Raw genomic sequence first — 72089 nt, 5'->3', positions numbered from 1 at the left:
AAAATCTCACATGAACTCACCATACCCCTCACGGAATCCAAATGCGTAAAATTTTTTAGACATTTATATTCCAGACTTCTTCTCACGCTTTAGGGCCCCTAAAAAGCCAGGGCAGTATAAATACCCCACATGTGACCCCATTTCGGAAAGAAGACACCCCAAGGTATTCCGTGAGGGGCATATTGAGTCCATGAAAGATTTAAATTTTTGTCCCAAGTTAGCAGAAAGGGAGACTTTGTGAGAAAATACAAAAAAAATCAATTCCCGCTAACTTGTGCCAAAAAAAATAAATTCTATGAACTCGCCATGCCCCTTATTGAATACCTTGGGGTGTCTTCTTTCCAAAATGGGGTCACATGTGGGGTATTTATACTGCCCTGGCATTATAGGGGCCCGAAAGCGTGAGAAGAAGTCTGGGATCCAAATGTCTAAAAATGCCCTCCTAAAGGGAATTTGGGCCGCTTTGCGCATCTAGGCTGCAAAAAAGTGTCACACATCTGGTATCGCCATACTCAGGAGAAGTTGGGGAATGTGTTTTGGGGTGTCATTTTACATATACCCATAGAAATATCTTGGCAAAAGACAACATTTCCCATTTTTTTATACAAAGTTGGCATTTGACCAAGATATTTATCTCACCCAGCATGGGTATATGTAAAATGACACCAAAAACACATTTCCCAACTTCTCCTGAGTACGGCGATACCAGATGTATGACACTTATTTGCAGTCTAGGTGGGCAAAGGGGCACACATTCCAAAGAGCACCTTTCGGATTTCACCGGTCATTTTTTACAGATTTTGATTGCAAACTACTTCTCACGCATATGGGCCCCTAAAATGCCAGGGCAGTATAACTACCCCACAAGTGACCCCATTTTGGAAAAAAGACACCTCAAGGTATTCCGTGAGGGGCATGGCGAGTTCCTAGAATTTTTTATTTTTTTGTCACAAGTTAGTGGAATATGAGACTTGTAAGAAAAAAATAAAATAAAAAATAAATCATCATTTTCCGCTAACTTATGACAAAAAATAAAAAGTTCTATGAACTCACTATGCCCATCAGTGAATACCTTAGGGTGTCTACTTTCCGAAATGGGGTCATTTGTGGGGTGTTTGCACTGTCTGGGCATTGTAGAACCTCAGGAAACATGACAGGTGCTCAGAAAGTCAGAGCTGTTTCAAAAAGCGGAAATTCACATTTTTGTACCATAGTTTGTAAACGCTATAACTTTTACCCAAACCATTTTATTTTTTTACCCAAACATTTTTTTTTTATCAAAGACATGTAGAACAATAAATTTAGCGAAAAATGTATATATGGATGTCATTTTTTTTGCAAAATTTTACAACTGAAGGTGAAAAATTGCATTTTTTCGCAAAAAAATCGTTACATTTCGATTAATAACAAAAAAAGTAAAAATGTCAGCGGCAATGAAATACCACCAAATGAAAGCTCTATTAGTGAGAAGAAAAGAAGGTAAAATTCATTTGGGTGGTAAGTTGCATGACCGAGCAATAAACGGTGAAAGTAGTATAGTGCAGAAGTGTAAAAAGTGGCCTGGTCATTAAGGGGGTTTTAGCTAGCGGGGTAAAGTGGTTAGAATGGTAAAAGCAGGTGACAGATTCCCTTTAAAGCTCCCTTGGACATATTGCAACAACCGTAGAACTATAAGTTAACAAATCTTTATTATCACATAATTAATTAAAACGATTTACATGTAAAAATAAATTCTGAGGTAGTCATAGGGAACATGGGACAAAATGCCCAGGCAGGCAAATAGGGCTGGCAGTTTTTAAAAAACATATCACTTTTTATCAATAGCATGCATAGAGGAATAATACACACATTATACAATAGTCAGGTGCTTATACAAGTAAACATACGCTCTATAAATATTTCAGTCCAATAGCAGCCAAATAAATATTGATGCAACCATGTCATAATACCATACCAGCCACGTGACGGATGCAACTTCCCTGTATAACATCAGTGAGTGCCATGCTATGGGTGAGAGGAGATACAAAAGGTCCCCAGAACAAAATGTAGAAGAAGCTAAAATAAACCCCAACCTGGGATTCGAAATGCAGCCACGCTGGTACCCACCGTCTACAGGACCTTCCCAACAAACCCAACAACAACAGGTAGGACCCAAGCAAACAAAACCTCATAGCCCCAACGGGTCAGAGGGGGGATAATAAAGGTGACAAAAGGACCAACTACCATCCCCAATATTACAATAGGGATAGGGGTCCCCCAGGATATAGGTGCTGGAATAACAGTCCCAGACAATAGTAGGAAGGTAGGCCTGAACCCTCTACTTCACCTAGAAGTCGGTCACCCACCTCTAGTAAGGGTACACCACAAAACCAAACTGTGCGCAAATCAAATGATCGGTTTGATCAGTTGGCAGATCAAGTGTTCATGTAAAAACAACCTAAGCCTTTTTTAGGGACGGCTGCAGGTCCCAGCCAGCCCTATAAAGCAGGCAGGGCGGGGTCAGAGCCCAGGCCAACTCAAGGTTACCGAACTGGTTGTAGAAGAATCTAATGTGATTTCTAATTCTATATTGCCTCGCAGTGTTCCTGACCCTAAAATTGAGGCCAAAGATGAGGTGTCTAACGTGTTGTCTATCTTGCCGCCTACCCATGTAGATTTGTGCACTAATGTGTCTTCTCCAGTGAGTGATCCCATCATCTCAGCGTCAAGCCGCTGTCTGTAAGCCGTGATATAATCCAGTTTTACCCAAAGGTGGGGGCTGCTGCCGCGTGCAGTAAGAATGTCTGGGTTTCTCCAGAAGTTGAATAGCTGCAAAAGAATCCTCAAAAAGCATCAGATGAGTGAACATCCTAATTTCTTATGTGATTTGTTTCAGGTTGAAGGACAATATTTTGTTGATTCTTATCTCCAAGATTAATTTATAGGGCCGATTAGGGGTTTACTTGACACCGGATCACAAGCCACTATATTGTCATATAGTTATTTCCAACAGGTTATGGATGTGACAGCAAAGAGGCCGAGATTGAAATTGTTTGATAGCTCTTTGATAAGTGTAGGCGGAGACGCTTTGCAAGTAAGAAGTACAACATGGTTAAAATTTAAAATAGGCAAGAAAGTAATTAGATATCCCACACTTATTGCGGACATTCCCTATGATCGGCTGATCAAAGGAATCAACCTCCTGAAAAGATTAAGTTCCATGGTAGACTTCATCAATGAAGCAATCTGGACTCAGGTAAAGGCACCTATTGCCCATGAGTATTCTTGCAATGCACAACCCCAACGTACTTGTCATGTGATTGAAGAAAGGCTTAATTCTGTTAAAGTTCGTTTTAGGAACAACCGGATGCCGGATGTCACGATCCTGAAAAATGGTAAACCTGGGGAAGATGTCAATGGTACCGCTCATACCATAACCATCCAGGGACAGAATTGAAAAGGTAACCTTGGATGGGGATGTATTAACTATTTCTCTTGAAGTAGGAAATTACGAAGTTGTGGACCTGACCGAGCAGACTCAATCCATGGTACGGATTGAGAAGGGTAATGAGAACTTACTGATTGCCATACAGGTGAACAATATAGCCCGGGTGAAATATGCCAAGTTGGATCTAAAATTCAAAGCCAGTTATATAAGCCTAGATCTCCTAAAACAGGTCGCCAACCCTAAAGTGATTAAATGTTCCTCTCCACAGGACCAATGGATTCATGATCTGGATGGAGATTCTTAAAGTCATAATGTGATTGCAAGATGTCTATTGTCTATTTCCATAGGAGATAAGACTACGGAACATTTATTCATCGTATTGAATGAACCACGGTACCAGATGTACATAGGTAATGACCTTCTACACCGATTTGCCATTGGTCCAGATTACCTGGAGACCCGGAGGGGTTCCAGGATGAAAAGCAAGCTTTGAGACAGGGACAACAGATGCCCTATGCCGTAAGTATCATGGTTGTTGATCAGGTTAAAATCCCTGAAGGGTGCAAGCCATTTCTTCTTCCCATTCAAGTAAAGAAGTGGCAAAAATGTAAGAATGCAGATGCTTTGATCTGTTTGTCTAACTGGATATAGCAACTCGGTCTGAAGGTAAAGCCAACTCCTATAGTAAACATCCATCAGGACCCATTGCATATGGTAATTCATAATATGGCTCCCCATAGCATATCCTTATAAAAAGGCACCATAATTAGCATGTATTACACTTTTGGATTCCAGAATGACGTCATTGGACTTATTCCCGATGAATACTTGACAGAAGAGTAGTGGAACAACATTTTTCCTCAACACCTGAGGGGCTATTTCATATCCACTCTGTTTATTATTTCAGTCCTGAAGAATCCACATTGAAGAATCATCTTTGGTTTTCAACCATGAGATCGATGAAAATGAGTATGAGGCATGCCAACAGGGAAAAGAGAAGGTACGTGACACTCAAAATGATTTAACTGTGGAGCTTGAAAAAGCTTACGAGTTAAGACAACCTGAAATCGTTCCAGAATTTCAGGAACAGGTGGAAGAGCAAATCTCTATAGCTGACTCATGCTCCGATGAGTCAGAGCGTCAACAGCTAAAGGGGCTCTTTGCAGAATTCCAGGACATGTTTGCTAAGGATTCTTATGACTGTGGGAAACTGACCTGCATGTTGCAAGAATCCAGACGGATCCCAATGCACCCCCTGTATATGTCAAACAGTACCGACTTCCGCTCGCAGCTTACGAGTCGCTATCGGAAATCGTCAAGAACTTGGACAGGCGAGGTATAATCCGTCCGGTGCACAGCTTGTTCAACCATCCTAAACTTTGGATTCCTAAACCAAATGGTCAGTTTCGCCTCTGTTCGGACCTAAGGCAGTTAAATAAACGGGTATATGTATCTGGATGGCCCGTGCCGTATATTGACCAGTGTTTGGCGCAAATACAAGAATCCCAAATTTTCACTGCTCTTGACTGTGCGCAAGGATATTAGACGATTACAGTGGACGAGAAGGAGCAATACAAATTGTTTTTCACATTTGGGAAGCAGCAATATGCCTGGACCCGATTGCCTTTCGGGTACATTAATGTAGCCCATGAGTTTGCTGTGTTCATGCATAAGGCGGTGCCTGATGCCAATGAACGAGGTACCTTATCCTATGTAGATGGCGCCCTGATCAAAAGTACGACTTTTGAGGAACACATTGCAGAACTGAGGCATGTACTAACCCAACTGAGGAAGACTGGTGTGAAACATTCTTTGCAGAAGGCTCAATGGTGTCATACCAAGGTTAATTTCCTAGGTCACGAAATCACTGCTGATGGAATCAACCCACAGAAAAAGAAGGTGGAGGCAGTGTCCAACATGAAGTCACCTACAAATCTCAAGGAGTGGAGATCCTTCCTGGGTATGATGAACTATTCACGTAAGTTCATAGACAACTATGCCGAGATTACGAAACCTCTTTTGTTGTTGCTGAAGAAAGGAGTTAAATGGGAATGGAGTGAACACCACGAGCAAGCTGTGAATGAGGTCAAAGCCAGACTCAGTGCAGTCCTCTTCCAGAAACAGGGAAACCAGAACAAGATCACCTATGCCAGCAAGTCCTTATCACCGTTTGAGGTAAAATTCAATGACTGTGAAAAAGCATTACTGTCACTGATGCGGGCTTTGCAATATTTCAGGAGTTTTATCCAAGGCAAAAATATCATTGTGGAAACTGCACACTGCAATATTTGCAAAGATAGAATCAAGGATGGAAATCTGTCAAACAGCAGGATAACCGCCTGGACGATGTCCTTAATGGGATGGCCATTGGAAATCAGGTACAAACAAAATAATAAGAATCCAGTTGCTCAAGGATTAGCTGAACTTCACGATTGTACCAATGCAGGACATAAAGATGAATCAACCGAACATGATTTCCCGGAGAACAATCTTTATCTCCATACAAGTCTTATGAAGAAGAGTACTGGAAATCCTTACCATGTGTACACTACGTGCAGAATTATTAGGCAAATGAGTATTTTGACCACATCATCCTCTTTATGCATGTTGTCTTACTCCAAGCTGTATAGGCTCGAAAGCCTACTACCAATTAAGCATATTAGGTGATGTGCATCTCTGTAATGAGAAGGGGTGTGGTCTAATGACATCAACACCCTATATCAGGTGTGCATAATTATTAGGCAACTTCCTTTCCTTTGGCAAAATGGGTCAAAAGAAGGACTTGACAGGCTCAGAAAAGTCAAAAATAGTGAGATATCTTGAAGAGGGATGCAGCACTCTTAAAATTGCAAAGCTTCTGAAGCGTGATCATCGAACAATCAAGCGTTTCATTCAAAATAGTCAACAGGATCGCAAGAAGCGTGTGGAAAAACCAAGGCGCAAAATAACTGCCCATGAACTGAGAAAAGTCAAGCGTGCAGCTGCCAAGATGCCACTTGCCACCAGTTTGGCCATATTTCAGAGCTGCAACATCACTGGAGTGCCCAAAAGCACAAGGTGTGCAATACTCAGAGACATGGCCAAGGTAAGAAAGGCTGAAAGACGACCACCACTGAACAAGACACACAAGCTGAACGTCAAGACTGGGCCAAGAAATATCTCAAGACTGATTTTTCTAAGGTTTTATGGACTGATGAAATGAGAGTGAGTCTTGATGGGCCAGATGGCTGGATTGGTAAAGGGCAGAGAGCTCCAGTCCGACTCAGACGCCAGCAAGGTGGAGGTGGAGTACTGGTTTGGGCTGGTATCATCAAAGATGAGCTTGTGGGGCCTTTTTGGGTTGAGGATGGAGTCAAGCTCAACTCCCAGTCCTACTGCCAGTTTCTGGAAGACACCTTCTTCAAGCAGTGGTACAGGAAGAAGTCTGCAAGGTAAGAAAAACATGATTTTCATGCAGGACAATGCTCCATCACACGCGTCCAAGTACTCCACAACGTGGCTGGCAAGAAAGGGTATAAAAGAAGAAAATCTAATGACATGGCCTCCTTGTTCACCTGATCTGAACCCCATTGAGAACCTGTGGTCCATCATCAAATGTGAGATTTACAAGGAGGGAAAACAGTACACCTCTCTGAACAGTGTCTGGGAGGCTGTGGTTGCTGCTGCACGCAATGTTGATGGCGAACAGATCAAAACACTGACAGAATCCATGGATGGCAGGCTTTTGAGTGTCCTTGCAAAGAAAGGTGGCTATATTTGTCACTGATTTGTTTTTGTTTTGTTTTTGAATGTCAGAAATGTATATTTGTGAATGTTGAGATGTTATATTGGTTTCACTGGTAAAAATAAATAATTGAAATGGGTATATATTTGTTTTTTATTAAGTTGCCTAATAATTATGTACAGTAATAGTCACCTGCACACACAGATATCCCCCTTAAATAGCTAAAACTAAAAACAAACTAAAAACTACTTCCAAAAATATTCAGCTTTGATATTCATGAGTTTTTTGGGTTCATTGAGAACATGGTTGTTGTTCAATAATAAAATTAATCCTCAAAAATACAACTTGCCTAATAATTCTGCACTCCCTGTATATGTAGACGGCTGTTCTTTCCATACAAATGAAGGAAATACACTGGTTGCAGGCATCAGAGTCGTGTGGAATAATATATTCCCAGATATGTCCGTGGGATACAAAATTAGTCCCAAAAGTAGCCAGGTCGCAGAGCTTACTGCTGTGTATAAAGTCGTACAAATGGCTATCGAATCTGGTATTAAAGAGTTTGTTATAATCTTAGATTCTAATTATGTTCGCAACAGCTTTTTTGGAGTACTTTCCTGGATAGAAAAGGTCTAACATGGTAAGAAGCAACAACAAGCCAGTCAAGCATGGTGAAATGTTTTGTAGGATCAACGAGATGGTTATCGCCCACGGTATCACCATTTTCTGGAAAAAGGTAAAAGGCCACTCAAAATATCTAGGTGTAGATAAGGAAGGCAATGATTTGGCAGATTCCCTTGCCAAGCAAGGAGCCATTAATGGAGAATTCCTGAATGTTGATGACCTTATGGGAACTATTCAAATGAAGGCAACGACAAGAAAACAGGCCAAAAAGGAGGCCGAAGCTAATGTCGTGCAATGGAGACAAGATTCCCCTAGCGAGGACCTCATCGCGAGTCAAAAGGTGGATCCAATTATTGGTGTCTTTTACAAACACACTGAAGATCCACAGAATTAGCCCATAACTGTGGAAGACTGTGCAGGCAAAAAGAGTTACGGATATTGATGAAGGGTAAGTCCCAATTCTCGTTACAGGATGGATTGTTGGTAAGACCTTTGAAGAATGGTATCTCACAATGGATGGTACCCGTGGCATTCTGAGGTTTGATGTCACAGCAGGTCCATGACGCCCCAACGGCTGGTCATTGAGGTGAGAAGTTAACGTATGAATTATTACAGGATTATGATTATTGGCTTCATATGTTGCAAGACATTCGCACGTATTGTCAAGGATGTTTAATTTGTCCTCAATTGCAGCCACAAGCACCCACTCATCGGGCACCGTTGATGAAAAGGGGGATGTCCATGCCATGGTCAGACATCCAAATTGATTTTATTGGACCAGTAACAACTTAATCAAAAGGCAACAGATATGTGTTAACCGTGACTTGTTTATTCACAAAATGGGTGGAATGTTTGCCTTGCAGAACATGCAGTTCAAGTGTGTGCGTGTCTCTACTTATTAACCATGTATTCTCCAGGTTTGGTCTTCCCCAACGCATTGAATCCGGTCGCGGAAGTCATTTCACTTGTGAGGTGATGACGAAAATGTGGGAGATACTGGGGGTAAAAAAAAACCTACATATAGCTTATTGGCCAGCCTCCAGTGGTGGAGTAGAATGCTACAACCAAACCATTGTCAACATTCAAAAGAATGTTGTCAATGAATTCGGTCAAGACTAGGATGTGAAGTTGCCTTTGGTTCTCATGGCCATCAGAGACACCCCAAGCACGACAACCAAACTTTCTCCCCTCAAAATGATCACAGGCAGGAAGATGGTGTTGTCCCAGCATTTACTCTACTGGAAAACAGACCACAATTTGATAAATGCTTCAACAACCCATCAATATTTGGAGAATCTAAGCAAGCACCATCAGCATGCATTTGCCCCGAAGAATATAGAGAAAGCAGTAAGTGCCAAAACCTACTATGATCTGAAGATTACTCAAAAGGAGTACCAGATCTCCGATCAGGTTTATCTCTATAACTTTGCCCGGGATCAGGTGAAAGAAAGGAAGTTCCTGCCTTCCTTTAAGGGACCCTATGTCGTTATTGACAATGTCACGGTAGGGAGTGAGGGAAACTTCCCACCGTACAATGTCACCAATTACTAGTCCATAGGCAGGGAAAAGGGAGCTGGTCACCTCCTAAAACTTCCCTCAAATAGCCCTAGTCTCCTGGTTGTATGAGCTGCCTTCAATGGTAAGGGGGCTCATACCCACGAACCTAGAAGTCTAGGAATCCCTGCATCGCCCTCAACATCGTGACAGGGCAGAGACCTCCTGTTCATCCATCACCACGGATGACAGGTGTCTCCAGAGGCCCAGTAGCTGACAGGGAGAAAGACAGGATGCAGAAACTGCACAGCAGGTAAGTACACAGTGTAACAACAGAACACTAGAAACAACCAACACTTAACTGCCACAGCAGATATGGAAAGACTGCACCAACATTTACTCTGACCTCCATGCGAACACCGGATGCACGGAAGCTCCAGGCAGGACAGCACACTGTCTTGTAGAGTAGTTTCCCCCTCTGGGGAATCAACCCCCTTCTGGAGGACACACACACAAAAGGGGAAAATGTCAAACGTTCATGCAGGCCAGAACACACCTACACAAAACTAACACCCAGACGTATAACAAACCTCCAACTCAAACCCACACCATAAACTACACACAAGGAGGGGAAGAAAGACAAGGAAGAAACACACAGTATGACATCGCAGATGACATTGCTGAGAACATCGATGTCAAACTTGGATGGCCCTCAGATCTCATCCATGCACAGAGCATGCATCTCACCTGCAAGGCAGACCAACCAATTCATCTCAGTCTCCAAGCCAAAGGATATAAAGAGACCTGAGACCACTCAACTCACCAAACCAGCCAGTGAATTAACCCCATGCACACCAGACAGAGAAGGGAAACAACTAAAAGGGAAATTGCTCACACATGCATAAACAACACATTTCCACACGCAACTGCATGAGTGGCAAACGTGTCACGACACAAACAACATAGGCCGTGACACTGCCCTGCATGCAACCACAACACCACATTGCCAAAGGCAACAGCATGTGTGGCCCCCATGTCACGGTGCCCACCACAGGCCGTGACAGACAAATTGGCATCTGTGGTCTACAAGATCGAAATACCTAAGGGGGATGAATTTATAGAGAAATGGGTGCATATTAATCAATTACAGTTTGTCATCCTATGTCATAACTTCGCCAAATGGAAGGATTACCGAATGATAAGTAAAGAGATATCAAGGTTCCAGCTAAAGGCGGAAATACAGGATTGGTATAGCATAAACATACAAGTGTACTAATCTATCCTCATGTATTTTTCCTCTGTAACTAATTATCTCTTTAACTCACTTCTGAACCAAGAACTTGCTCTAATCATGAAAGAAAACTATGCCAAATTGAAGATGTATGGTAGTATCACTTCTTTCATAGTAGGGTTGATAAAAGAAAAGTGGGAAGATGTATGTGCTTATATTTGTCATACAATATATTATAGGCGCAAGATGGCATTAAGGATTGTTGCTGTTATCTACAGGAGTTCCATGCTGAGCCGATCGCTGTACCAGGTCCTTCATCTGGGATCATGCTGCGGAATACCACAGGATTCATATTGACGAATATGAGCATTCTGTCCCAGAATATCTACGTCAGTTTGTATCCACCCATCTTCGTTGAAAGGCAGTTCAACAGTTCCAAGATTCAGTCTCCAGAGATAAAGATGTGGTATCATATGACCGTCGGTTATTCCCAACGGATTATACAGATCCTGGAATAGGCAAGAAAAACTCTGACCAGGGTACAGTTATCCACGAGTCAACGACCAAAGCGTTTCATTTCTGCGATTGCAGCCACCATAATCTTTGGTGTAGTAGGTGCTGTCGTTGCCACCGGTGTATCACCTGCTAATTCCATCTCTATTAAGACATTGGAACTTGAGATGGGTTCGCTAAAAAAGAATCTGATCAGAATCAGAAGCAACATTTATCGGACTTATATTTGTTTGTGGAGGACACTATCGTCACCACCAACTTACATTCAAAGTTATTGACCCACTCGATAAATCTTCATGAGAGTGATGGACAATTTAAAAGAGAACTTATATTCCTAAAGGAACGTATTAATTTTAACCATCCAAGCGATGCGTTGGATGCAAGTTTTCAGAAAGACTTTAGCAAAGCTCTGAATGGAACATTACAAGCGGAGTACAAACAACCCGGTCCTAATGGAACCTGTATGAAAAGCCCTTTTTGGCATTACAATATAATCAAATTTTATTTCAATGGATTATATTGTAATGAAGGGAGTTTTGTTGTGCTTTTTCATAAGTGTACAAAACATTTATCTAAATATCATAATTATAGTGGATTTGATTAGACCTATAAGAGGCCATATTGCTATTTGTATGTGCTTTAAAGATGGCTGAGTGAAGGTCATGGGAAGGACGCTGTTAATAAGATTTCTTCTCACGGATGTACCAGTCTGAAAAGAGGCCTTCTTGTCTCCTTATGGATTTATGACAGGAGATAAAGATGTTCTCTAGAAGCAGCTGGTGCTAATTACCTCTATATGTTGGCATTTATTAATGAAGCAGAAAATCTGTGATATCTATATAAGCTTATAATCAACCTTAGTTTTATATTGTTACGTATTCTTGAGGATGTTTAATTATCTGTCATCATATATATTTCTCAATAGGAACACATATAGTCCTATTATATGATGAGAACAGTTTAAATATGGACTTTGTTCACCCTTTAAGGACTCAGCCCTATTTCACCTTAAGGACTTGGCCATTTTTTGCAAATCTGACCAGTGTCACTTTAAGTGCTCATAACTTTAAAACGCTTTGACTTATCCAGGCCATTCTGAGATTGTTTTTTCGTCACATATTGTACTTCATGACACTGGTAAAATGAAGTCAAAAAAATTATTTTTTTTGCATAAAAAATACCTAATTTACAAAAAATTTGGAAGAATTTGCAAATTTCAAAGTTTCAGTTTCTCTACTTCTGTAATACATAGTAATACCCCCCAAAATTGTGATGACTTTACATTCCCCATATGTCTACTTCAGGTTTGAATTATTTTGGGAATTATATTTTATTTTTGGGGGATGTTACAAGGTTTAGAACTTTAGAAGCAAATATTGAAATTTTTCAGAAATTTACAAAAACCCAATTTTTAGGGACCACTACAGCTCTGAAGTCACTTTGCGAGGCTTACATAATAGAAACCACCCAAAAATGACCCCATTCTATAAACTACACCCCTTAAGGTATTCAAAACTGATTTTACAAAGTTTGTTAACCCTTTAGGTGTTGCACAAGAGTTATTGGCAAATGGGGATGAAATTTGAGAATTTAATTTTTTTGCCTAATTTTCCATTTTAACCCATTTTTTCCCACTAACAAAGCAAGGGTTAACAGCCAAACAAGACTGTATCTTTATTTCCCTGACTCTGCCGTTTACAGAAACACCCCATATGTGGCCGTAAACTACTGTACGGATACACAGCGGGGCGTAGAGTGAAAGGTGCGCCGTTTGGTTTTTGGATGCCAGATTTTGCTGGACTGTTTTTTTGACACCATGTCCCATTTGAAGCCCCCTGATGCAGCCCTAGAGTAGAAACTCCCTAAAAGTGACCCCATCTAAGAAACTACACCCCTCAAGGTATTCAAAACTGATTTTACAAACTTTGTTAACCCTTTAGGTGTTGCACAAGATTTAATGGAAAATAGAGATACAATTTAAAAATGTAACTTTTTTGGCAGATTTACATTTTAATATCTTTTTTCAAGTAACAAAGCAAGTGTTAACAGCCAAACAAAACTCATTATTTATGGCCCTGATTCTGTAGTTTACAGAAACACCCCATATGTTATCGTAAACAGCTGTACGGGCACACGGCAGGGCGCAGAAGGAAAGGAATGCCATACGGTTTTTGGAAGGCAGATTTTGCTGGACTGGTTTTTTTGACACCATGTCCCATTTGAAGCCCCCCTGATGCACCCCTAGAGTAGAAACTCCAAAAAAGTGACCCCATTTTAGAAACTATGGGATAAGGTGGCAGTTTTGTTGGTACTAGTTTAGGGTACATATGATTTTTGGTTGCTCTATATTACACTTTTTGTGCGGCAAGGTAACAAGAAATAGCTTTTTTGGCACTGTTTTTTTTGTTATTTACAACATTTATCTGAAAGGTTAGATCATGTGGTAATTTTATAGAGCAGGTTATCACGGACGCGGCGATACCTAATATGTATACTTTTTTTTGTTATTTATGTAAGTTTTACACAATGATTTTATTTTTAAAACAAAAAAAGTTTTAGTGTCTCCATAGTCTGAGAGCCATAGTTTTTTCATTTTTTGGGCGATTATCTTATGTAGGGTCTCATTTTTTGCGGGATGAGATGGCTGTTTTATTGGCAATATTCTGGGGTGCATATGACTTTTTGATCGCTTGCTATTGCACTTTTTGTGACGTAAGATGACAAAAAATTGCTTTTTTTAAACCGTTTTTATTTTTATTTTTTTACGGTGGTCACCTGAGGGGTTAACTCATGTAATTTTTTTATAGAGCCGGTCCATACGGACACGGCGATACCTAATATGTATACTTTTTTTTATTTATGTACTGTATATTCCTGCGTATAAGACTACTTTTTAACACATGAAAATCTTCTCAAAAGTCGGGGGTCGTTTTATACGCCGGGTGTCGTCTCATATGCCGGTATACAGCGTGCTGAAACTTACTTCCTAGCAAGACTGGAGAAGCTGTCCTTCTCCAGCTTCAGGGACAGGCGCCCTCTAGCTGAGCCACCGTTTGCTGCATCCCGGCCAGCCACTCCTGAAGCAGCCCCCTCTTCCTGCTCTCAGTGGTTTTCTCATGCCGGCAGTATCACATTGCGTACTACCACTCAGATCGTCTTGAAGATAGGGAGGGCTGGGCAGGCAGGGAGAGCTGACCCACCCAATCCAAGCAGGCTTTGTATGCAGTGTGCACAGAAAATACCGGTACATCGCTTGCTGTGATTGGCTGGTTGTTGTATACTGGGTTGGATTGGCGATTCTGAGGGAAGGCAGGGGGAAGCAGGAGCATCTGCACTTCAGCCAATTCTAATGTTGGAACGGTGGATCTCTAATGAAGTTTGGTGTGCATCTTATCTGTGGTGAAAAAACAGAGTCTATCTGGGGAGCAGATACATGTGGTGGTGAATACAGTACAACACCAGTATCTGTACCTGTACATACAGTACAGCACCAGTATTTGTACCTGTACATACAGTACAGCACCAGTATCTGCATCGGTTCATACAGTATAGCACCAGTACATACAGTACAGTATACAAATGGCTAACAGTCAAGACCCCATCATGGCTCTACCAGCAAGAAGAAAGAAATATGAAGCCAGTTTCAAATTTAAAGGTGTAAACTTTGCCATGGAACATAATAACTGCGCTGCTGCAAGACAATATGGAGTAACAGAAAAGATGGTTTGCGACTGGAAAGCAAATTAAAAGCATTAAAGAGTATGCCAAGGGGTAAGTGTGCATTAAGGAGAGGCCAGAACTCGAAAAACATGTAGCAGACATGGTGAATGAGCATTGCCAAAACGGTTATGTAGTGACACAAAATAAAATATGTTTGTTTGCACTTCAGTGAGCCAAATCTAACCCAGATCACAGCAACAGATTTAAGGCCACTGCATCCTGGTGTACTAGATTCTTGGAAAGGCAAAGTATGGTACTGAGGCAAAAGATGAAAATTGCACAACAATTACCTGCAGATCTTGATGCCAAAGTAAATGTTGTTGGAGGGGTAGTCTTATAACCCTATATTTCAACTGGAAAAGTTGGGGGTCGTCTTATACGCCGGAATATCCGGTAAGTTTTACACAATGATTTCATTTTTGAAACAAAAAAAATTATGTTTTTGGGCGGGCAAAATTTAAATGTTCTCATAGTTTTTATTTTTATGGCGTTCACCGTGCGGGGAAAGTAACATGACCGTTTTATAGATCAGGTCGTTACGGGCGCGGCGATACCAAACATGTGTAAGGAATTTTTTTTTTTTCATTTTTAATTAGTGATAAATGTGTTTTTTGATTTCCACTTTTTCTTACTTTTTTTTTTACCCAGACCCACTTGGTTCTTGAAGATCCAGTGGGTCTGATGTCTGTATAATACAGTACAGAACCCTATATAGGGTTCTGTACTGTATTTTACTTACACTGAACAGATCTATGCTTTTAGCATAGATCTGTTCAGCACCATGGACAGCAGGACGCCTGAGAAGGCGTCCTGTTGCCATGGGAACTTTCCCCCGCTGCGAAGTTGTGGCCACAACTTCGCAGACGGGGAAGGGTAAGGACTGGGGCTTCGGGGGGCTATCTGGGGGCTCTCTCCCTCTCTCATCAGGGGGCTGCAAAGGCACAGCAGCCCCCTGATGGGAGAGGGAGGGAGCCGCATCTTACTGTTAACTCTTTCCATACAGCGGTCCGTACGGCAGCAATGTGCTGACACCCTGGTATACCCACTAGAAGCCAACGATTATTCGGCGGGAGGCGGATCGCGATCCCGCCTGCCGCACCGCCGCCTCCCGCACCACCCCCCCTGCACCTCCCACCAGGCTAAAATCATGCAGGGGTGCAGGGGGGGTGATAACTATATATTTGTGCCACACTAAAGTTTCTGATCGCCGCGGTCAGGGACACTCTTTGCACACTCTTGCCTGATATTCAGCAAACTCCACCCTGTTGGCGGATGTACAGTTGTTAAAAGTGCTACATAAATATTGTCACTATTCAAAAACTATGCATATTACTAAATAAAAGACCTAAATATTAGGGTGTGTGGCCAACTGCCGACATGGCCGGACGTGTCTGAGAGCAGCTCCGGCTCCATAACTTTTATCCTGTGTAATCCTGAGCTGGCATCACAGATTTTTGCCTCATACCTGAGCTACAGCACCAGCGGAACTTGTACGTCCCGATCATGGGTCCTAGTAAAGCGCAACAAGCGGCGGATCGCCTGAAGGAGTTCGCTCGTCAGGACCCACAGCATGGCGCCGCGGCCACCTCCTCTCCTCGTGCACCGCTTACCAGGGGACAAGCTGGACAGGCCTCAGCGACGGAGACTGAGGGGTAGCCTGAACTTACCTTGCAGGTATCCCACAGTCAGCTAATGGCTGCCATCATGGGTTGCCAGTCGTCACTCACAGGCAAGATAGAGGAGGTCAGAGTGGACCTAGGCCTCTTGCGTCATGACGTCCAGCAGCTAAGGGAGAGGGTCCGGCTTACAGAGGAAAGAGTGTCTGAGATGGAGGACTCGACAAGGCCCCTGACTGCTAGGATGACAGCTGTGGAAGGAGCAGTTGAAATGTGACGCCAGAAGTGTGACGACCTAGAAAACCGCTCGAGGAGGAAAAACATCCGCATACTGGGTATGCCTGAGAGGACCGAGGGATCCGATCCTGCTACATTCCTGGAGGGATGGTTCAAGTCAACGTTCCCAGATGCGTCCTTCTCGGCGGCTTTTGCGGTAGAGAGAGCCCACCGGGTCCCGGCCCGAATGCCCCCACCTGGGGCCCCGTCAAGACCACTCCTTGCTCGCATGCTCAACTGGCGGGACCGTGATCTCATTCTCTCCAAGGCCAGAATCAAGCAAACCATTACCCTCGGTTCTGCTAATATCTCCTTGTATCCGGATTTCTCGGCAGAACTACAGAAGAAGAGGGCCACGTTTACATCTATAAAGAAACGCTTGAGAGATATGGACTTACAATATTCCATGGCCTACCCGGCCCGCTTGAGAGTCTTGGATGGCGGGAAATCGCACTTCTTCAATAATCCCAGGGAGGCTGAGGACTGGTTACTAGTGAGACCTAGGAACGCACCGCAGAGATGAGAGGACAATCCTATGACAACGGACACTCTAGTTTTGGTTTCGGGACGAAACTTGTTCATCCTATGGTTCTTTTTATTATGAGCATTTAAAGGACTACTGGACTTACACGTGAACCTTTCATCTGATGGCTAATGGGTGTGAGGGGCCCGTGAGTATGTCAGTAATTTGCCTCAGGTTATGTTTTACGGTTACTTAGCCATGCTTATAATTGATATTGGGAGCCAGTGCTCTCACCTGCACTTGTTTGCAAGACCTCTGCACTGTGCAGGTCCCCCATTAACATGGTCACTAATGTAATGTGCTTCATCTATGTTTATTGCCCGGCACACCGGGATTTATTGTTAGGTTATCTGTTTAAATGTATGTATGTTAACTGGTACATCATCTATTACTATATCATGCATTGCCGTGTCAGTATTGCGGCGGATGTTGGTGGGCTTCCTGGACCATCCTACTCATTAATGATCATACAGCGAATATGGCATCTATAACATATATGTCCTGGAATGTGCGTGGTCTTGGGGGTCCCAGGAAGCGCATGGCGGTATTCGCACATATCCGGTCGTACAACCCTCAAATTATATGCCTTCAGGAGACCCATGTCACTGCCGATACAGAAGGTAGACTAAGAAAACCTTGGGTGCAATGGGTTAAAAGCGCTTACGGTACGACATACTCTAGGGGTGTGTCCATGCTAGTTCACCGCTCAGTAAGGTGGGAGGTGCATCAGGAGGTGGTGGATCCTGAGGGCCAATATATTTTTGTATACGCACATTTAAATGGCGCTCCTTATGTTATTCTTAATGTGTATGTTCCTCCTCCTGCCAACCTCTCTGTTCTGCAGGCTGCAGCGAGTTTTGCAGCCCAGTTCCCTTTCTCTAAGATATTGTGCATGGGAGACCTCAACATGGTGGGTAATAAGACACTGGATAGATTCCAGGCCAATCCTCGCCCAGACGGCACACGGGCGGGTGACACGCGGCTTGGACGATTCATCTCGGAGCTGGGGTGGCTGGACGTGTGGAGGGAAAGGAATCCTTCTAACAGGGAGTTCTCCTGCTTTACACCCTCCAGAGGGGCGCTTTCTCGCATTGATTACCTACTATGTGATGCGCAGGCCTACCTGTCCATCTCTGACGTGAAGTATATGCCTCAGGGACCGTCTGATCATGCTCCTATCGTGGGGACTCTGCTTTCATCTGAAGGGGAGTCACGAGTTCACAGCCTACGCATACATCCATTCTGGCTGTCCCTGATGAATATAAATGACCGTATTCCTGACCAATTGAAAGTGTTTCTGGACTTGAATGTGGAAGGGGAAGGTGATGCTCTTATATTGTGGGATACCCTGAAGGCCTTTGTGAGGGGGTGCGCTAAATCATCTATATCTTATCTTAAGAAGGCTGCGAGGCTTAGGGAGGAGGAGCTGTGTGCACTATGCAAGGGGGCTGAGAATACGTATGTCTCCGATCCTTCAGAGGAGAATAGATTAGATTGGATGCAGAAGGGTAGGCAGTATATGTTATGCTTACAAGAAAAAAGTGATCGCAGGCTCTTCTTCCTTAAACAACAGGCTTTTGAGCAGGGTGGTAAGACGGGGAAGGTCCTAGCACAGGTTATTAGACGCAATACTATGGCTTCCCCAATCATTCGCATACAGAATGTGGATGGATCCATAGTGGAGGATCCGGGCGGGATATTGAACAGATTCAGAGAATTATATAGTGAATTATATTCCTCGAGAACCCAGTATACCCTGTCTGCGCTTAATGAGTATCTAGGTGAGGTGTCTCATCCTCAATTATCCCCCTTGGACAGGGGAATTCTTGATGATGAGATCATGCTGGAAGAGGTGGTAGCTGCGATTAAGGGGTTAAACCTGGGAAAGTCCCCGGGGCCTGACGGCATCCCTCTGGAAATATACTCAAAATATGTGGATATATTAGGGCCTCAACTGCGCAAGATGTATGCTGCCTCCCTGGAGAAGGGCTTTCTACCGGATTCTCTATATGACGCATCTATTGTAATCCTCCTAAAACCGGATAAGAATCCCTTAGAGTGTGGATCCTATCCTCCAATTTCACTATTAAACCTAGATTACAAAATATTGACTAAAATTCTTGCAAATAGGTTAATAGCCTCAATAGTACACGAGGACCAGTCCGGCTTCATACCTGGCCGTTCTACCTCTAGCAATATTAGGAGAGCCCAGGTGGTAGCGCAAGTGGGTTATACGGATGACAAACAGTGGGCCTTGGCATCCTTGGACACGGCCAAGGCATTCGATTCCATTGAATGGGAATTTCTGTTACATACCCTAGAGAGTTTTGGCTTTGGCCCCATTTTTAGCAAGTGGAATAAAGTGCTCTATCACCGCCCTACTGCTAATATTATGATTAATGGGTCCTTGTCTCCCACATTTCCTTTACATCGGGGTACCCGGCAGGGATGTCCCCTATCCCCATTGCTCTTTGCGGTGGCTATTGAACACCTAGCCATTAGGATACGTCAAGATACTATCTTCAAGGGGGTGTCTTTGGGAGGTAGGGAAGACAGACTAGGGTTGTATGCCGACGATCTCATTTTATTCATGGACGATGTAGATTCATCCCTACCACGGGCGATTGAGTTGATCGATTAATTTGGGGATTTCTCTGGCCTACGCATTAATTGGTCCAAGTCTGCCCTTATGGTCCCCGGACTGGCCCCAGGTGTATCACAATCTTATGGTTGTGGAACATTTCAAATATTTGGGTGTTAATATCACTAAGGACCCAACGAGATCACATTTGCTTAATATTGCCCCTATTGAGACCTATGCTTTGGATAAATTCAAATCATGGACTAAACTACCCCTATCGGTTATGGGCAGACTGAATCTTGTCAAGATGGTTCTCTTACCAAAGGCATTATACTTACTAGGACACGCATGCGCTCCAGTTCCGAGGTGCTTCTTTGCATGTCTGCATTCAGCTATAGCGAGATTCGTCTGGGGGAAGGACAGGAGGAAGCTGGCTCTGGATGTTCTGCAGAGGGGTTGGCAGCAGGGAGGAGCGGCTATGCCGGATTTATTTTTGTACTTCTTGGCGGGACAGCTGAGATTCTTAATTGCCTGGGTTGCGCAGTCCCATATACCTAACTCTGAGTTTTATTTGAGGTGTCACCTGGATCTTTCTACTCTTTGGCCAGTTCTAGAAAATTTACAGTCAATAAAGGGCCGCTTGTTACCCATTCATAGGTTAGCTCATCAGGTCTGGAGAGCTGCCAAGCTCCAACAATACCAAGATATTCCTGATGACACTGTGCTGTGGAACAATCCGATGTTTCCTCATCTGCGGCACTGTGAAGGCAGGGCTGTTTGGGAAAATTACGGCATTTTTACTTTAAGGGATCTATATGAGAAGGGTGTCCTCTTCTCATTCTCTCAGCTTCAGGAGAAATTTGGGGTGCTCCAGTCTCATTTTTTTTTAGATACTTACAGCTCAGACATGCTCTCCAAGCATAGGCATACTTAGAACACAGGGGCCGAAGGGGATGATTTCGACCTTGTACACACATCTTTTGGATTTGAAAATTCGCTCCAAACCCCTGTTGGTGGAGACTAGGTGGAAAGAGAGGGTGCCACAGCTTAGTGATGAGGAATGGGCTGAGGCTTTGTGTGCTCCATCGACTGTATCACCCTCTCTTAATAATAGGCTTACTCAGTTATTCATTCTCCACAGGAGTTATTTAACACCCACCAGATTGCACAAAATGGGTAGGCTTGACCACACAAGATGCCACAGATGCGCCCAAGATAATGCGGATTTCTGGCATCTTATCTGGGACTGCCGGTATGTGAAACCCTTCTGGAAGAAAGTAGTGGATATTTTGTCTACTTTGATCACAGAGGTGATTCCCTGTTGTCCTAAAATTTGCCTTCTAGGGATAGTGGATAATGATGCCCGCTCCATGTATGTTTGCACTTTCTTAAAAGAGTCTCTATTCTTGGCATGGAAAGCTATAGCTATGCGTTGGATGGAGGACAGACCGCCGACAATAGGCCAATGGAAAGCGTTGGTGAACCAAATTTTGCCCTATGAAAAAGTGATGTATGGGAATAGGAAATGTCCTCAGAAATTTGAGAGGGTGTGGGGTTCTTGGTGTTCTTCACCAATCACAGCTGTGCCTTCTCACATGTACTCAGTACGAAATACATAGGATTGCGTGCTTAAGTATGTCATGATGCATGTTGAGTGGGGGGGTAGAAGGGAAAACATAATTTGCTAAGTGACGTCACGTGCTTTGTTTTATCTGCTTTATTGTCCTCGTGATTGGATTGTAATGCGCTCCGATTGTACTGCACAAATTTATGGCAATGTATGAATATACGATAATTTGTATAATTGAAGATACTGACATATGTATAACTGTACCAATTTTGGTTGTTATTCTCAATAAAACGAGTTTAAAAAAAAAAAGACCTAAATATTGATTTCAGAGGTAACTCTCTGATTGGAATAATTTCATTCGATAGTCAATACCAGGCTTGATCATTTATATTGCTACCCCATTTTCTGAAATTTGTCATAGTTTGCACAGAGCAAGGATTCGTATCTTTTATTAACATTATTGAGTTTTTGTATCTCAAAAGTGTGGTCGGGACATTATATTTCATCTTATGTACGAGACGTACTGTGTATACGCTGGTATTTGTGTTGGTGAATTTTGGGTACTGCATATCACTATGCATCATTGCAGATTATTGACTTTCACATTGATTAATCTTTGATTGTATTTTAAATTATTGTATAATAAATCATTTACAGTATATTTTTGCATAGACGCTTGTACCTTGTTTTTGTGATTGCACAATATAATTAAATAACCGATCAAACTCTTTTGAGGTGTTATATATGTCCACCTCAAAGATCAATAATCTTTTGTTTGATCCTTTCTTTAATATAAAGCCTTTTGCTTTATATCCCCGACAATGTTTTGTGAGAATTGCACATTTTCAGAAAGGGGTAACAAAATAAACTTTCCCCACAATTTTTACCTATTCTCTCCTGAATATGGCATCCCATATTGCTGTTTGGGCATGCTGCAGGGTTCAGAAGAGCACCATGGGCATTTGAGGCCTAGTTTAGTGATTTATACAGCACTAGGCAACAACTCTGAGGTGAAATAGAAAAGAAACCCCTCAAGAAATGACCCATTTTTAGAAACCAGACACCTCACGGAATTTACTAAGGGGTGTAGTGAGCATTTTGACTCTACAGGTGTTTTGCAAAAAAAAATTCACAGCAGATGGTGCAAAGTGAAAATTGCAATTTCTACACTGTGTGCCATTTCGGTGTCCAGTATGTTGTGCCCACACATGCCAGTGTGAAAAGTCAGCCCTCTTTTTATTATGCTGTGCTTCCTGGTTTTATAAACACTTTACAGGTGTCCCCAATCTTTTGCCTGTACATACAACAGGGTTCAAGAGTAAAAAAGCACCATGCGCATTTTGAGGCCCAGTAACAATTACTGTTGGTACTATTTGCGTTACATATTACTTTTTTATCACTTTTTATTTGGCTTTTTGGGAGACCGGATACAGAAAAGACAGCAACTCTGCCACTGCTTTTTATCATTGCTATTTACACCGTGCGGGAAAAAAAATGACGTTAACTTCATTCTGCTTGTCAGTATAATTACATAGATTCCAATTTTATACATTTTTTTTACGCTTTACCTCTTTTACACATGTTTTTACATCACCATTTTCTGAAAGCTATAGGGGGTCATTTATCAAACTGATGTGAATTAGAACTGCCTTAGTTGCCCATAGTAACCAATCAGATTCCTCCTTTCATTTTCCAAATGAGCTGTCCAAAATGAAAGATGGAAGCTGTCTGGTTGCTATGGGGAACTAAGCCGGTTCTACTCTACACCAGTTTGATAAATGACCCCCATAGTTTTGAAAATTTTCTGGCAATGGTCTTGTCTGAGGGTTCATTTTTTTTTGCAGAATCAGGTGAGGTGTAATTTTTATTGGTACCATTTTGGGGTACATACAACTTTTTAATCGCTTGATATGTTCAGGCATAGTTAAAAAATTAGTTTTTTTTCAGCATTCACCTAGATCATGTGATATTTTTATACAGCCTTTCATTGAGGGTACTTTCACACTAGCGTTTTTCTTTTCCGGCGCTGAGTTCCGTCCTAAGGGCTCAAATCCGGAAAAGAACTGATCAGTTTTATCCTAATGCATTCTGAATGGAGAGTCAGTCCTTCAGGATGCATCAGGATGTCTTCAGTTCAGTCTTTTTGACTGATCAGGCTTTTCAGAAAAACGTAGCATGCAGTATTTTTACCTCCGGCCAAAAAGCCTGAACACTTTGACTGAACGCCTGATCAGGCTTTTTTCCCATTGACTTGCATTAACGCCGGATCCGGCCCCGTGTGTTCAGTCAAAACGGATCCGGCTTTTGCATGTTAAACCCGAAAATTGTGAAAAAAAAGTTAAAGTCCATAAATGGTGGATCCGTTTTTTCCAATGCATTTTTTCATTGTGATCAAAATCCTGATCAGGATTCAAATGTAATCAGTTTTCACACGTTTTTCCGGATCCGGCGGGCAGTTCCGGTGTCGGAATTGAACGCCGGATTAAAACAACGCTAGTGTGAAAGTAGCCTAGAAAGCAGCAATACCTAACGTAAGGACAGCTTTTTTCTTTGTACATAAAACTTTATTTTTATGAAACACTTTTTTTATTTTTGTCTTACTATAGGAACACATCTTTTAGGGCTCTGATCCCTTTTCAAATGCAGTACAATACATGCTGTATTGTACTACATTGAAACCATCAGTACTACACTGACAGTTGCCTATGAGACCTAGCAGCGCTGGGAGTTAAGCTACTACTTGCAGCAACATACATGTATTGTGCGAGGAATCTTCGGGTTAATACTCAAATAAGGGTGGGTTCACATCAGCTTTATTAATTCTGTTATTGCTTTCCATTATAACGAAAAATAATGGAATCCCGCCATTTTTCGTTATAACCTTGTTATAACGGAAATCAATAACGGAATTCATAATGCTGATGTGAACCCACCCTAAAAATGTTTTCATGTGTCAAACCAGTGTCTAGCTTTGGTAAAACACTGGTAGGAGATTTTGGAAGACAAACTGTAACCTCTCCGTGTTCCTCCCCCTACAGAGGTAATGGGTGAACATCCGGGTTCTGCCATCATGGCGGATTCATGGAAACACAATTACTGGTAAGACTAATCTGATTTCTTCTGTTCCATATGAATCCAATATAAAACCTATTTCCCTAGAAGCAGTATTTCCATAGTGTGTATCTGACCTACCGCTGTACAGCTCTAAGATGCCGTATAGCCTATTCATGTATGCAACTTTGCAGTCCCCATGCATCCTAATGATAATTTATATGTCTATCCTGCCTGTTCGAGAAAAAATGCAGAAAACCTTTCCTGAACAAAACCTTTGAAGAAGGGATTCCTGGTTTGTCTTATGCACATTGAGTTTTTTATAGCAAGTAAAGTATGTGATCAGGTCCTGAATACCGAGAAGCCTCTTTGGGTGTGTTTACACAGTTTTTTTGGGCAGTTTTTGAGCTAAAGCCAGAAGTGTATCCAGTAGCATTCCCTCCAAACCCAATTCTGTCTTTGACCCAAGAAATGCCATAAAAACCTGTATGAACCCATCCTCACAAAGGTTTTGGTTAAGAAAGGGTTCCCTGCCACATTGATTACTCTGTCTGAATGCAGCCCAAGGCTTTAGGCCTCAGTATGACTGGTCCATGTATTTAGCATATAATATATGGCTCTCACACGCAGGCATGTTATACTGCAGATTCATTTATTTCCAATAACATTATAAAAAGTCGTAATTACCGTACACAGAGATTTATTTACAGAGCAATCACATTAAAAGTGCTTTACAGTAACTGGAAAAGCCTGATGAAAACCACTGTGCTACCTCCATGAGCTGGAAATGATGGGATGTTTGGCCTGGTATTTGTGATACTGGGCATTATACCCTGCTCTGTAACTTGACCACCATCATCGTTAGGTGGTCTGCTAAACATAGAAGATGTAATAAAAAGATCTGCTGTGCAAGACTCTGCAGTTTGCCTCATCCAATGGAAACATAACTGGTGGCAATCAAAATAGGTAAACCTGTAACTTTAGTTTTTCGGTTATATGTATCTATACCTTAATTAAACATATTACAGTGATGGGATGTTTAAACCATCCTGGCTATCTTAATTAAAACTTGGATTCACATAATTATGATCTCCCAGGTTACACACGTGCAACGCACTTTCAATTTCAGTTTTGCAGGTCAGGAAATCCTCCTGTGGAGAGACAATATAGTAACATTAATAGTTAATCCATCTTACACAGGTAATAAATAATTGTTTGTAGGGCGGTGCCCCATTGTTAGCCACCTTTAGCTTGTAAAAAAGCCAGGAAATGTTGGTGTATTTTTTAACCCCTTCAGTACCAAGCCACTTTTCACTTTAAGGGGGCTCATGCACCCCAACATGTGTGCCCGATGCCTGTTCTGCGGACTTAAATGGGTCTGCAATCCTCAGGATATGGAGCATTACGGAGGAAGGGATTGGCCAGCGCACCACGAGTAAATAGAACAGGTCCTATTTTTTGGAGGTGCGGACTGTATCTTGCAGATCTCAACCCATTCAAGTAAAAAGGTCCACATATGCATACGACGTGCGCATAGACAGTGCCTGTGCATTGGGGACCACTATTTGCGGTTCGCAGTATAGGCAAGGGGCACACACGCTCATGTGCATGAGCCCTAAGTCCCAGGACAATTTCTGCAAATCTGACATGTGTCAATTTATGTGGTAATAACTCTGGAATGCTTTTACTTATCTAAACCATTCAGAGATTGTTTTCTCATTAAATATTGTATTTCATGTTAGTGCTAAATTTGAGCAAAGATGTGCTACGTTTCTTTACAGAAAAAAATCCAAGAATCACAGAAAATTTGGAAAACCTCACAATTTTCTAAATTAGAATTTCTCTTCCTTTGAGACAGTGATACCTCATAAAATTATTATGACTTAAAGGGATTCTGTCACCAAGTTTTGGGCTATAGAGATGTGGACATGCACGGCTAGATCGCCGCTAGCATGTCCACAATATACCTGTCCTATAGGGCTGTGTGCTTTTATTTTCTTTAAAAAAGGATTTTAGAGATATGTAAATTAGTCTTGTATGTGCCCAAGGGGCGCGGGATTTCGTCTGCAATGGAGGGAACAGTGACATCAATCAAGAGGAGCGGGCAGAACAGGGGACCTGGGCGGGATAAAGCGTGAGTAGACAGAGCCTCTAGGTGCTGATTTTACGCCCACATAGCACCTAGACGCTCATTAGCATTTTATAAAAGTGCTTATTTTACATAAACGGCTGCAGGGAAAATGTTATATACATACTGTTATGTAGTGCTGACATTAGCGCATCGCTATGTAATACATAACAGTATTTCTGGTGGTAGAAAGGGGTTGTCTGGGTTATGAAAAAAATATATAGTACTGAAAATCTGATGGTCAGCAATATATAAGTTAAGCAAGTTTTAGGGGGGAAAAAAATTATATTTCCTCCTGAACGGAAACAAAAACAACGGATCAGTGAAAAACGGACTGCAAAACACAGCAGAAGACATACGGTTGTGTGCAAGAGGCCTAAAAGAGCACTATGTGCCTTTGAGACGCATTGTGGTAATTTACTCATATTGTGCTAACTGTAGAGGCTCTAGTGTGAAACAATAAATGGAATCCCCGAGATGTAACCCTATATCGGAAACTATGCCCTCAAGGTATTTATTGAGGAATGGAGTGAACATTTTGACCATACAAGTGTTTTGTAGAAATTAATGACCAGGGGACTACAAAATTAAAAATGCTAGTTTTTCACAAATAAGGCATTTCAGTGCCCAATATGTTGTGCCAAGGTTGTGCCATCTGAGACACACCATGTCCTTTAAACTGTATGGCGGGTTCTATTGGGTGCTGAAATACCAAACATGTGGTCGTAAAATACTGTTTACATTGCTAGGTTCAGAAGGAAAAGACCGCCATTTGGCTTTTGCAGTGCAGATTTGGATTGATTCATTCAAGGGCACCATGTTGTTATTGAAAAGCCTTTGGGGAGCAGGTCAGCCATTTTCTGACAACCATACGTCTATGAGCCATTTTCTGACAACCATAAGTTTATGTTTCTCTCGACGGTGCTGTGTGACGGCTTATTTTTTTCTTATTTGCTTATTTTTTGTATGAGCTGCCATCACCATTGGTTCTTTCTTGGGGTACATATACGGTAACTTTTTGGTCACCTTTTATTTCTCTTTTTGGGAAGCAGGATAAACTCGTTTTGTTATTGCGGCATGCATCGTGTGGGAGAAATGACACGTTATATTTATTTTGCTGGTCAGTGCAATTACCACTTTTAGGGCTCTTTCACACTTGCGTTCTTGTCTTCCGGCATAGAGTTCCGTCGTCGGGGCTCTATGCCGGAAGAATCCTGATCAGTTTTATCCTAATGCATTCTGAATGGAGTGAAATCTGTTCAGGATGCATCAGGATGTCTTCAGTTCCGGAACGGAACGTTTTTTGGCCGGAGAAAATACTGCAGCATGCTGCGCTTTTTGCTCCGGCCAAAAATCCTGAACACTTGCCGCAAGGCCAGATCCGGAATTAATGCCCATTGAAAGGCATTGATCCGGATCCGGGTCTTAAGCTAAACGTTGTTTCGGCGCAGTTGCCGGATCCAACGTTTAGCTTTTTCTCAATGGTTACCATGGCTGCCGAGACGCTAAAGTCCTGGCAGCCATGGTAAAGTGTAGTGGGGAGCAGCATACTTATCGTCCGTGCGGCTCCCGGGCGCTCCAGAGTGACGTCAGGGCGCCCCAGGCGCATGGATGCTGTGTTCGCATGGCACGTCATCCATGCGCATGGGGTGCTCTGACGTCATTCTGGAGCGCCCCGGGAGCCGGGCGGACTGTAAGTATGCCGCTCCTACTATGGCAACCAGGACTTTAATAGCGTCCTGGCTGCCATAGTAACACTGAAAGCATTTTGAAGACGGATCCGTCTTCAAATGCTTTCAGTACACTTGCGTTTTTCCGGATCCGACGTGTACCTCCGGCAAGTGGAGTACACGCCGGATCCGGACAACGCAAGTGTGAAAGAGGCCTTACACAAAGCATTTTTGAAAACAAAATGATGTTTTTGCAGCTCCATTTTCTGAGAGCCATATTTCTTTTATTTTTCTGCCGATGGTCTTGTGTGAGGGCTCTTTTTTTTACGGTGTTCACCTAAGGGAGTAGATCATGTGATATTTTTATAGATCATGACATTACAGATACAGTGATACCTAATAAGTCTATTTGTATTTTGTTCAGTTTTACACAATGAAAGCATTTTTAAAAATAAAATCATGTTTTTTCGACACAATTTTCTGGAAGCCATATTTTTTTAATAGTGCTCCCTGCGCTAGTATAATGTTCCCCAGCAATGCCCCCTGCATTAGTATAATGACCCCCAGAAGTGCCCCCTGCATTATAATTTCATCCAGCAGTGCCCCTTGCATTAGTATAATGCCCCCCAGCAGTGCTCCATGCATTAGTATAATGCCCCCAGCAGTGTTCCCTGCATTGCTATAATGTCCTCCAACAGTGCCCCCTGCATTAGTATAATTCCCCCCAGCAGTGCTCCCTGCATTAGTATAATATCCTCCAGCAGTGCTCCCTGCATTAGTATGTCCCCCAATGCCCCCTGCATTAGTATGCCCCTCAGGAGAGCCTCAATGCACCCAATAGTGGCTCATGCATTAGTATAATGTCCCCCAGCAGTGTGCTAATTATCAGAATTGGGGCTCATTCACACCACTGTATGGTCACTGTACCCGTGGTGCAACGCTTGACTTCCAAGTGTTTCTGTGGACTTCTGATCCGCAAAAGATAGGATGGCCCATTCAAGTCAATGGTACCAAATTCACTACATATATAATATTAAACCACTTTGTTACTCACTCTACATCTGACTGGGCTGCACTAGTTTTTTGTCTACCCTAAGGCCTCTTTCACACGGGCGTCCCTGTGCATTGCGGGAAAACCGCTCGAGTAGGCACGCAATTGCAGTCAGTTTTGACTGTGCTTGCATTCCGATGTTCAGTTTTTTCCACGGGAGTGCAATGGGTTTTGCACGCACGTGAGAAAAAACGGAATGTGGTATCCAGACCGAACCCGGACTTCTTCACTGAAGTTTGGGTTAGGTGTTCTATTCATTTTATTATTTTTCCTTATAACATGGTTATAAAGGAAACTAATAGCATTCTTAATACAGAATGCTTACTAAAATGTGCCTTAAGGGGTTAAAAAAATGAAATACAAATTAACTCACCTCATCCACCTGTTTGCGCAGCAGGCATCGTCTTCTTTCTTCTTCTTTCAGGACCTGCAAAAGGAACTTTGATGACGTAATCGCGCCCACCACATGGTTAGCGTGGTGACGTCAGCCGCAGGTCCTGCTGAATGAAGATCCTTCTATCTTCATTCGGCAGGACCTGCGCTGAAGTCACCACACTCACCACGTGTTGAGCGCAATTACATCATCAAAGATCCTTTTGCAGGTCCTGACAGAAGAAGAAAGAAGACAATGCCGGCTGCCCAAACAGGTGGATGAGGTGAGTTCATTTTATTTATTTATTTTTTAACCCCTCAAGGCACATTTTAGTAAGCATTCTGTATTAAGAATGCTATTATTTTCCCTTATAACCATGTTGTAAGGGAAAAGAATACAGTGATTAGACTTTAATGGGGTTGCTCATCCCTATCATCTCCTAGCAACCATGTGTGAAAATCACACTGCATCGGCACTTGCTTGCGATTTTCACGCAGACCCATTAATTTCTATGGGGCCTGCGTTGTGCGAAAAACGCAGAATATAGAACATGCTGCGATTTTCACAAACGCACAAGTGATAATCGCCACTCATGTGCACAGCCCCATTGAAGTGAATGAGTCCCGATTCAGTGCGGGTGCAATGCATTCACCTTATGCATTGTGCCCGGAATTTTCGGGGCTTAAGGTTTTCCATCAAGAGTGAGTGCAGGGAAGCACTTGTCGTATTAATATTGCATTATATAGTGCTGGATCAGACTGTGGAAGTGGACTCTGCCTATAGTGTCATGCCAGGTAAGAAGGTCCTCTGACCCGTGAATTGTGAAATATTAGACTGCATTTCATGGTAAAATGATTTTATTTGGTGGAAATGAGTGGTCAGACAGGGATCCAGCGGTACATGATGGCTGTTCATCATGGTAACTTAAAAGGGTCAGTGAAACCAAACCTGCAATGGAGTATTAAAACAGGATTATCTTTACAATACTATATTATTTAGCTCACAAGACCTCAGACGTAGAGATGAGTGAACAAATTCATAACTAACCAAGTTGGGTATGAACTTTTCGTCCTTTTCAGGTTTGTTTCAGATGAATCCAGTAAAACAGCGCTCAGTGTCATTTTACTGCGCATGTCGGCAAGGAATAAGCTCAAAACTGTATAACACGTTTTACCATCCAGATTCCAGAGGATAGATGTAACATTTGAAATCTCTGAAAACACCTTAAATACTAGATATCAGGGCATCTCCACATAATTATTATATTATTTTTTGTTTAAATTTAGGTGTGTACATAGGGTAGTGGACAATAATATCTGTGAGTGATAACGTGACATATTAGGCAAAATCCATGTTGTTTCATCTTCACACAGGTAGGAGTATTGGAAAACAGCATATACATGTCTTACAATACGCAGGGCAGCAGAGGATAAATCTGTGTGTGGGATTATCTGCACACAGTTGAAATGTAATATTTTTTGGGGGTTGAAGTTTGGGAACACACAGAAGCATATACATGGTAGTGGATACAATATGCAGGGTGTGACAAACTCCCCTCTTTTGAGGTTGCCATGAGTGCTTGGAGAGGACTACTTGCCATCGTCTTACCATGTATGGTCCCATGTATGCACCGGTTTTATGCAATAGCGGCATAGTTATATAAGTTCATGTATTTTTCTGTCTTTGGAATTGTATTGTATGTTATGTGAGGGTACCCAGATAGCTAATTTTAGTGTATTCGTGTAGTCAGAGTGCCATTCACCTAATAATATGCACTCAGACTTGAGCTATCTGGGGATATGTTAAATGTCTGTGTTTACTGTAAGGGTTGTGACATTGTATGTTTAAATGTTGATTTCTGTCCTGTTGTCTCCACATGTGTATTGGCGATTTCCCTTTGTCCTGAGAGATAATTGAATTGCTCCTCGGGTGTCTCCAGGGCAGAGGAGGAAACCATGATGCATTGTGGGGATGTATTGTGTCTGTGTATCCTGAATTGCTGCATATCTGTCCTGTGTCACAGTCTTCCTTCTGGTCCCCTAGGGGCGTGTCCACCAGATGGGGACCTGCATAAATACGGGCGGGTATCCCTCAATAAAAAGTTCCTGTTTTATACCTTCATGAAGTTTTGGCTCATGTTTGGGGAATGCGATAACTACACTCTTGGGGATTGCTATATCACAATACTCCCCTGAGTATAAGCTCTTGTAAGAGCTGGTTCATGGTTCCTGCTCTCTGGATGTAGGAGAGGTTCACCCACTGGAAGCTGAAGCCCGGTCTTGGGTCCAAGCTGCGGCGGTTCGTGGGGTCTGCAGTGCGTACGGTGTCAAGTGGAGTGCTTGGAGTACTCGGAAAGCACTAGGAGCATCTATCGACGGAGGTACCCGGTCGGGGTGCTAGGAGATCCATTACACAGGGTAGTGGCCCAAATTTTTTTTGTTGTGATAATGTGACATAGCAGGCCAAAATCCATGTGTGAGTGCATCTCCACACAGTTGAAATGTAATATTTTTTGGGGGGTTGAAGTTTGGGAACACAGCACAGGATGTGCGTGTCTTACAATACGTAGGGATGCGGACAAAAATATTTTTGAGTGATAATGTAACATAGCAGGCCAAAATTATAGTCTTCAGAAGGTTTGTCAAAAGGGAAGCACATCATATTACACCTCCCGTCTTTAATTTCCAAAAACCATATTTGCAAACCGTTCCATATTTTGCATGATTGCATATACAGGTGAAACTCGAAAAATTTGAATATCGTGCAAGGTTCATTCAGTAATGCAACTTAAAAGGTGAAACTATCATATGAGATAATCGCTGATTATCGCTTATAGCTTATGAAACCCCAAAGTCACAATTTTGAGGTACCCTTTGCTCAGGGGGTATGGATTCATTAGCTGACTGAGTGTGACACTTTAAGCCTAGAATATTGAGCCTTTTTACAAAATTCTAATTTTAAGATGCATTAATGCAATTCCTTTTAATTTGCATTACTGAAATAAATGGACTTTTGCACAATATTCAAATTTTTCGAGTTTCACCTGTATTTAGGCCCAAAAATGTCAGAGATCCAACCAAAAGACCCAGAGACAGACTGTAGGTAGTAACAGCACCAGCTATCAGGTCAGTAGTAACAGGCCGCAGTTGTCCCTGCTGGCTTAGAAAAGGCGCAACATTATCATTGAAGAGAAAGACAATGAGATTGTGGATTGGATGGTTCAATTCTCCTCTCTGTCACAGTAGGATGGTGTGGAGGTGACTTCTGAGTCCGACACTGTGCTGTGGCGACAAAGGTAATAGCATTCCTCCTGCTCCTCCTCCTTACAGACCTAAATAAGGCTTTTAGTGGAGTCCTCTCTGTTTTCACAGCCACTGCTCCTCCTCCTTACAGACCTAAATAAGGCTTTTAGTGGAGTCCTCTCTGTTTTCACAGGCACTTCCTAAGTGGTTTGGAGGTGCTGGTCTTTCTTTTGCACTGTATATTTGGGTCTATTTAGGACAGTGCACTTCCGAAAATCTGAATAGTGCTTTTATTTAGTAGTATTTAATAGTGCTTTGATTTAGTGCAGACTATCCCATAGATGGATTCTACATTCCTGAAATTTGTAGGCCAAAGCCCAAGACTGGCAAAACTGTTAGTGTAGGTCCTGTCTGATAGAAACCAACTTGTCATTGGTAGATGGGCCCGACATATTCTTGATAAATAAATATGAGCAAAGAGCTCCTAAGTTTCATACAGTAAGTATAGCAGTAATGCAGTTTACATTTATTCATGTTTTGCAATTTCTGCATGTGTCACCAGCAGTCCACACAAGCAAGGACTGGAACCCAGGCAAATGGACTAGAACCCGAACAAACCGCACAGGACACAATACAGACAAGACAAATGGGAACCAGCACACAAGCAGCTGTCTGGACCCCATGCGGAACGGATGCATGGTGGTCTCAGACAGAGCTGCCAAAACAGGCAGACAAGCAGATGCCTGAACCCTATGCGGAACAACACATGGCAGTCACAGGTAGAGCTGCCCAAACAGGCAGACAAGCAGATGCCTGGACCCAATGCGGAATGACACATGGCGGTCACAGGCAGAGCTACACACAGACTAGATGTCCTCCCTCTAGTTCAACCAGGTGCCCTCTCACCGAAGCCGAAGACAGGACTGGCAGATTGTAGCTGGCCAGCTAAGACCTGTCCTAGGTTGCTAACATAGCTTATATATTTATACAGCTAGACCTGCCAATTAGAGATGTCGCGAACATAACATTTTCAGTTCGCGAAAGGCGAACGCGAATTTCCTCAAATGTTCGCGAACGGGCGAACCGCCATAGACTTCAATAGGCAGGCGAATTTTAATACCCACAGGGACTCTTTCTAGCCACAGTAGTGATGGAAAAGTTGTTTCAAGGGGACTAACACCTGAACTGTGGCATGCCGGAGGGGGATCCATGGCAAAACTCCCATGGAAAATTACATAGTTGACGCAGAGTTGGGTTTTAATCCATAAAGGGCATAAATCACCTAACAATCCTAATTTTTTTTTGAACAACGTGGTTTAAAACATCCAGTGTGTGTATACGATCAAGTATGATGTTGTATCGATCAGGTAGTGTAAGGGTTACGTCCGCTTCACAGACATTGACAGACCAAACTCCCCTTTTAATGCACCGCAAACAGTCCATTTGCCCAACCGCAAACTCCCCATTTGCACAAGGTTGTATACCACCTCCACCCAGCCCGGTACAACACCAAGGGTCCCCGAAAGGTGAATTGAATAGATTTTTCGAACGGGGAGATGGTTAAAAAAACGCTGGCTCCCTCTCCTTTGTTTGAATCCACGGTCACTGCGTCTGCGCCGTGCAATTTACTGTTACACCCGATATGAGTGGTATTTTCTGTAGTTCTCTTTTCATCAGTTTAATCCCTGTTATGTCCTCAATCTGGGGTCCATTTATTGAATTGATTTTTCGAACGAGGAGATGGTTAAAAAAACGCTGGCTCCCTCCCCTTTGTTTTAATCCACGGTCACTGCGTCTGCGCTGTGCAATTTACTGTTACACCCGATATGAGTCGTATTTTCTGTAGTTCTCTTCTCATCAGTTTAATCCCTGTTACGTCCCATATCAGGGATTGCCTTTTGTGAGAAAGAAAATTTGGGCTGGGTACCTTCGACTGCCTTCACAGTGACAGACCAAACTCTGATACACCAAACTGAATTGATTTTAGGAACTGGGAGATGGAAAAAGCAGCTTGGTCGGTCCTCTTACTCCCAAGTTGGGGCACTGCACGTGCACGGAGCAATGTGCTGTGACACCCTATATAAGTGGTGTCTTAACTAGTACTATTCCTATCAGTTTAATCCCTGTTACGTCCCTTATCCGGGGACGTGTGTCGAATTGATTAACCATTGTTGAATTAACGAACCATTACGACATCCTGAAATAATTTTGTTCTGAGCTCTGTACTTGCTTTGTATTGGAATTGATAGGGATTTTTTTACATTGTCTGCATTATTTCTAATAAACTATTAAGAGACTTTATTATGATTTTTTTATCTTATGTATTAAAAACCCATACAACTTAAAAAAAAGAAAAAAAAAGAAAATTTATGTTTTTTGCTATGAAAAATTATCCAGCCGATCGCTTTTGGTCTGATCATAATGAAGCAACGGCCTTATCATCTGGGGTGTGGCAACATTGCCAACACACTAATAGAGGTGATGATCACTTAATTGTGATACACAAGCCCCTTCACCACAACAAGGTAACGATCACGAAGGGGAATTGACACTTGGATGTGCCCTTTTTTTTTTTTTTGCATCCACAGTGCAGCACCAGAGGACAGAAAAATTTGGCATGTACACATGTCTGAAAAATAATGGTATTGTTGCAGCCGCTATTGTAGCAGTAGGAAAAATTGATGTTTTCCAGGCAGAAAGGTGACTAAAAAATTGCGGCTTGAACCCTAGTTCATGGCGGAGAATTCACGAAAGTCATCCGGTATACAGACATTAAATACAGCAGCGTGGGGACCATTTTGAGGCCAAGGCATGTCATCAGGCCTATTGTTAGTCAAACGTATCCCCTACTGTCAGTCCCTTCGGGATCCATGCCTCATTCATCTTAACCACCTCAGCCCCCCTAGCTGAAACACCCTTAATGACCAGACCACTTTTTACACTTCTGCACTACACTACTTTCACCGTTTATTGCTCGGTCGTGCAACTTACCACCCAAATGAATTTTACCTCCTTTTCTTCTCACTAATAGAGCTTTCATTTGGTGGTATTTCATTGCTGCTGACATTTTAACTTTTTTTGTTATTAATCGAAGTTTTTGCAAAAAAATTTTAGTTGCAAATTTAGTGTCACACATGTGGTATCGCCGTACTCAGGAGAAGTTGGAGAATGTGTTTTGGGGTGTCATTTTACATACACCCATGCTGGGTGAGAGAAATATCTCGGCAAAAGACAACTTTTCTCATTTTTGTATACAAAGTTGGCATCTGACCAAGATATTTATCTCACCCAGCATGGGTATATGTAAAATGACACCCCAAAACACATTCCCCAACTTCTCCTGAGTACGTCGATACCACATGTGTGACACTTTTTTGCAGCCTAGCTGGGCAAAGGGGCCCACATTCCAAAGAGCACCTTTCTGATTTCACAGGCCATTTTTTTTACAGATTTTGATTTCAAACTACTTTGCACGCATTTGGGCCCCTAAAATGCCAGGGCAGTATAACTACCCCACAAGTGACCCCATTTTGGAAAGAAGACAACCCAAGGTATTTCGTGATGGGCATAGTGAGTTCATGGAAGTTTTTATTTTTTGTCACAAGTTAGTGGAATATGAGACTTTGTAAGAAAAAAAAAGAAAAAATCAGCATTTTCCGCTAACTTGTGACAAAAAATACAAATTCTAGGAACTCGCCATGGCCCTCACGGAATACCTTGGGGTGTCTTCTTTCCAAAATGGGGTCACTTGTGGGGTAGTTATACTGCCCTGGCATTTTAGGGGCCCAGATGCGTGAGAAGTAGTTTCAAATCAAAATCTGTAAAAAATGGCCTGTGAAATCCGAAAGGTGCTCTTTGGAATGTGGGCCCATTTGCCCACCTAGGCTGCCACAAAGTGTCACACATGTGGTATCGCCGTACTCAGGAGAAGTTGGGGAATGTGTTTAGGGGTATCATTTTACATACACCCATGCTGGGTGAGAGAAATATCTCGGCAAAAGACAACTTTTCTCATTTTTGTATACAAAGTTGGCATTTGACCAAGATATTTATCTCACCCAGCATGGGTATATGTAAAATGACACCCCAAAAAACATTCCCCAACTTCTCCTGAGTACGGCGATACCACATGTGTGACACTTTTTTGCAGCCTAGATGCGCAAAGGTGCCCAAATTCCTTTTAGGAGGGCATTTTTTGACATTTGGATCCCAGACTTCTTCTCACACTTTAGGGCCCCTAAAAAGCCAGGGCAGTATAAATACCCCACATGTGACCCCATTTTGGAAAGAAGACACCCCAAGGTATTCAATGAGGGGCATTCCGAGCTCATAGAAAAAAAAATTGGGGGGCACAAGTTAGCGGAAATAGATTTTTTTTGCTTTTTTCTCACAAAGTCTCCCTTTCCGCTAACTTGAGACAAAAATTTCAATCTTTCATGGACTCAATATGCCCCTCAGCGAATACATCGGGGTGTCCTCTTTCCAAAATGGTCTTATTTGTGGGGTGTTTGTACTGCCCTGGCATTTAAGGGTCTCCGCAATCATTACATGTATGGCCAGCATTAGGAGTTTCTGCTATTCTCCTTATATTGAGCATACGGGTAATGATATATTATTATTTTTTTCCGTTCAGCCTCTGGGCTGAAAGAAAAAATGAACGGCACAGATTTCTTCATTCGCATGGATCAATGTGGATGAAAAAATCTCTGCCAAAAAAAAAAAAAAGGAGGGGAAAGGCGTCTGCCAGGACATAGGAGCTCTGCCCAACATCTATACCCACTTAGCTCTTAAGCCCTGGCAAACCCGATTTCTCCATTCACATCAATCAATAAATCATTGCCGGGATTTTTATTTTATTTTTTATATATACTAAGTGCTTGCCAAAGCATATGAACACCGCCGCCTCCTCAGCTTATATGCCCCGCCAAACGTATCATTTACCGCAGAGGAGAAATCTCGTCTTGCAGCGCCGCATACACCGACTTTTGTGTAATCTGACAGCAGCGCAATGCTTCTGTCAGAATGCACATCAGTGCTGCAGCTAGTCGATCGGTTGGTCCACCTGGAAGGTAAAAAAAACAAAACAAAAAAGAAAAAACCAGGCCGCAACGCAATAAATTTATTAACTTTATAATAACTTTTGAACAGAACATATAAACTTTAACCTTCTGAACATAACGTTAACTTTTTTGCTTACTGGTGATTTTTTTTTATTTTTTTACCTTTATAGGACAAACCTCTCCTTCCCCATGGGACAATATGCAAAGCGCAAATCGCCCAAAGATGTGGCGAAGTACATTATGCACTTTGTCCCAGGTGAAAGGAGAGGTTTGCTGCAGCTCTGTGTGAATGGGCCCTAATAGCCCTGTGTGCCTGTCCACTGAGATGCAATCCCTATGCTAAGTGTACCTGTGTGTACACTTCCGGAAACACTCTCCAAAGCATAGGGCAGGGTGGTCAGGACAGAAATAGCGGGTGTCACGCCTTTTTCCACTCCTGCTACAGACACTTCTTTTTCGGGGTGACAGTTGGGTTGAGGTACCGGCAACGACACTGGGGAAATGTCGCTCGTGAAGACGGCTAACTACACTGGTGGATGGGGCCACGGACCCTTCTGCATACAGGAGGTTCTCGATAATCTCTTCCTGAAATTTGAGGAAGGATCCTGTTCTCCCAGCCTTACTGTAGAGAACAAAACTATTATATGCAGCCAATTGAATTAAATATACAGACACCTTCTTATACCAGCGTCTGGTGCGTCGGGAAACTAAATACGGAGACAACATCTGGTCATTGAAGTCCACCCCTCCCACGAGCAAATTATAGTCGGGGCTTTTCAATGACACTGGTTGCTCGCTCAATTTGGATTGTCGTGTCTGCATGAATGGAGGAGAGCATGTAAACGTCACGCTTGTCTCTCCATTTCACCGCGAGCAGTTCTTCGTTACACAAGGCAGCCCTCTGCCCCCTTGCAAGACGGGTGGTAACGAGCCGTTGGGGGAAGCCCGCGCGACTAGTTCGCGCGGTGCCACAGCAGCCAATCTGTTCTAGGAACAAATGCCTGAAGAGGGCCACACTTGTGTAGAAATTGTCCACATAAAGATGGTACCCCTTGCCAAATAAGGTTGACACCAAGTCCCAGACTGTCTTCCCACTGCTCCCCAGGTAGTCAGGGCAACCGACCGGCTCCAGGGTCTGATCTTTACCCTCATAGATCCAAAATTTGTGGGTATAGCCTGTGGCCCTTTCACAGAGCTTATACAATTTGACCCCATACCGGGCACGCTTGCTTGGGATGTATTGTTTGAAGCCAAGGCGCCCGGTAAAATGTATAAGGGATTCGTCTACGCAGATGTTTTGCTCAGGAGAATACAAATCTGCAAATTTCTGGTTGAAGTGGTCTATGAGGGGCCGAATTTTGTGTTGCCGGTCAAAAGCTGGGTGGCCTCTGGGACGAGAGGTGCTATTGTCACCAAAGTGCAGGAAACGCAGGATGGCTTCAAATCGTGTCCTGGACATGGCAGCAGAGAACATGGGCATGTGATGAATTGGATTCGTGGACCAATATGACCGCAATTCATGCTTTTTGGTTAGACCCATGTTGAGAAGAAGGCCCAGAAAAAAAATGTATTCGGAAACTTGGACTGGTTTCCACCAGAAAGGCTAGGCATAAAAGCTTCCCGGGTTGGCGGATATAAATTGAGTGGCATACCGGTTTGTTTCTGCCACAACTAAGTCCAAGAGCTCCGCAGTCAAGAACAGCTCAAAAAATCCCAGGGCCGAACCGATCTGAGCTGTCTCAACCCGAACTCCAGACTGGGCGGTGAAAGGGGGAACTAATGGTGCGGCTGAAATTGGGGACTGCCAATCAGGATTTGCCAGCACCTCAGGGACTCTATGGGACTGTCTGTGCGGTGGCTGCGACGGGGTAACTATTGCACGTGCCACCGTACCAGCTTCAACTGCCCTTCTGGTGCTCGCCAATTCACCATGTTGTACGGCAGTGCTGGTACTAGGTCCAGGGAGGGCTGCGCTGCTGGTGTATGCCTTACCACGTAATCCGACAGCGCCAGCCCCACTCTGCTGCTCTTGAAGCGGATCCTGCGCAACCTGTGGTCTATCAACACAGGGCCGGGTACACCTGGTGGTATCAGGGACCTCAACCTCCTCGTCCGAACTTTGTGTCAGACTGCCACTGCTTTCTACAGGTTCATATTCTGACCCGCTAGAGTCATCAGATGAGGGTTCCCATTCCTCATCCGACTGGGTCAGAAGCCTGTAGGCCTCTTCAGAAGAATACCCCATGTTTGACATTTGGACTACTAAATTTAGGGGTATTCCCTGAGACTACCCAAGAAAAAAAGCAAGCCTGTCTTACAAATGGGAGGCTAGCGAAGTACCGGAGGCCGCTGCGATTGATAAAAAATAAACTGATTTTTTTATCGCCGCAGCGCTCGGAAAGTGATAAAAAATTTTTTTAAATGTTGTCAATGCGGCGGGGCGGGCGTGGGTGAACGCACGTGTGGGCGACCGATCAGGCCTGATCGGGCAAACACTGCATTTTGGGTGGCGGGCGAGCTAAGGTGACACTAATACTATTATAGATCTGACTGTGATCAGTTCTGATCACTTACAGATACTATAAAAGTACAAATGCTGATTAGCGATACGCTAATCAGTGACTGCGGTGCGGTGGGCTGGGCGCTAAACAATCGCTAAACTACCTAACCAAGGGGCCTAAACTATCCTAAAACCTATCAGTCAATATCAGTGGAAAAAAAAGTGACAGTTTACACTGATCACATTTTTCCTTTCACTAGGTGATTTACAGGGGCGATCAAGGGGTTAATTGGGGTGATGGGGGGTGATCTGGGGCTAAGGTGTAGTGTTTGGTGCTACTCACTGTGATGCCTGCTCCTCTGCTGAGACCAACCGACGAAAAGGACCAGCAGAGGAGCAGAGAAGCCATATAACACATCATATTTACAAATATAATGTGTTAACTGGCTTCTGATTCGTTTTTTTTAAAATCATCAGCTTGCCAGCCATGATCATTGGCTGGTAAGCTGATGACGTGACCCCCCTCAAACTTTTGCCGGCCCGCGATGTGCATGCGCGGGCCGGCTAAGTGCGCCATCTCGCGAGATGACGCATATATGTGTGACTGGGACTGCCGCCTCCGGAACGCGATCCTGCGTTAGGCGGTCCGGAGGCGGTTAAATAAGGTGAGGTAATCAACACTTTTTTTTACCAAAGCGACTTCTCTTGTCAGTGACAATGCCTCCTGCTGCACTGACGGTCCTTTCTGACAGGACACTTGAAGCGGGGGAGGCCAAAAGTTCTATTGCAACTGGGATAGCTCAGGCCACAGGTCAAGCCTGCACACCCAGTAGTCAAGGGGTTCATCGCTCCTCAGAGTGTCGATATCTGCAATTAAGGCGAGGTAGTCTGCTACTTGTCGGTCGAGTCGTTCTCTAAGGCTGGATCCTGAAGGGCTGTGCAATGTGTAGGACTGAAAAAGCTCTGCATGTCCTCCATCAACAACACATCTGTAAAGCGTCCTGTCCTTGCTGCCGTGGTAGGATGAGGATTACCTTCACCTCTTCCCCAGTTAGATTCCCGTTGTGCTGTGACATCCCCCTTATAAGCTGTGTAAAGCATATTTTTTAGTTTGGTTTTGAACTGCTGCATCCTTTCCGACTTTCGGTAATTTGGTAACATTTCCGTCACTTTCTGCTTATACCGGGGGTCTAGTAGCGTAGCCACCCAGTACAGGTCGTTCTCCTTCATCCTTTTTATACGAGGGTCCCTCAACAGACATGACAGCATGAAAGACCCCATTTGCACAAGGTTGGATGCCGAGCTACTCATGTCCCGTTCCTCATCCTCACTGATCTCATTGAAGGTCTGTTCTTCCCCCCAGCCACGTAGAACACCACGGGTACCAGAAAGGTGACAACGAGCACCCTGGGATCCTTGCTGTGATTGGTCTTCCTCCTCCTCAAAGCCACATTCCTCCTCTGACTCCTCTTCCTCAGACTCCTCTTGCAGCGTTGCCGCAGGACCAGCAAGCGATGATGATAAGGCTGTTTCTGGTGGTGATTGTGACCACAACTCTTCCTCTTCACACTTATCTACAGCCTGATCCAGCACTCTTCGCAGGGGACTCTCCAGGTAGAAAACAAATGGGATGAGGTCGCTGATGGTACCTTCAGTGCGACTGACTAGGTTTGTCACCTCCTCAAAAGGACGCATGAGCCTACAGGCATTGCACATGAGCGTCCAGTAACGTGGCAAAAAAATTCCCAGCTCCGCAGAGGCTGTCCTAGCACCCCGGTCATACAAATACTCATTGACGGCTTTTTCTTGTTGGAGCAGGCGGTCAAACATTAGGAGTGTTGAATTCCAACCATTCGGGCTGTCGCAAATCAAACGCCTCACTGGCATGTTTTATCAGAAAAGTGCGCCATGGCCGTGTAGGAACGCCTTAAATTGCTACACACCTTCCTTGCCTGCTTGAGGATGTCCTGTAAGCCTGGGTACTTAGACACAAAGCGTTGTACGATGAGATTAGACACATGTGCCATGCACGGCACATGTGTCAACTTGCCCAAATTCGATGCCGCCAACAAATTGCTTCCATTGTCACACACCACTTTGCCGATCTCCAGTTGGTGCGGGGTCAGCCACTGATCCACCTGTGCGTTCAGGCCGGACAGGAGTGCTGGTCCAGTGTGGCTCTCTGCTTTCAGGCAAGTCAACCCCAAGACAGCGTGACACTGTCGTATCCGGGATGTGAAATAGCCCCTGGGGAGCTAGGGGGATTCAGACTCAGCCGAGGAGGTTATCGAAGAGGATGGAGTAGGAACAGTAGAGGAGGTGGCAGTAGGCCTGCCTGCAAGTTGTGGCGGTGTCACCAACTCCGCTGCAGAGCAACGCATTCCATGCTTGTCAGCAGGTTGACCCAATGCGCAGTGTACGTGATATACCTGCTTTGACCGTGCATTGCAGACCAGGTATTGTCACGGAAGGTGTACAGGAAACAAGACAATGCAAAATGAATATATGACTCACTGGATCCAAAACTAAGGAACAAAAGGGAGACCCCTGCATCAGACCTGGCTCTCTCCCTGTCTGCTCAGCCTATGCGAAAAACCAAATGGTGGATGATCGCATATCCATGTACCTCGACTATATACCACCTGAACACCCTACAATAGTGAGGGGACACGACCACCAGCTCCCTACACTAGACACGGAGGGAGTCAGGGTCACCTGGGATCCAGCAAACAGAAAATCACAAATAAATGTACAGCACTTAACTTGTAGAAGGCTGAAAAAAAGGATCAGCATGCACACACACTCCAGGAAGTTGTATAAGCCGCACACTAATGCATTATGGGGAGGAATTTAAAGGGATGCAATCAGTCCAGCTACATGACAGCTGAGAGAGGCTAACGAGATGAGGAACTGAAATTCAAAACAAAGAAAACTCAAGGAGGAGGTTCTGAAAGGCTTCTGTCAGAGCTTCTCAGCTGTCTGGTTGTGACAGGTATCAGTGGTCAGATGGACCCTTGCCCCAACACTGTATGCCAGAGATGCCATGACTGACAGAGTAGAGGCTTGGGATTGCCTTTTTTTGAAAAACAATTTCGGCCGCGTACCTTCCACTGTGGTGTCCCAATAGCGCCACATTTTTTGAAGGCTTCAGACTCCACCAGCTGGTATGGTAAAAGCTGGCGGGCTAAGAGTTCCGTCAAGCCAGCTGTCAGACGCCGGGCAAGGGGGTGACTCTGTGACATTGGCTTCTTATGCTCAAACATTCCCTTGACAGACACCTGACTGTGGGCAGATGAGATGGAACTGCTGAAGGTGAGAGGCGGAGTGGCGGGTGGTTGAGAGGGGGCAAGGAGGATAGCAGTGGTTGACGTGGCTGAAGATGCTGGACCAGGAGGAGGATGGTGGCTTTGAGTTTGTGTGCTGTTTTTACTCATGTGTTGATCCCATTGGCGTTTGTTATGTGAGATCATGTGCCTTCGCTAAGCATTTGTACCGATATAGGTGTTGGACTTCTCATGACTCAGTTTCTTTTAGACAGGTTGCAAATGGCATTGCTGTTATCAGAGGCAGAGACACACAAAAAATGCCACACTGCTGAGCTTTGCAATGACGGCATTCTGGTGGTGGCAACAGCATGCATTGATTGGCGTTCTGTCTGTCTGACCCCGGGTGCCGATACATGCTGTCTGACTGTGTACTAGCTCCTTGCGATGACCTCCCCCTGCTTCCAACTAGTCTCCCCCTTCTCTCTGTCTCCCCTTCTGAACTTTCCCCCTCTTCTTCTTCTCTTCGAGCAGGCACCAATGTGGCATCCACGGACACATCGTCATCATCAATCACTTCACTTGTATCTGACACCTCAGCAAAGGAAGCAGCAGTGGGTACAACATCATCATCACACTGTACGTCCATGTGTGTAATCCTGACTGAGACATATCCCTGTTATCTACATCCTCTGGCAATAATGGTTGCGCATCACTAATTTCATCCAACTCTTCTGACGAATCAAGTGAAGCGGCTGTGGTGGTAGTGGCAGCGGGCGGGAGAGTGGTAACTTGAGAGCAGGTGACCACAGCTTAGCTGTAGGAGGATGGTGCGTCAAGGTTCTTACCGGAAGCTGTTGAAGATTGGGCATCCTGTGTAAGCCAGTCAACTATTTTCTCTGAATTATTTGGGTTCAGGGTACGTGGCCTCTGAACACTGGGCATTATTCCAGGGCCAATGGAAATCGCAGCACCACGACCACGACGGCCCCTGCGGGGTGGCCTGCCTCTGCCTGTCATTTTTTTTTAGATAAGTGGTACTATGCGTGCAAGGTACTGTGTCACCCTAATATAAGTGGTGGGCAGTGGGCACAGTACAGTCTGTGTGGGCCTGACACACACTGGCTTGCAACTGCGATTATATCAGAGAAAAAAATAAATTTACTTTTTTTATCTGCAAGGTATTGTGACACCCTGTATGAATAGTGTGCACACAGTACAGTCTGTGGCCAGATACTCACTGGCTTGCAACTGCGATTATATCACAGAGAAAAAATAAATTGACTTTTTTTTATCTGCGAGGTATTGTGACACCCTGTAACGGTATAAATGGTGGCCTGGCCAGTGGCCACAGTACAGTCTGTGGGCCTGAAACACACTGGCTTGCAACTGCGATTATATCACAGAGAAAAAATAAATTGACTTTTTTTTATCTGCAAGGTATTGTGACACCCTGTATGAATGGTGTGCATACAGTACAGTCTGTGGGCATGCAGCCTCTCACACACGGGCAGGCAACTGCAATATATATATATATATATATATATATATAAAAATCTGAAAAAGCAGACTGATGTACCAGCCCTAAAAAGAGCTTTTTGGGGTGCTGTCAGGACGCTGTCCTTTCAGCAGATGAGTCTGTGGACACAGAACACTGCCCTAGCTATCGATTTCCCTATTAAATCAGCAGCAGCTACACTGTTCCTCCTCTCACTAAGAATGCAGCTTCCGAATGAATCTAAAATGGATGCTGTCCAGGAGGGGGCGAGTGTCTGGGAGGGAGGGTCTGCTGCTAATTGGCTGGAATGTGTCTGCTGACTGTGAGGTACAGGGTCAAAGTTTGCTCAATGATGATATATAGGGGGCGGACCCAACATCGCATATGTTTGCCCGCCGCGGTGAACGCGAACAAGCCATGTTCGCCGTGAACTGTTCGCCGGTGAATAGTTCGGGACATCACTACTGCCAATAACCTTAATACAGTTCCTATGTTTGTGTGTTAAAGACAAAAGCAGAGTTATTTACAGTGACTTTATGTTTGGATGTCATATAACTGTTATATATTGTGTTCACAGAAGCAGAAAAGACAATATGCCTTTAATATTCAGTATATGGATGTGACGTAAGCTCAATGACACAGCAAAAACAACAGAAAACAGAGTTAAACTGTTGTTGCTGGGCAGGAGTCTTGACTACAAGACTCCTGATCACAGCCAGCCTCACACACAGCAAGAGTTTTGACCAATCACAGCCAGCCTCACACACAGCCAGTGTGGGAAATTCCCCTAGCAGGAGCTGCTAGAATCATTACACCAGAGGAGAGAAGCTGAACAGACATTTACTCCACTAAGAGCTGTGTTTTATGGAAGCAGAGAGGCCAAAATAGGTATTTAGAATAGTTATATAATGTTCCTACTGTTGATATAGTGAATAGAACTGATATACTGAACTAGTTATATATGTGTTTACTTACAGTTCCACCAATTGCATACACACTAACTACTGAGCCATACAATCATACAATTCAAACAAATTGCATACAAATGCGAACTGCTCATACCAGATCATAAGCAATTGTATAAAAAAAAAAACTGCAAACCAAGTAGAGCAAGTGAACTATTAGTTAGACCTCAGATATACCTTTCAGAGAGATCATAAAGTGCTTACATAACTTAAAGTGAGAGTACAGATACTCAAGAGAGAAATATATCTTATATTTTATGTTGAATGAAAAGATTGAACAGTTGAACTACCATCTTATGCATACCGCAATTTTGTGATATTTTATTCAACATTTGTTTTGTACATGGACTATCTGCTGTGGAGGCGGCAGTGTTATATATGAAGAAAAGTGGCAAAGGGTCAAACAAGCAAAGGTACCTGAAGAGGCAAGACAAGTTTTGGATGCAGACAGTGTGAATGCACTGGGGGCAGGGCATAGAGCTATGGCACAATAAGGATAAGGTGTCAAATGCTAATATGGTGGAGCAGGACTCTGATTCAGAAGAGCCCACTCTAAAAGGTGTGAAAAATCATTAAAGGGGTATTCTCATCTTAATGATCATTGTTAAATCTGTTGATGATTTCACAGTGATCATTTTTCTAAATACATTTTATTACCTAATTCCCACCCTTTTTATTTTTTTAGAAAACAAGTCCCCTCTTACCTGATGTCTTTGGTCTCCCCTGGTTACGGCCACCTCTCCTGTCGGATCCCGCCGGGCCGCACTTGCGCAGAAGACTGAAGATTCTCTCCCATCCGGGGTGCTCAATGTCCTGAACGCGCACGCCGCCGGGCATGCCCCATGATGACTTCTTCCTGGCCAGTATAGTACAGAGCTGTGAACACCCACGCCGGCTCTGTACTATACAGGCCAGGAATAATTCACCATGGCGCATGTGTGGTGGCGTGCGCGTTCAGGACATTGCGCGGCCCGGCCAGGAGAAAATCTTCAGTCTTCTGAGCAAGCGCGGCCCGGCCGGGAGAAGAATCCAGGAAGTGAATGTCGCACTCAAGGAAGATAAGTATGAAAAGGGAAGATGAGAATACCCCTTTAACATCACTTAATGTCTAGGTTTGTGGTATAAAAGATGACATCTCCATAATGCGCCACGACCTGAAAAAGCTGGCTGAACATACTACTGCCTTGGAGGCTAGAATGGGAGATATGGAGGATGTTTTACCCTGCCGAGATGTGGCAGATCATGAAAGGAGATTATACTCTGTGGTGGCTAAACAGGATGATTTGGAGAACAGGTTACATCGAAATAATATGAGGATGATGGGGGTCCCTGGGAAGCCCCACGGAATACTTTGAGTTGTGGCTGAAAAATAAATTTGGAACTGACACATTGACCTCCCTGTTTGCAGTGCAAAGAGCGCATCGGGATCCCACCAGACCACTACCTCCAGACAGTCCACTGTGCCCTGTCCTCGTGAAAACCCTCCATTATAGAGATAAAGACATTATCTTGAGGAAAGACAGAGATATGCCTGATATTGCTATTGATGGCCACAGGGTGTCACTGTTTCCTGATGGAAGTGCAGAAAAAGAGAGCGAAGTTTGTGGATATCAAGAGACGACTAAGGAATCTAGGAATCCTGTGCGCCATGATGTATCCAGCGAAACTCAGAATGGTAGCTCTGGGATATACCCACTTCTTTGAAGATTCTAAAGAGGCCCTGCGGTGGCTACATAGCAATGAGCGTCAGCTCGGAAAAGATGAAGCTCCTAATCCTTGAACTTTCAGTGGTTTGCAAGTTCTAAGGCCATTACCTATTAGGGTGATGTTGATATATTTCAGGAGGGATCAATGGTATTCAGACCACTGACAATGTATTAGTGAATATGTTGCCCAGTATAAATATTGTTGATGGCTATGGGATGGTTGCTGCTGGGCCAAAGGGCCTTCTAACCAGAGGGAGGCTGGAATGTTAGGCTACTTTCACATTAGCGGCACGGACCTCCGGCAGGCTGTTCCTTCGGGTGAACAGACTGTCGGATTCGTCCTGCTGCTAGTGACCGTGTGCCCCTGGACTGCCGCTCTGTTCCAAGTAGCCTTATATACTACGTGATTCTCAGCGCAAAAGGGTGAGAATATATTTTGAGAGCGCTTCTCAATCCTAGTATTTTTGTTTCAACCAGAAGATCTCATATATTTTTTTTAGCCCGGGTTAGTTATTTACCAATTTTAGTAATTTTCCTTTTCTCCCATTTGTGCTGAGAGTTAGCTTCTTCTGTTGTTTAGGAATAAGATCACGTGCTGCCCTGCAGCTGCGGTCTCATAGGTTGGACTAACAGTGTCTCGGTGGAGAGTAGTGGTTCCCACAGGCTCGAGTTGGAGTGTGGTGGTGGAAGTTTGCATAACTGACTGTTGCAGTTAATTTTTGGGGTTGTTGAGGGATGTTTGCACATAATTTTCAGGTCCTTTGTGCACTAAATGTCAATTTTCTAATGCAATATGAATATATACTTATATGACTATGGTTAGTAGTAGATGGGAAGCACTGTTGGAGCATGTGGAGTGGGGTGGAGTTGAGGGGACAATGCATTTATGCTTCTCTGATATCAAATGGCGTCTGATTCAATAAGGTTCCTCAGATGGAATTAAAGGGGTTAAAGATGCTAATAAGAGGAAGGCTATCTTGGATAGTGTTCAACAATATAAAGGCTACTTTCACACTTGCGTTCGGAGCGGATCCAGGGCAGTCTTTAACGCGGGGCAAAAGGGGCAGCTGCCCCGGGCCCAGTTGTTCCTGGAGGGCCCAAGGCAGCTCCCTGTCCCGTCCCGATCCTAATCCTATCCTTCACTATGCGAGCAGAGCGGCATGGCTCGCATAGTGAAGGACTTCTTGCTTATGTGACACTGACTGCTGCGCTAGTCTCACCAACCAATGTCACCATAATAATGAGAATGTGGGGGGAGGGGGGGGGGCAGGCGGCTTGCGATGTCTGTGTAGTCAGTGTAGACAGGTCCACATTATAATCAAATAGATGTCAGCACACAGCAGCGCTGCAGGGTCACCATCAGGGCAGTAACTGAGCCCTGTCAGGGACCCTGCTGGCTGCTGCAAAGAGGCAAAATAGGGGCCACTCACAGCTGCCCCCATCGGGCAGCCCATATTAAAGTTTACTGACCCCAAGAGAAGGCAGCTCCCCTTCCTCTCTGCAGTGTGATAGTCCATGTGAGGAGGGGGCGGGGACTCCTCCAGACCTTCAGTGGCTGCAGGAAAAGACAAGAGCTGGCCTGCAGAGACTTCACCTCAGGTAACGTTAGTGTGCCTCATGTCACTGTGTGGTGCTGGATGTTCAAGTATGAAGTCCCCTCACTGGCACCTGCTTCCTTCTTACATACAGCAGCAGGGGGGTAAGTTACTGTAGGGGGCGGTCAGTCCTGAATGTGCTACCTATAACCTGTGTTCAATTCCAATTCTGTCCCCCCCCTGACCTTACGCCCCTGCAACTTTAGTGTTCCCCCGTGTCCCTTGCCCCATCACAGATCCCTGCCCACCAACCATCTCACCTTCTGACATCACCCCCTGCCCTCTGGAGTTTATATCAGCGCTGGAGCGTTATAAGAGGAGTGGCTGATATCAGTCACATGTGATGTAATGTCTCTGGAGGTTATATCAGCGCTGGAGCGTTATAAGAGGAGTGGCTGATATCAGTCACATAGGATGTAATGTCTCTGGCGGTTATATCAGCACTGGAGCGTTATAAGAGGAGCAGCTGATATCAGTCACATAGGATGTAATGTCTCTGGAGGTTATATCAGCACTGGAGCGTTATAAGAGGAGCAGCTGATATCAGTCACATGTGATGCAATGTCTCTGGAGGTTATATCAGCGCTGGAGCGTTATAAGGAGCGGCTGATATCAGTCACATGTGATGTAATGTCTCTGGAGGTTATATCAGCGCTGGAGCGTTATAAGGAGCGGCTGATATCAGTCACATATGATGTAATGTCTCTGGCGGTTATATCAGCGCTGGAGCGTTATAAGAGGAGCGGCTGATATCAGTCACATAGGATGTAATGTCTCTGGAGGTTATATCAGCACTGGAGCGTTATAAGAGGAGCAGCTGATATCAGTCACATGTGATGTAATGTCTCTGGAGGTTATATCAGCGCTGGAGCGTTATAAGGAGCGGCTGATATCAGTCACATATGATGTAATGTCTCTGGCGGTTATATCAGCGCTGGAGCGTTATAAGAGGAGCGGCTGATATCAGTCACATAGGATGTAATGTCCTCTGGAGGTTATATCAGCGCTGGAGCGTTATAAGAGGAGCGGCTGATATCAGTCACATAGGATATAATGTCTCTGGAGGTTATATCAGCGCTGGAGCGTTATAAGAGGAGCGGCTGATATCAGTCACATAGGATGTAATGTCTCTGGAGGTTATATCAGTGCTGGAGCGTTATAAGAGGAGCGGCTGATATCAGTCACATAGGATGTAATGTCTCTGGAGGTTATATCAGCGCTGGAGCGTTATAAGAGGAGCGGCTGATATCAGTCACATAGGATGTAATGTCTCTGGAGGTTATATCAGCACTGGAGCGTTATAAGAGGAGCGGCTGATATCAGTCACATAGGATGTAATGTCTCTGGAGGTTATATCAGCGCTGGAGCGTTATAAGAGGAGAGGCTGATATCAGTCACATAGGATGTAATGTCTCTGGAGGTTATATCAGCACTGGAGCATTATAAGAGGAGCGGCTGATATCAGTCATAGAAACATAGAATGTGTCGGCAGATAAGAACCATTTGGCCCCTCTAGTCTGCCCAATATATGATGTAATGTCTCTGGAAGTTATATCAGTACTGGAGCGTTATAAGAGGAGCGGCTGATATTAGTCACATAGGATGTAATGTCTCTGAAGGTATTTTTTCCCTGGCTGTGACGCTCTGGCTGTGATTGGACATTGCTACAGCCAGGGAGAAGGAGACGCAAATTGAGAAACCCTGGCGTCTGCTCCCTGTTCTGATGCTAGTAATTTGCATAACAGGTGCGATAATTTTTTTTTATTTTTTTTTAACAAATCTTTATTTAAGATTTTCAGCATTTGTAAAGACAATGATCAAGTCCTTAATAACCGAAAAAAAAAGATAACAAACAAAGGAGTACATCCACATTGTGATACTTGGCGTTCATGATGCATAATTTCAGTTCGCCAAAAAAAATACATATGCGTAATTATTCGCCTTTACATATATTCGCACATTGACACAAATATTTGCCATGTATAACCCGCGATGGCTAGATGGTTGTAGTCATATGAGTAATATAATAATCAAAAAAAAAGATACTGAAACTGACAGTACCCGCATCTAAAAGATGTGGGGGACATTTGGAGCAGAATATACTACCTTATGCAATATATACGTAATAGTTGAGTATTCAATAAGAAAACAACCCCTGTGTTAATTGACATTACTAGTAGTTTGCGATAGTGAAGACAACACGTCATTCTGGCAGTTTGTCTGCCACTTCAGCCATGGAGACCACGTCAGTAAGTATTTGTCATGCGACAAGGACTCCCAGCTGGACATCTCTTCCATCAAGCGGATCTCTTGTACCTTATCAATCCAATCCACCAGTCCTGGTATTTTTGTGTTAAGCCAGAACATTGGAATCAGCAATTTTGCTGCAGCTACCAGAGATGACAGCAGGTTGTGTTTGGCCAATACCGGTTTTTTACCAGGTAGGTTCAATATGACCATTGTGGGGGTGATAGGTGGCGAGGAGGGGATAATTTCCAGAACGTGCTTGGAAATCATGTCCCAGTACTGGGAAATCATGGGGCAGGACCACCAGATATGTAATAAAGTACCAGTAGATGCTCCACATCTCCAACATTGATCTGAGTGAGTGGGGTCCATGGCATGAAGCTTGACTGGCGTGTTGTACCATCTAGTTACCAGCTTATAGGCGTTCTCCTGTATCCTAATACACCTTGAATATCCATGAGAATGACATAGGATCTCTTTTACAGTGTTGTCATCAAAGGTGATATTCAACTCCTTTTCCCATTGGGATATGAACCAGGGTTTATTGGAGCCCACATCATCTAACAGTTTATTGTACAATCTAGAGACTGACCCTTTTGTGCCTGTCCGCTGTGATATAAACATGTCATACCAAGTGGGATCAATTTTACTAGGGGTATTCGCTAAGTATTGATTGCATACTTTCAAGAACTGGGAATAGCTTATAGTTGACCAAGCAATGCGAGGGAACCGGATTTTCAAGTCTTGGATATTAGGGACACGCCTTTGTTTCAAGACATCTCCTATAGCCTCAGATCCCAAAGCTGTCCAAAGTCCCAAATCATCCTGAAAGCCCTGCATTGTCAAATATGGGACATAACAAATAGGAGTGAAAGGGGAAATGCAGGTGGAAGCACGCAGTGATGGTGATATTTTAGACCATGTGTTTATAACTCCTCTTAAAGGGTCAAGCCCTTTTTTATCTATGCTTCTTGCCGCCGCCGGTTTGGGATCCCATAAAGTCGCCATACCCCCTGGTCCCAATAGATGTCTGGCTATCTTACACCCCAGCTTGGAATTTGTGGGATTACTAATTTCGGAATGCAATCTGAGTTGAATTGCCTTGTAATAAGTTGCCACATCAGGAAGCCCAAAGCCCCCCCAGAAATGGGTTTAGAAAGGACTTTGTACGCTAGCCTGGGTTTACCTCCATTCCATATATATGAAGTGAAAAGGCTACGTACCTTAGCCAGGAAGGATAGGGGTAGGGGTATAGGCAGGGTCTGCATAGTATATAATAATTTCGGTAGAATGTATGTTTTTAATAAATTTTTTCTGCCCATCCACGATAAGAAGGGGATCTTTATGTCAGCTAATTGTTGTTTAATGTTTGAGAGCAGTGGCAAGTAGTTCTGTTGAAAAAGTTGGCCAGGGTCTTTTGTTACGTTGATTCCTAAATATTTGATATGTGAATTTTGCCATGCAAATGGGAAATCCCTCTCGAATTTTGCTACGGAGGTAGGGGAAATATTAAAGCCCATTGCCGTGCACTTGGATAGGTTAATTTTAAAATTGGACAAGGAACCGTAAATTTCTAATTTCCTTAGTAGGGCCGGCAGCGCCTCTTCTGGGTTTGTTAAAAAAATAAGCATGTCGTCCGCAAATGCGGCAACAGTATGCACATCTCTGTCCACTTTAAGCCCTATAATTTCGGGGTCTTGCCTCATAGACTGTACAAATGTTTCCAAGCATAAGATAAACAATGTGGGCGAAAGTGGGCAACCCTGACGTGTCCCATTTAGGATCTCAAAGGGGGGTGATAGAACTCCATTTACCTGCACTCTTGCGGAGGGGTTAGAATACAGAGACAGCACCGCCCCCACGAACTGAGGGGGAAGCCCAAATTTCAGCAGTGTGGCTTTCATATACTCCCAGTCAACTCTGTCAAATGCTTTTTCAGCATCAGTGCTGAGTAATACTAACTTCTTTCCCTTTCTCAAGGCAAATTGCTGGGCCTGCAAGGTTCTGAAGGTGCTGTCTCTGCACTCCCTGCCCCCCACAAAGCCAGATTGCTCAGAAGATATTATTCCTGGTAAAGAAGGGGATAGCCTACTAGCTAGAAGTTTAGCCCACAATTTCACGTCTGCGTTGAGCAGAGATATGGGTCTGAAACTAGAGGGGGTCTCAATGTCTTTACCCGGCTTCGGTAACACAACTATGTGTGCCTCCAGAGCCTGTCTAGTTAAAGGTGTACCATTCAGCAGGGCATTGAAGAAATTCACTAGATATGGGCCCAGGACAGAAAAAAACTTTTTGTAGTAAGCCACAGTGAGTCCGTCAGGTCCCGGGCTCTTGCCAGATGGCGTCGTGTTTAGGACCTTTTTTACTTCAGCTAAAGTGACAGGGGCCACCAGAGATGTTCTAGAGTTATCACTAATAACCGGCAGATTCAATTTTCCCTAGGAAGCTATCTATTCTCCCCTTACGAGCTGCCTGTACATCTGTCTGTTCCTCACTCCTAAGATTATATAATTCCTGATAGTAATCTCTAAAAATCTTAGATATCTTTTGAGTATCCGTTTCCAGGGCCCCCTCCCGCGACCTCATGCGTTTAATGAAAACCTGATCCTCCCGTTTTTTTATAAGCACAGACATTATCTTGCCACCTCTGTTTCCGTGCACGTAGTGTTTATGTTTAACCTTCAAGTAGGCTTTGGACGCCCTGATATTTAGCAACTCCTGTAACTCTCGTCTCACGACCTTCAATTCCTCTAGATCTTTAAGCGCCTGAGAGCGTTTATGCGATGATTCCAATAAAGCGATACGGGATATAAGTTCTGTCAATTTTCTCGCTCTGTTCTTATTAATGTATGATCCCAAAGCAATAAACTCCCCCCTAATTACTGCCTTATGCGCCTCCCAGATTATCGCATTAGACATATTGGGAGTTGCATTAGTAGTAAAATATGCCTGCAGTTTTTGTGATATAGAATCAACCCGAGTTTGCGAATCTAAGAGAGTGTGGTTCAACCTCCAGGTCCATTCCCTACCACACATTTCCGGGAAGCAGATAACGGAGGAGACCGGCGCATGGTCAGAGACCGTGATATTGTGGAGAGTGGAGGACTTAATGTTTTGCAGAAGATTGTCTTGTACGAAGAGGTAATCTAACCTCTGATACGTTCTGTGTGGGTTGGAGTAGAACGTATAATCACGTCTGTCACCATGCGCCGACCTCCAAACGTCACTAAGGTGTAATTTTCTGAGGTGAACCTGAACTGATTTAAGAGCGCGGAAGGACACCGCCGATTTCTGGGCCGAGGAGTCAAGCAGAGGATTCAGGGTGAGGTTAAGGTCCCCCCCGACTAGCAGTATACCCGTTGCAAAGGCATCAATTTTTCCCAGTACATCTTTTAGCCAACTAACTGGTTTCACATTGGGCGCGTATAGATTACAAATCGTGACCGCGAGATGGCCTATGTCCCCCTTTAATAATAGATATCTCCCCTCAGGATCCTTTACCTCAGAATGCAACGTAAAAGGAGTGCCTCTTTTGAAACCTATGCTGACTCCCCTAGCCGCAGAACTGCTTGAGGTGGCATGGAACCATACATTAAAGTGAGAGTTGCCAAGTTTAGGAACGTGGGTGTGAGAGAAGTGAGTCTCCTGGAGGAGTACTATGTCCGAGCCAATTTTCTTGAGGACTTGGAAAATTCTGCTACGCTTCATAGGGTTATTGCAACCATGGACATTAAAAGTGGTTAAACCTATATTTAGTGGAGCCATCTTAGCTAGGTGTCATCTTGCGATTTAAAGTCGGATAACCAACCAAGTATCAAGGATGTACATAACAACATGGAAACATAACCATAACTTAAAAGTGATTCCAAAATAATCTGGAATTTTGTGCTGGGGGGGGGTGAAGTAAGTGCACATGTGACCAACATGTGTATCCCGACCAGCCCAGAACCCCATAAACCCTTAGCCTCAGCATTTTTAAACCATAAACTGAGAAAAATACCATCCTGGCAAAAAATCTCCTGGTGAGCAAATAGAGATATTAAAGAAAGGTACATATTAATATTAATTTGCATTATATCAGAAATATGCAGCAACTTTACAAGCAGCAGCATCTGTCCCTGGCAAAGAAGGAAAAGAAATAGAAAGAAACCATGTTAACTGCCAGAGAGGTAGAGAAAAAAAAAAGGTGGCATTAGCTGCAAACCCTCAATCAGGGGCTCCGTGAGACCACGCTCTCCTATTCTTCCCGGATCTTTGGGGCTTAGATTTCATCCATCTCGACGCTGAGGGGATTGGTGGTAAGTCCTCCATATGCGGGACGGGTAGCCAGGAGGGAATCTCGACTGGCGGTTGTTTCAGCGCTTCCCAAACCGGTTGAAGATCATCAGGTGTTCTAACGGTTATTCGGCGATTCTCTGCTGTGATCTGTATCCCAAACGGAAAAAGCCATCGATACTGAAACTTGGCAGACCGCAACAGGTCTGTAAGTGGCTTCAGTAATCTCCGTTTTTGCAGTGTGGAGGCCGCTAAATCTTGATATATCTGGACACTGACTCCTTGAAGCTTTATATCTCCCTTTTTCCTTGCTGCCTGCAAGAGTAATTCAGTGTCTCTATAACTCAGTATTCCACAGATTATATCCCTCGGATTCTCACGAGACGCCGGCTTTGGTTTCAGGGCTCTATGTACTCTCTCCACCTTAACATGTACTGCCTGCTCAGGGCCAATTAACATAGTGAATAAGGAGTCCATAACTTGAAACAGGTCCTCTTTATCTTCAGGTAAGCCTCTAAGCCTTATATTCCTTCTCCTGTTTCTGTTCTCCTGGTCTTCCATTTGGAGCAGGAGTGCATTCATTGCCCTAGTGTGGGAGAGGAGAGACTCCTTCACCGCTGAGTTAAAGTTCAGCATGGCATCTTGCGTTTGTTCCAGTGTCTCTACTCGGTCCCCTATATGGTGGACATCTGCTTTTATGGAGACCAGATCTGCAGCTAACGGAGCCAGCGCTCTCTGCAAAGCTCCTTCCAGAAACTCCCTGGTGATATCGGACCTCTCCCCACCCGATGCCGAGTTGTTATCATTCAAACACTCACTTTCTCGCATTGCTTTGGGTGCCTGAGAGGAAGCGGGATCGTCCGCGGCCGCTCCATGCTGTTTCGGCGCCATTTTGGAGTTCCTCGCCGGCTGCTGTGAGCTCGGTTTATTAAGGTATTTCTCCATGTCCTGGCTTGGGCTGGGGTCTTCTTTGTGCCCTGATGAGTTCTGCATGCAGTCCTTTGACTGAATCTTCATTCCGTTAGTAGGATGGTGCTATTATAGAGGCTAAGTTGGGTCCTGGTGGCGAGAGCTCTGCTAACAAGCAGCCGCCATCTAGCTCTGTCAGGCCACGCCCCCTTACAGGTGCGATAATTAAACAGGGGCACAGCGGGCGAACGGAGCCGCGCCCAGGAATAATAGTAAGCTCTATTAGATCCCTATTTGATGCCTACCTAACGTGCCACTTATTTTATAATGTCTGGACCCATAAAAGGTCCTCTTTAAATGGGTTAAAGGGTTGTCTCACTTCAGTAAATGGCATTTATCATGCAGTTAATAAAAGGCACTCACTAATGTATTGTGATACTCCATATTGCCTCCTTTCCATCACATTATACACAGCACTTATCCGTGGTTATTACCATCATGTAATACAGCAGCGGTGGCCGTGCTTACACACTATAGGGAAAGGCTGGAAGTGCTCATAGGCGAACACCTATAGTGTGCAAGTACGGCCACCTCTGCTGGATTACACGGTGGTAATAACCACGAATACTTGCTGTGTATAATGTGATGGAAAAGACATACAGACACTGAATGCAAACTGAGTAGTTATTTTTATATTTTTTTCAGCCCCATTGAAGTGAATTGAACGGTACAGACATGGGGAAAAAATAAATAAGTTAGTGTTCAGGAGCCCTAAGGTGGGCCCCCAGAATCAGTTACACTGGTGGGCCCTAAGTACCCCAGTCCCACACTGCACAGAGGCACTGCAACGCTAGGGTGACCTGAGCCCCGGTGTCCTTCCTGCAGAGCGGTGCCCACTTCTAGCCCAGAGCACTGATCCTGAGCCGCTGGAGTCTTCAGAACTGGAAGTATTGACAGTCATTCACTGTAAGCTATGTGTTAAGGCTGGCCGCAGGCTAGCCTGGATTTGTCGGAGGGGCCAGTACCTGTCTTAAGCGGTCCGGCTCTCCCAGGCAGCATGTCGGCATTCGGACGTCTGCTACTTCCGGGTGTGATGTCATCAGCAAGCGTCCTGCACGAGTGGGTCTCAGAGAAGCCGGGTGTACCTTTCCCTTCAGTCTGCAAGCTGTTCAGATCGTTTTTCCAGGATAACTGGTTTGTTTGGGGAGTGTGGCAACGTGGGGAGGGTAGGAGGGTGTGAAGAGAGGGGGAAGTGTGCCGGAGGATCGCTTCTCCTCACTACGATCAGGCACATGCAATTCAAGTTTTGGCACCAGGGGGCAGCATTGTCACATCGTTGGAGCTCATTGCCTTTTCAGCATAACCTGCATTTAAGTTCATACAGGGGCTGCGAGTCATCTGGGCTCAGCAGGTTAAAACTCTGGTAGCTGGGTCCTGGTGCCATTACTGGGTTGATTACTTACAAGGTTGCTGGTGGTGCACATGTTTGACACTCTTCACATACACTACATACATACCTTAGACACATAGTTCGCACATCAGGCAGTTTGACGAAAAAAAAAAAAAAAAGGGGGAACAAGTGGATTGTTAAATAAAGTAAAAAAAAAAAAAAAAAAAAAAAAAAAGAGTGGGAACCTTTTTCCACCAAACTTCATGCATACAATACTAGCATAGGTACATTCGCTAGTACAGCCACACTCTCGCACGACAGTCAGAGACACCTCACATCATCTCGTAGAATAGTGTCATACGGTCTGTTTTCCACAAATCCTATACTTGCATACATCACCTACCACGTCTGTAGGTTTGTTAGCCCGCAGTGTTCGTTTTTAATGAATCTGCCACGTCACAGATTCAGACAAACTCGGGCTCGTCTCATACATTAGTGGAAACGACTATCATACTCCCTGTCAGCCTCGTCGGCTTCTCGTCAAAACGTTTCACGCTGCTGGGGGGGGGGTTAGATTCTGTCACCTTGTCTGTCGGCTTACGGGCAGCAGGTCGTAGGGTTAACAGGTTGTTTTTTTCTTTTTTTTTTTCTCTTTCCTTTCTCCTCTCTCTTCTCTTTTTCTTTCTTTGTTGTTTTTGTTGTGGTGTTGTTTCAGTCGTCATGTCTCAGCCTTCAGATATTGAGGAGTTTGTGTCCTTGCCTCCGTCTCCACTAGGGTCCGAACACGGCAGCACTCCATCCCTCAGGGCTTGGACAGTGCCTAAATTGACGGCCGAATTGCTCAGGAGAGGGATTCCGTTTGCGGCTACAGCCAGAAAGGCGGAACTATTTAGACTTCTGTTTCCCGCTACACCACAGGCCAGGCCTGCTGCTACCAGCGACAATACCACCATCAGCAATTCATTGGTACAGATTCACTCTGTGTTGAACACACTCACTAGTTTCATCCAGGATCTACAAGCCCGGATGGAGGTAATGGAACAGCATCACGACCACCCCCCCCAGCAGTTGGGCCAGCTGGTGGCGCGGCACCTCTGGCTGTGGTCACAGGTACCGTGCCTACTCTATTAACGACAGCTAACCTGTCACAGGGCGGGGGAGTACCTTCAGGGGCGCCGGTATATTTCGTCAGGCCCAGTATTAAAAAGGACATCTTAGAGGGCAAGGATGTCAACTTGGCATCCTTGTTAATTACGTCCCACGATGTAGCGAGTTATCAGTGGTACTTAGGTCCAAAGACCCCAGGCTCAGTCGCAAGCTGACCCTGGCCGAGTTCGTCCTGGCTTTCAGCCTATTCAGAGACGTTTTGTGTTCTGCCAGCCCCAACAGGAGAGAAGAGTTGGACATTTACCTCTACAGGGTGGTAGATTTGGCGCACAAGTACGGGGGTACAGCGTTCTATGATTATCATAGGTCCTTCTCGGCCAAAGCGGCAGCAATTTGGGCCCAGTTCCAGGTAGTCACGGACTGGAGCAATATTGATATGGAGTTATTTTGTAGGCACTTCGCCAGCTTGAAGTCCCCGGTGTGCGCCACATGTCAGTCTCCTGCTCATACTACCGCCTGGTGCCCATTGGCTGACCTTACAGCTGCCCTCAGTACCTCCAGAGGTGGGATCAACCCGGGTCCTAGCCAGCAGTCAACCCAGTTTGACAAGCTGGGGAGACCCATTCATTACTTGGGAAAAGCCCAGCTCTGCAATAACTTTAACTATGCTGTCTGCAATTTCAGCCAGTGCAGGCTCCTGCATATCTGTGCCACATGTTTCAGGGAACATCCGGTCACGGTCTGCACCGTGAAGCCGGCATGACTGAGCCGGGTGAATGTCGAGGTACTAGACCAGCTGCTGCGGCTTCATCCGGTTCAGCCGTTCCGCACTTTTCTGGTGGAAGGATTTTCACAGGGGTTCCACACTGGGCTCATCACCTTGCCACAGCAGACTCATGAATGCCCCAACCTGCAGTCGGCTTCTAAACATGCTGGTCTGGTGGATCTGCTGTTGGCAAGTGAGCTGGAGAAGGGCTTCATAATTGGTGCTTTCCAGCCCTCTCCTTTTTGCACATGGAGGGTGAGCCCGGTGGGGGTGGTACAGGGGAAATACTTCAATAAATTTTGTTTGATTTATGACTTGTCTGCTCCCCATTCTTCCCACGTTCCAAGTCTTAACTCATTGATTCCGTCTGAGGAATTTTCGTTGAAGTATACTTCCGTGGACCAGGCTATCCAGGTCATTCTACAGACAGGCAGGGGTGCTTGGCTGTCCAAAGCAGATGTCTCTGATGCGTTCAAACTGCTGCCCATTAGCCCATCTCTCTGGCAGTGGCATGGCATCAAATGGAGAGATGCTTACTATTTCGCCACCAAGTTGACGTTTGGTTCCAAGAGCAGCCCCAGTCTGTTTGATAAATTAGCGCAGGCTCTGGAATGGATTTTGTTGGAAGTACGGGGTTGCCAGAATGTCATTCACTACCTGGATGATTTTCTGTTGATAGAAGAACCCTCACGGGCACCTGACTTGCAGGTTCTCTTGCAAGTTTTCAAGGAGTTAAACATTCCGGTGGCTGCCCACAAAACAGAAGGGCCTGCGCAGGTTGTCACGTTCTTGGGGATCTCCCAGGATTCACGCGACATGTCGGCCAGTCTGCCACAAGACAAACTCGACAGGATCAAGTCAGGTGTCCGTTCCTTGCTCACGTCTCAGGTTTGCACCAAGAGAGAATTGCAGTCTCTGTTGGGTATGTTAAACTTTGCCATGAGGATCATTCCTCAGGGTAGATCATTTATTTCAAGATTGTTAGTCTTAATCCAACAGACCAGTGATTTGAACGCATCAGTGCATCTCAATGCCAATGCCCGAGCAGATCTATTCATGTGGGACAGATTTCTCAGCGGGTGGAATGGCATTTCCATGTTTATTCCAAGGGCCACTTCTGATTCTCCACACGTATTTTCAGACGCAGCTGCCTCGATAGGTTTCGCGGCCATATTTGGCTCACATTGGTTCGCCGGCTCATGGCCCACGCATGTACTACAAATGCCGGGGTTTTCTCAGACGTCGGCATTGTTCGAGATCTATCCTATAGTAGCAGCTGCTATAGTTTGGGGGCATAGGTGGTCGGGTCACACGGTGGTTTTCCACACTGACAACATGGCGACTGCAGAGATCATTAACAAGGGTAGATCTAAATCGTTACTCATCATGTCTTTCATGAGTAGGTTGACCTGGATAGCCCTGGAACAAGGGTTTCATTTTCATGCCCTGTTTTTGGACGGGGTCAGCAATATTGCAGCTGATGCTTTATCTCGTTTTGATTTTTCACGCTTTTTCTTACAGAACCCAGAAGCAGACTCAGTGGGCACCCCGGTACCGGACTGGCGGCTGCTGGTCTTGGACTAGACTCTCTGATGGTGGTCGCCAGTTCACTCATTACAAAGTCTTTGTCGACCAGTACATTGAGGTCATACCGCCGAGCGTGGGTAGTTTTCTTAGACTTCCAGTTGGTATATCCTAGGGGTGACACTGGTCAGGTCAAGTATATGGTGGCTTTCGTGTCTTATTGTCACTCGGTATTGGCTTTATCCTACAACACCATTAGGCTATATTTGGCTGGGGTGCAGCATTTTTTGGCACTTCAAGAGCCAGACAGACCCTCTATATTTTCAGCTCACCCGATCAAGGCCATCTTCAGAGGCATTCAGAAAAGCCAGGTCAAGGTCAAGTCGGTCCGTTGACCAATTACGGGGGACACGTTTCGTAGCCTGTCGGAAGTCCTCACATTGTCACCATTCAGAGTCCTTCCCAGCCTGGTGATCAAGGCAGCAATGTACTTGGCGTTTTACAGGTTTTTAAGACCAGGTGAAGTGACACAGGCCAGACAAGGGGCGGTGGCTCTCCGCAAGGGAGATTTAGTCAGGATGGGCAGTAACTTTCATTTGCAGTTGCCTCACAACAAAACAAAGCAGGTAGGTCCCGGCCATGTAGTTAAGTTCTTCTAGACCACAAACGCGTGGTGTCCAGTCTTGGACAACATCCTGCTGGCCCTTAGTCTTCACAGCCCCACCGACCCGTTACTTCCATTCCCTGTTGGTCCACTGACGTCCAGCCAGTTCATCAAACATATTCGCATCTTGTTGACCAGTGTAGGATTGAATCCGGCTCAATTCTCGGGGCATTCTTTCCGCATCGGTGCGGCATCTGCAGCGTCCAAGCATGGAGTTCCTGCGCATATCATCAAACACTTGGGGTGCTGGCGCTCGGGGTGCTTTGTACGGTATATCCCGGAACCACAAGCTGAGCTGGTCCAAGCATTCAGTACATTGGCAGAGTAGCACGTCAGGCCAATCCTTCCCTCACTGGTGGGTTTTGCCCCCTTTTTCAGGCATACTGACCTTGTGAGGCCAAGGCACACCTCAGGCCAATTAGGTAGGGGGGTGGTGGTTGGGCATCTTCCACTCGTCAGGTCCTGACCACAAATTATATATATATTACTTGTTTTATGTGAGTAAGGGTGCTGGGTGGTTGGGGGAGGGGGGGGGGAAGGAGTGGATGGAGGGGTTAGTAGTACAGTATTATCTGAATATTGTAAAAAAAAAAATACTATATATTTGTGTCAGAAGTTGTGCTTTTTAAATTTTTTGAATAATGATACAGCCATATTAGTTGATACTTTTGTGCTGATTCTTTTTTTCCCTCTATATTAAGTGACACTACAGTCACCAGAACCACAACAGCTAAACATAGTAGTTCTGGTGTCTAAAGCATGTCTCTGCAAGATTTTTAATGTAAACACTGCCTTTTCAGAAAAAAAGGCAGTATTTACATTACTGCCAAGGAACACGTCTAGTGGTCCCTCATCAGACGACCACTAGAAGTGCTTCCTAGTCCAGTGTTGTACAATTTGTAACACTGGCATACACGCTAAACACTCCTCATAGAAATGCATTGCTTCAAAGCATCTCTATGAAGCCGCGCATGCGCAATAGCCTTCCAATGCTTCTCTATGGGAAAGCAGTGGGTTGGCTATGATATACTCTCACACTGCACATTCCTGTGCATTGTATTGATGAGGTTGTATGTGTATTGTGGTGGAGGGTGTGATTGCCTGCTAGGGTGTGGGAAGGTGGGATCCAGGGGGCCCAGGTAAATTCTTGCCCAGGGTCCAATCGATATTAAAGAAGGCCCTGAGCGGATCCGTCCGGTATTTGTACAGACGGATCCGCTCCTATAATGCAAACGATGGTATCCGTTTAGACGGAACCGTTTGCATTATATTTCACTTTAAAAGTCTAAGTACAATTTGTATTTCAATGTAAAGTCTGGACGGATCCGTTTTAAAAATGCACCATATTGTGTCACCTTCGAACGGATCTGCCCCCATTGACTTCCATTGTAAATCTGGACGGATCCGTTTGCCTCCGCACGGCCAGGCGGACACCCGAACGCTGCAAGCAGCGTTCGGGTGTCCGTCTGCTGAGCGGAGCGGAGGACAGACGGTGCCAGACTGATGCATTCTGAGCGGATCCGCATCCACTCAGAATGCATTAGGGCTGGACAGATCTGTTAGGGGCCGCTTGTGAGAGCCTTCAAACGGAACTCAGAAGTGGAGCCCCGAACGCTAATGTGAAAGTAGCCTAAGCCATTAATATGTTGTTTTCAGGAGACTCATTCGCTTGCGGTGCAGACGCGGCTGCTGTCACCAAGGTGGGCGGGATATTGCTACCATGCAACATACTCAGCGTACTGCTAGAGGAGTGAGTATTATGATACATAGTAACATACCATATGAATGCTTAGCTAAAGAGATTGATCCTGAGGTTCGGTATGTCTGCCTATTTAGTAGCGTGTTTACTAAAATGTGTAAAATAGTGGGTGTGTACATACTGCCCCTTACACCCCGGAGGTGCTGCAAAGGGTCTGGGGATTTGCCTCTCAACATCCGGAGGTCCTTCTGCTGCTTATGGGGGATTTTGAATAATGTGGTGTTTGGTAGGATTCACAGTTCTTACAGTAAAGAAACTTTGACGCTTCTGGAGACTGAACTTTTTATTCTCCAGTCGGAGGCAGTGCCCCCTTGTCTTTTGAGGGCATTTTACATGGAACAGTTTTTCACAGTATTTTTTTGTTTGGTCCATTTATATATTTATATAGGTTAATCATGTCCCCCCTTAGACGTCTCTTCTCAAGACTTAATAAATGTAATTATTTTAATCTTTCCTAGAGTTGTTGCGATACCAAATTTTTTATTCAATTTCGATACCATAAAAAAGCATTGCGATACTCGATACCATGCGAAAAAAATTAAACCAAAAAAGCCATGTGCATTCCGCATTAAAAAAAAAATTTGCAAATCGCGCATTTATTTTTTTTTTTTCTGTTCCGGTGTTCACCGCATAGATTTTTTTTAATAAATTTTAATAGTTGGACTTTTCAGACGTGGCGATATGTGATCTGTTTACTTATTATTGGTTATATATTTTATAGGTAAAATTGGGAAAGGGGGTGATTTATACTTAATTTTTTTATAACTTTTTATTTAATAACTATTTTCCCCCTTAGGGGCTAGAACCTGGGAATTTTTTTCATCCCTTGTCCTATTCACCCTGATAGAGCTGTAATGTTATTCTGCTGCCGGCACCTGCCTCCTCTATTAAAAGCAAGACTACCTTTCGTGGGTTTAGATTTAGTTAAGTTAGCTGGACATGTAGCGCGGCGCCCAGGGATCTCCCTGCATCCACTATTATTCCTGGGCGCCGCCCCGTCGCCCGCTGTGCCCCAGTTACAGTCTCCTGCTCCGTATGCTAATTACTACTATCGGAGCGATGGGGAGGAGACATCAGCTTCTCTCCTGGGCGTTCCGAGAATCAACCAATAAAAGTCCAAACCCATAAAAAAAGTCCTCCTATTATTGGTGGCGCAGTGTGTCCGCCCCTCCTTCGCCCCTCTCTCCTCATTGGCAGCGCGGCACAGGGGGAGGGATAGACTGCATCCTTCTCCCCTGTGCTGCTGAGGAAACATGAGCGCGCTGACAGCAGCACGCTCATGTTCAGAGATACTAGACTGCACAGCAGCGAAGCCCAGTATCTAAAAAATGGAAATCCCGGTATCGTATCGATACTGGGACAAAAGTATAGATTGGGTATCGAAATTTCGATACCCGAAACAACCCTAATCTTTCCTCATAACTAAGATCCTCCATTACCCTGGTGCCCTGAACTGTACTGCATATTCCAGATGAGGCCGCACCAACGCTTTGTAAAGTGATAGCATTACATACCTGCCCCTGAATATCCTGGTAGCCTTAGACGCAGCTGATTGACATTGTATGCTGTTATTTAATCTACACCCAAATCTTTCTCTATAAGTGACTCTCCCAATGTTACATCCCCTAGGACATATGATGCACGGAGATTATTACTACCAAGATGCATAACTTTACATTTATCAACATTGAACCTCATTTGCCAAGTTGATGCCCAATCACTCAGAGTGTTCAAGTCAGCTTGTAGTTTATGGACATCTTCCATAGACTGCACAGTACCACACAGCTTAAAGGGCTTCTATCACCAGATTTTGACCTATTTAGCTGCTGACACTAGCATATAGTACCTGTATTCGGCGCAGGCGCAGTGAGTGAATGCCGCGCTCCTGGTGCCGGCCTCCTCACTGCGCCTGCGCCGACTATGTTACAGTGAGGAAGCAGGCACCAGGAGCGCGGCATTCACTCACTGCGCCGAATACAGAAGTGCACGGCGCAGGAATTGGTACAAAATACTTAGAAGTTTCACGTCAATCAACAGGAGCGGGGCGGGCCGGAGGGATGCGATGGGTGGCAGAAATGGTTAGTGGAAGGAGCCTCTAGGTGCTGAAAAGACAAGCACATAGCACCTAGAGGCTAATTTGCATATTAATAAAAGTACTTTTTAAGGTTAACGGCAGCAGACAAAGTTGATAAAAGAACACAGTTAGGTACTGACTGACACTAGCGATTTGCTAGTGTCAGCAGCTAAATGGGTCAAAATCTGGTGGTAGAAGCCCTTTAACCACCTCCCGACCGCTGTACGCAGATATGCGTCCGGGAGGTGGTTGCTTTACTCCTCCTGGACGCATACACGCGTCATCTCGCGAGACGCGAGATTTCCTGTGAACGCGCGCACACAGGCGCGCGCGCGCTCACAGGAACGGAAGGTAAGCGAGTGGATCTCCAGCCTGCCAGCGGCGATCGCTCGCTGGCAGGCTGGAGATCCGAATTTTTTAACCCCTAACAGGTATATTAGACGCTGTTTTCATAACAGAGTCTAATATACCTCCTACCTGGTCCTCTGGTGGTCCCTTTTGTTAGGATCGACCACCAGAGGACTCAGGTAGGTCAGTACAGTCGCACCAAACACCACACTACACTACACCCCCCCCGTCACTTATTAACCCCTTATAAACCCCTGATCACCCATGATCACCCCATATAAACTCCCTGATCACCCCCCTGTCATCGATCACCGCCCTGTCATTGATCACCCCCCTGTAAGGCTCCATTCAGACGTCCGTATGATTTTTACGGATCCACGGATACATGGATCGGATCCGCAAAAAGCATACGGACGTCTGAATGGAGCCTTACAGGGGGGTGATCAATGACAGGCGGGTGATCACCCATATACACTCCCTGATCACCCCCCTGTCATTGATCACCCCCCTGTAAGGCTCCATTCAGACGTCCGCATGTGTTTTGTGGATCCTATCCATGGATCCGTAAAAATCATGCGGATGTCTGAATGGAGCCTTACAGGGGGGGTGATCAGTGACAGGGGGGTGATCACCCTGATCACCCCCTGTCATTGATAACCCCCCTGTAAGGCTCCATTCAGACGTCCGCATGTGTTTTGTGGATCCGATCCATGTATCCTGTAAAAATCATGCGGATGTCTGAATGGAGCCTTACAGGGGGGGTGATCAGTGACAGGGGGGTGATCACCCTGATCACCCCCGTCATTGATAACCCCCCTGTAAGGCTCCATTCAGACGTCCACATGTGTTTTGCGGATCCGATCCATGGATCCGTAAAAATTATACGGACGTCTGAATGGAGCCTTACAGGGGGGTGATCAGGGAGTCTATATGGGTGATCACCCCCCTGTCATTGATCACCCCCCTGTCATTGATCACCCCACTGTCATTGATCACCCCCCTGTCATTGATCACCCCCTCTGGTAAGGCTCCATTCAGACATTTTTTTTGGCACAAGTTAGCGGAAATTTTTTGTTTGTTTTTGTTTTTTCTTACAAAGTCTCATATTCTACTAACTTGTGTCAAAAAATAAAATCTCACATGGACGCACCATACCCCTCACGGAATCCAAATGCGTAAACATTTTTAGACATTTATATTCCAGGCTTCTTCTCATGCTTTAGGGCCCCTAAAAAGCCAGGGCAGTATAAATACCCCACATGTGACCCCATTTTGGAAAGAAGACACCCCAAGGTATTCCGTGAGGGGAATATTGAGTCCATGAAAGATTGAAATTTTTGTCCTAAGTTATCGGAAAGTGAGACTTTGTGAGAAAAAAACAAAAAAAAAATCAATATCCGCTAACTTATGCAAAAAAATAATAATTCTAGGAACTCGCCATGCCCCTCATTGAATACCTTGGGGTGTCTTCTTTCCAAAGTGGGGTCACATGTGGGGTATTTATACTGCCCTGGCTTTTTAGGGGCCCGAAAGTGTGAGAAGTCTGGGATCCAAATGTCTAAAAATGCCCTCCTAAAAGGAATTTGGGCCCCTTTGCGCATCTAGGCTGCAAAAAAGTGTCACACATGTGGTATCGCCGTACTCAGGAGAAGTTGGGGAATGTGTTTTGGGGTGTCATTTTACATATACCCATGCTGGGTGAGAAAAATATCTTGGTCAAATGCCAACTTTGTATAAAAAAATGGGAAAAGTTGTCTTTTGCCAAGATATTTCTCTCACCCAGCATGGGTATATGTAAAATGACCCCCCAAAACACATTGCCCAACTTCTCCTGAGTACGGCGATACCACATGTGTGACACTTTTTTGCAGCCAAGGTGGGCAAAGGGGCACATATTCCAAAGTGCACCTTTCGGATTTCGCAGGCCATTTTTTACACATTTTGATTGCAAGGTACTTCTTACACATTTGGGCCCATAAATTGCCAGGGCAGTATAACTACACCACAAGTGACCCCATTTTGGAAAGAAGACACCCCAAGGTATTCCGTGAGGGGCATGGCGAGTTCCTAGAATTTTTTATCACAAGTTAGTGGAATATGAGACTTTGTAAGGAAAAAAGAAAAATCATCATTTTCCGCTAACTTGTGACAAAAAATAAAAAATTCTAGGAACTCGCCATGCCCCTCACGGAATACCTTGCGGTGTCTTCTTTCCAAAATGGGGTCACTTGTGGCGTAGTTATACTGCCCTGGCAATTTAGGGGCCCAAATGTGTGAGAAGAACTTTGCAATCAAAATGTGTAAAAAATGCCCTGCAAAATCCGAAAGGTGCACTTTGGAATATGTGCCCCTTTGCCCACCTTGGCAGCAAAAGAGTGTGACACATCTGGTATCGCCGTACTCAGGAGAAGTTGGGGAATGTGTTTTGGGGTGTCATTTTACATATACCCATGCTGGGTGAGAGAAATATCTTGGCAAAAGACAACGTTTCCCATTTTTTTATACAAAGTTGGCATTTGACCAAGATATTTTTCTCACCCAGCATGGGTATATGTAAAATGACACCCCAAAACACATTCCCCAACTTCTCCTGAGTACGGCGATACCAGATGTGTCACACTTTTTTGCTGCCAAGGTGGGCAAAGGGGCACATATTCCAAAGTGCACCTTTCGGATTTTGCAGGGCATTTTTTACACATTTTGATTGCAAAGTTCTTCTCACACATTTGGGCCCCTAAATTGCCAGGGCAGTATAACTACCCCACAAGTGACCCCATTTTGGAAAGAAGACACCCCAAGGTATTCTGTGAGGGGCATGGTGAGTTCCTAGAATTTTTTATTTTTTGTCGCAAGTTAGTGGAATATGAGACTTTGTAAGAAAAAAATAAATAAAAAAATCATCATCATTTTCCGCTAACTTGTGACAAAAAATAAAGTTCTATGAACTCACTATGCCCATCAGCGAATACCTTAAGGTGTCTACTTTCCGAAATGGGGTCATTTGTGGGGTTTTTCTACTGTTTGGGCATTGTAGAACCTCAGGAATCATGACAGGTGCTCAGAAAGTCAGAGCTGTTTCAAAAAGCGTAAATTCACATTTTTGTACCATAGTTTGTAAATGCTATAACTTTTACCCAAACATTTTTTGTTTATCAAAGACATGTAGAACAATAAATTTGGCGAAAAATTTATATATGGATGTCGTTTTTTTTTTTGCAAAATTTTACAGCTGAAAGTGAAAAATGTCATTTTTTTGCAAAAAAATCGTTACATTTTGATTTAATAACAAAAAAAGTAAAAATGCCAGCAGCAATGAAATACCACCAAATGAAAGCTCTATTAGTGAGAAGAAAAGGAGATAAAATTCATTTGGGTGGTAAGTTGCATGACCGAGCGATAAACGGTGAAATGAGTGTAGTGCCGAAGTGTAAAAAGTGCTCTGGTCATGAAGGGGGTTTCACCTAGCGGGGCTGAAGTGGTTAATGTCATCTGCAAAAATAGAAATGGTGCTATTAATCCCGTCCTTGATATCATTAATAAATAAATTAAATAATAGAGGAGCCAGCACTGAAGCTTGGGGTACACCACTTATAACCCGAGACTCTTCTGAATAGGAATCATTGACCACAACTCTCTGGACACGGTCCTTTAACCAGTTTTCAATCCAATTACAAACTATACTTTCCAAGCCTATAGACTTTACTTTACCTATTAAACATTTATGAGGGACAGTATCAAAAGCTTTTGCAAAATTCAGAAACACTACATCCACAGCCGCCCCCCTGTCCAGGCTTCTACTCACCTCCTCGTAAAAACAAATTATGTTAGTCTGACAACTTCTGTCCTTGGTAAACCCATGTTTACCCACTTAGGCTATTTTCACACTAGCGGCAGCCTTCTCCGGCAGGCTGTTCTGGCGGTTGAACAGCCTGCTGGATCTGAGCTGCCGCTAGTTCACGCGTGCCGCCGGAGGTCCGCTCCAGCCCCATTAACTATAATAGTGGCAGGCTCTGACAATTCATAGTTTGCCGTGCTGCCGCCCAAACTCCGCCCCGCCCCCAATATTGTCAATGGGGCCAGAGCAGACCTCCGGCGGCACTCGTGCACTAGGGGCAGCAAGGATCCGGCAGGCTGTTCACCCGCCAGAACAGCCTGCCGCACAAGTGTGAAACTAGCCTTATAATATTATTTACAGTCCTATACTCCTGTATATAGTCCTTTAAGAGTCCTTCAAACATTTTTCCGATGACAGAAGTTAAACCAACTGGTCTATAATTACCTGTGGAGGACCTAGATTTTTTTTCTTTATATGGGCACCACATTTTCCTTGCACTAATCACTTGGCACTGTACCAGTACCTAGAGAATCTTTAAAAATTATAAACAGGGGCACACCAATGATTGAACTGAGCTCTTTAAGAACTCTTGGGTGTAATCCATCTGGACCGGGAGCCTTGTTCACATTTACCTTATTTAACTTAGCTTGGACCATATTTTCAGTTAGCCAATTGAGTATATTACTGGATGTACTAACATCACCAGCACCACAGATATCATCTCCTTTCTCTTCTTTTGTATATATAGAGCTAAAAAAAAACATTTAGTAACTCTGCCTTTTCCTTATCTTCAGTGACTACCCCTCCTTTACCATTATTTACAAGACCTACCTGCTCAGACCTTGGTTTTTAGCATTTATATAGTTAAATAATTTTTGGGGATATATTTTTGCTCTCTTTTGCCACCTGCTATTCATTTTGTATTTTTGCAAATTTTATCTCCGTCTTACAGATTTTGGTAAGCTCTTTGTAAACTTCAAAGGCTACATTTGAGCCCACAGATTTGTATTTTTTAAATGCCCTTTTTTGCCATTTATTGCCCTTTTTACAGTAGCTGTAAGCCGGTTAATTTTAGCCGTTTATACTTGTTACCTGAAGGAATACAAATTTTTGTGCAATTACTCAATGTGGATTTAAAGCTCTCCCATTTATCCTCAGTATTATGTGACAGTAGCTGCAACCAGTCTATGCCCTGAAATGCTGCTCTCAACCCAGGGAAATTAGCTGTTTAAAATTCAGTGTTTTTGCTCTGCCTGACAGAGTTTGCTTCTTATAGTTTAGAGGGAATATAATTATATTGTGGTCACTATGACCTAGTGTTTCTTGAACAGTAAAATTTCCAATAAGCTCTGTATCATTAGAAATTACCAGATCCAACAGAGCATTGCCCCTAGTGGGAGCTTCTATAAACTGGCCCAAAAAGTTGTCCTACAGCAAGTTGAGGAATTTTCTCCCCTTTTGAGGTTAAGGCAGAACCATGACCCTAGTCAATGTCTGGGAAGTTAAAATCTCATATTATGACCATTGTACCAGCCTGTGCGGCCTGCTATATTTGGTTATACAGTTGAGCTTCTATCTCCTCTGTGATGTTAGGGGGTCTATAGATTACACCAAGTATTATTTTTTCAGTGTTTATATCCCTTTGAACTTCCACCCATACATCCTCACCATCCGCACCCTCAATTGCCTCTTTCAAACTTATCTTCAGATCACTCCTCAAATACAGGCACATGCCACCGCCTTTTCTATTTACCCTGTCTTTCCTAAATAGTGTAAAACCCTCAATATTA

The 72089-nt window shown here is 44.3% G+C and overlaps 1 long non-coding RNA gene across 1 annotated transcript; it reads right to left on the bottom strand.

Moving 5' to 3' along the window:
• Nucleotides 1-24983: 24983 nt before the first annotated feature.
• Nucleotides 24984-58101, bottom strand: LOC122933346. The gene is made up of 2 exons (XR_006388420.1): nt 57858-58101; nt 24984-25501 (listed from the first exon to the last, which is right to left on the bottom strand). It is a non-coding gene; the product is annotated as an uncharacterized LOC122933346 (long non-coding RNA).
• Nucleotides 58102-72089: the final 13988 nt, after the last annotated feature.

This window comes from Bufo gargarizans, chromosome 3, assembly GCF_014858855.1.
Source record: "Bufo gargarizans isolate SCDJY-AF-19 chromosome 3, ASM1485885v1, whole genome shotgun sequence".
Taxonomy (NCBI): Eukaryota; Metazoa; Chordata; class Amphibia; order Anura; family Bufonidae; genus Bufo; species Bufo gargarizans.
The sequence above is the reverse complement of the archived record's forward strand: the minus strand, read 5'-3'. Positions and strand labels throughout refer to the sequence as shown.